Genomic DNA, 56,432 nt, shown 5'->3' with positions numbered 1-56,432 from the left:
AAATATAAAACTAGTAAACATGGCTAGGCTATGTAAGAAGTGACTGGTTTTGTCATTCATTCATGCATTTAAAGCTAACATTCTCTAAAACATCTTATTGTTTTATCATTTTTTGTTCTTGTAGTTTACGGCAAAATAATAATAATAATCATAAAAATAATAATCATCGGCATCAACAAAAATTTTGAAAAAGAAAAACGAGTTTTCCCTTAAGACAGCCAAGCTCATCAAAAGGGTGGTCCAATTTAAAAAGGAAAAGAAAGATGAAAACTCCCAAGATCTATTAGAGTGATCCTAGCTAAGACTCCTAGCAATGGGGAATATGAAGCCTGAACCAGCCACCTCCTGTAACCAGGCAAGACTTCCAGGGGAGGGATTTGGGGGGGGGACCCCAAGCCCCAAATAGGAAATATCTGACACCATTAATGATAATCTGCTATGCTTGCCGACAAGGGCCTAGCATAACTGTCTCCTGAGAAGCTTCATCCAGCAGTGAAAGGAGGCAGATGCAGAGACCCACAGTCAAACATCAGGGGGACCTCAAGAGCCTTGTAGAAGAGAGAGGGATAGAGCTAAGCAAACCAGAGGGGCCAAGGACACCACAAGAAGATCTACCCAGTCAACTGCCCTGAGCTCTTAGGGGCTAGCAGAGACTAAATTAGAACCAATGAGTGTTCGGGGACTGGACGGGGGCCCACTACACATTTCTAGCAGATATGCAACTTGGTCTTCACATGGGTCCCCTAACAGCTGGAGCAGAGACTGTCTCTCACTGTTGATGTTGTTGGATCCCCTTCCCCTAGCTGGACTGCCTGGTTGGGCCTCAGTAGGAGAGGGCACTGAATCCTGCTTTTACTGAATGTCCCAAGGCAGGTTTCCTCTTCTCTGAGGAGAAGGGGAGAGGGATTTGTAAGGTTGGGACTGAGAGGAGAGGAAGGACTGGGAGTGGGTGTGGAGGTGGAGGTTTTAATCAGTATGTAAAGTGAATAAATGAAACAAACAAATGAATAAATGAAAAATAGAGATTAATTTAGTACAAACTCATACACTCTAGAAAAGCACTCTTTATTATTTTATTTTTAAACAATATATTTTGATCATACTCTTTCCTCTCCTCCTACTCCTGCAAGGAAATTTTCCCTCCCTGCCCACCTAACTTTATGTTCTTTATTTAAAAAATGCGTACATACAAAACGAAAAGGCAACACAAAGAAAGATAGAGAGAAAGAGAGGAGAAATGGAGGGAGGGAGGGAGGGGGTGGAGGGAGGGAGGGAGGAAGGAAGGAAGGAAGGAAGGAAGGAATCTGTTTTGTGTTGACAGCTGCTCTTCAGCGTGGTTTCATCCTGATGAGTGGTTGCCATACCCAGTGTTACTCCATTTCAGGTAACTGAGTTTCCTTTTCTCAGCGTCTATCAATTACAAATAGCTCCTTGGTTACAGGTGGAACATTGTAACCACTTCTTTTTTCTCTTTTCTTTTCCTCCCCCTCTCCCTCCCCCTCCTCCTTTCAAGCTAGGGTTTTGTCTGGCTGGAAGCTGTGCAGGTCTTGTGAGTGCTACCACAGTCTCTGTGTGTTCACATGTGCACACACCCTTTTGTGTCTGGAAAATGCTCTTTCCCTGGAGTCATCCGCCACCTGTGCTCTTACAACCTCTCTGCCTCCTTTTCTGCATAGATCTGTGAGCCCGGAGAGGAGGGGTTTGAGGAAGACGTTCCCTTTAGGACTAAGTGCTCCAAGGTCTTCCTTTCCCTGTATATTTTCCAGTTCTGGATCTCTATGTGAAAATTCTACTTTAAAGTGTAGCTGATATAAAAATGAAAGATAAAAAGTGTTTATATAAAGTGTTTATATAAAGCGCCATACAATTAAAACCAAAGAACATGGAAAAAACACACGCAATGAATAGATAGACTGAATGAAATAACCCAAGTATAAGACAGCTATTGTTAGTGTGGATACAAAGTAAAACCCAACCTTTGCTGTCTGTTAGAAACTTTAAACATGAAAAGGGAGTTAAGAGGAAAAAATGAGGCATTTTGTGTTATTACTCATGCAAAGAAAACTAAAGTAGCTGTGTTAATCTAATGCAAAAAGGACTCAAAATAAAAAAACTTTCTAGAAAAAAAGGGAGCAGGGATGAATCACATATTAATAAAAGAATGACTTTTCTGAGAAGATACAGCAATACCAACCATGTATATACCAAACAGGAGACCCTTGGAATTACTGGAGACCTATTACAAAGATCCATTCAGTGAGCCATTGGATAATACATTTCAGAATGCCCAATGTATTTCCAGGACTGGCAAAAGACACACAAAAATAAACAATAGTCAATTTAAATTAATTGAACTAGAAAATACTGCCTTCAAAATGTATGGGTGACAGTCCATCTAGTGTTTAGAGGAATTTTATAGCATGGATTACTTACATTAAAAAAAATACCAAAAATAAGTAACATGCCTGTCCACTTTGCTGAACTAAAGAAAAAATAAGCTTAATATAAAAATAATAAATAAAATTAGAGCTGAAATCAGTGTAGTTTATAAGTAAGATAAAATAAAATGTTTATTTTGAAAACGGTAATAAACTCCATAGACCATTAACTAAGAAAGGAAAAGAAGTCAGCCATAACCAACATTGGAAATCAAGGCAGTGTGGTCACCATAGATCTTACAATATCCCACAAAAATAAACTTATCCCAGGAAGAATTGTGGTCTGCCACTTAGACAAATAGAATAAATTCCTTGAAAAGCATCAAGAAAAGTCACTCAAGAACAACATATGAAATTTTTGATATACCTAAGAATATAATTAATAGTCAATAACTTTCCAAAAGATGTGAGTGTTTTTCCTTCTGGAATATAACAAATATTGAATTAAGGAGTAGTAATAATGTTCCAAAATCATTCCCAGAATCAACTCCTCATAATTGATTCTATGAAGTCAACATTTCTCTAATTTTAAAATTAGATAAAATGCATTTCATTATAATAAAAGAAAACCTTACAGAGAGCATCTCTCATGGACATACCCACGGGACCTACAGTTAAGCCTTGGTTCCCTCTGCATCTGTGTCTGCACACACGGTACACATTCCTAAGGTCTCCGGCTGAGTTTAGGTCTTGGTCAGAAATGGGAAACTGCTGAGTGCTACCATGCTCGCTTCTAGTTTCCTTTCCCAGTGCGTTTGCTGACAAAAAAAAAAAAATCATTGCTACATCTAAATTCTTAAAATACTTTTTATAAGTGAAAGGCCTTTCATTTTAAATTATCCATATGCCAGTCATGCCATGTTAACAAGTTCTTGAATCCTACTATGTAGTAATTTTGGTTATAGTAAAAGTAGCAGCCCAAACAATGTATCCTGGCGTTTATTCTCCTTGCCCTTAGCCAGAGCGAACTACACGGCTGACTGACTGTTGCTTCGTGCAAGTCAAAAGTATTCATTGTCATATTCACTGGTAAACGCCTTTCCTGCCTTTGAGAAATTGGTGATCACTTCTTCAAAAGGTTATTAATTCAAAATATTGACCGTTGAACATGTAAGCCAGTATTGATACATATTGTTGGAGCTACAGTCATAAGAAAAACAGCACATACTCAGTAAATCCCTAAGAAATATAAAGTAGGATGAAACTTTTATATCAGTACTAAGCCTATCCCAAGATAGATTTGTTAGTTTCCAAACAGGCTCGCCCTAACATATAGAAATAACCCAAAGCCTTCCATAAAAACAGCACAAAACTTTCTGAAGCTGCAGATTCCAGGCACACATCTAAGGCATCCAACCATGGTACCAAACTTTCTCTGTCTGTCCTCTCCTGTCAAAGCATCAGGGCAGGGGTTTGTTTATTCATTTGTTTGTTTTTTGAACTTTTGTCAAGTGCTATACACAAAGGTCAAGTGACTATCCAGTTCACTCCTCTGCCAGAAAGTCCGGAGGATGTTCGAGCTCCCCTTCTCTACCTCAACGCTGACCTGTCATGGGCCTCAGTGCCCAGATTCCTTGGCCTTGAACTCTTCTCCCTCAATAATGTTGCATTCGGCCAGAGCTGCTTTGATGAGCTTCACCTCTGGGGGTTTTGTTTGTTTGTTTGCTTCCTTGCTTTGTTTTGTTGAACTGAGACGCCTCTGACGCCCGAGTAGCCAGCTTTTTGGCCAGCAGCTGGATCGCTTGCTGCGGAATGCTGTGACTCCGGGGGTAAGCTAAAAAGATTTGTTTTTAATGTGCCAATGTTACGGAAGATGTTCAACTGCATTCCGAGCTAATTTTTGTCTTGTAATTCTAAGATTTAAAAGGAATAAGATAGATAGACGGTTGTGGTGGTACACACCAGTAGAATTTGCTAAAGGAAGCAAAAGCAGTAGGATCACGAGTTTGAGGCCAGCCTGGGCTACACATTAACCCAGCAGCTGACTCAGACAGATACAGACACCCACAGCCAAACAGTGGATGGAGCTTGGGGACTCTTATGGACGAATAGGAGGAAGGATTGTGGGCCCCTAAGGGATAGGAATTCCAGAGGAAGGCAGTCAACTAACCTGGACCCTTGGTGCTCTCAGAGTCTGAATCACTAAGAACATACACAGGCTGGACCTACACCTCCCTGGACATATGTAGCAGATATGCAGCAGATGTGCAGCTTGGTGTTCATGTGTGTCACAAACAACTGGATCCGGGGCTATCCCAAAAGTTGTTGCCAACACATGGGATTTGTTCTTCTATCCCATGGGCTGCCTTGTCTGGCCTCAGTGGGAGAGGGTGTGCCTAGCCTCACAGAGACTTGAAGTGCCAGGCAGGAGGGCTACATAGGGGAGCTCCCACCCATTCAGAGGAGAAGGGGAGGGGCAATAGGAGAAGGATTGGGGGGGGTGACTGGGAGAGGGGAAGTGAGTGGATGTACAGTGAATAAATAAAAAAAATTAATTTAAATACACACACATATATACAAAAAAAGGAATGAGATAGACGTAAGTTAGGGATATCACATTTCCAAATTTGTTAATATCCTAATGATCAAATGTTTATAAAACAATGGTAAGTCCATGGCTTTCTGCTTATAAGAAGAAAAACTAATCCAGATTAAAATAGCATAAAAGAAATGAGAAGATGCTTTGTAGATTATCTCCAAATCAAACTCAGGGTAGGGAAATATCAAATGTGTTAACACTAGTGACTATGAATATTAAAATTAGTTCTGTTATTTACATTTCTAATAATTTAAGTGCTTTTATGAGAAAAGTTAAGTTGACAGAGAATATTAGGAAAGAGAGAAGCTGTAAGAAATTTAAAGATATTGTGTGATATAAGTGTTTTAAATTGTATTTTATTAAGAAATAGTAGAAATATTAAAAGTTAGGACATTGGGCCTTGAAGAAATATTGGGACTCTGACCCATCCTCAGTGAGGTAAGGAGAGCTTCTCCCCACAAGTACCCTCCATGATGCTTGGCCTTACCACAGGCCTACAAGAGTGGAGCCCTTGGTCCATGGAATGAAACCTGTGACTCCATGAAGAAAAAGAGATTTTTCCTGGGTATGTTGTCACAGTGACTGAAAGCCAGCAGACAAACGGTAGTGTGAAATGGAACCATTTCTCTGGTTATATTTGGGGATGAGGGTCATACACCCTTAGAGTTTGCTGTGGAATTTTGAGACAGTTGGAGAAATCGGCAAGAGGCCTTGACAGGCTACTCTAGAATGTGGGCAGGAATGAGAACATGAGGGCCATGCTGGTGAGGATGGAGATGGAGCCGGAAACTCTACTGGGAACTGGTCTAGAGAGCCTTAGGGTCACCCTAAGTGTCACCGTAGATGTGATCTCTTGTCGGTTCCCTAAGACTTCACACGAGACTGCGTGTAAAGGCGGCCTGAATAAAGACGGCACGAATAATGGCCACAGTGGTCAGGGGCAAGCGCATGAGCTCTCAGCCTCAGACAAAGGCAACTAAGGTAGGCTAAGACCAGGAGAGAGAGCTTTTCCCAGGGAAGAGCACACTGATCGTCTGTCTCATACCAAACGGTCAGCTCTGAAAGCATACACAGACAGGTAATATTGTACAAACTAAGCAAGTTATATTTATGTAATTAGAAATCAAGCAACAATAAAGTAAGAGAGGCCATGGACTTGAAAGAGTTGAGGGTGGGGGATGGGGGTGGTACATGTGAAGGTTTGGAGGAGGGAAAAGATGATGGGATTATATTAAACGCTAACATAATATATAAAGATGAAGGGATAGTGAACCTGGTAGGGAAATTTTCAGACAGTACGGTAGGCAGTGGCATGAACATTGATGAATTCTTTAAGCAAAATTTACAGTGACTAACAGGGATAAAAAGCAGAGCAGACCACCCCACAGTTACCCGGCAACAGCCAGGTATGCCTGACACTAGAAAAGGGTCTGCTTGCCCCTTCCTCTCCCTCTTGCTCTTGCTCTCTTGCTCCCTCTTGTTCTCTCTTGCTTTCCCCTTTGTCCCTTCTCTCCCCATCCCCCCCAACATGCTCATGTCTGCTCTACTCTTCTACTTCTCTTCTCTTCTCCTCTCCTCTCCTGTCCCCTCCCCTCTCCTCCTCCTCCTCTCTCTCTCTCTCTCTCCCTCTCTCTCCCCTCTCTCTCTCTCCTCTCCCTCTCTCCCTCCCTCCCTCTCCCCTCCCCCCCCTCTGTCCCTACTACCCTCTTAACTCCCCTCCCCATGCCCTGAATGAGCTCTATTCTATACTGAAAAAAAAAAAAGAGCAGAGCAGATTTGGACAATTTCCCTTTTTAAGAAAGAGTGGGAGGCAGGCTTTAAAGGCTTCACATTTAAGAGCTGCAGTTATTAAAGACATTATTAGAAACAGTAAAAGTACAATTTTTTTAATTTAATTTTTTTTAATTTTTTAATTTAATTTTTTAAAAAATGAAGCAGGATGAGAAAAACCTGAGGGAAAATCAGGAATTAGCCAGTTTTATCACTCCTGGAGACAAAGTAAGACCCTCAGTTAAGAAAGGAGCTCTTGCTAGTGCCACAGTCACAAAGAAAAGGCTTACTGTGAGGATATACAGCCATGGCCCAGGATAGTCAGGTACAGTGTGGTTGACACTACATCACGATATCATCCAAATGATGCTCCAAATGATGGGACTCCTAAGTGTCCCGCCTTGCGTGCTTGATCCCTTGTTGATGGCACTATTAGGAAGTGTTGGAAAAGAGTGAATAGGGTTTATTTGGAGGAAGCATACCACTGAGCTGGGGGAAGGGGTGATAGAACTCTGTCATTATGTTCTGTCCAGTCACAGGTTCAAATGCTTAAAGCCAGGCAGCTATGAACTAAGCCTCTAAAACTGGGTGTTAAAATAAGTTGTTCTTTATTTTTGTCATAGCATCAGAAAGACAAGTAACACAGGCATGGAGAATGTAGGACTTACGGGGTCATGAAAGCTTCCGTTGAAATTGCCAAGGGAAGATAGGCAGTGGGTGGTATCATCCGAGTCCTTGAAAGCAGCCATGAAGTTGCTGTGCAGATGAAGCAAAGCAAGGTTCTTGAGATATCAAGTACGGTGGTTGGAAGTTAGTTATTAAGGGCCCATAGGCAGTGAGCACAGTCAGCTCAAGGCAGAAGCCACGTGGAGTGCATCCGAGGCAGAGACTTGTCTACATCCATTACCTTATAACCCAGATGGCGAACACAGAACTTCAAGGTTTAGGATTTGCTGTCGGTCCTCCCCCCTTTTCTCCTTAGTCCTTCTGATTCCAAAGGGAAATTTTACCCAATGGCATTCTATTTTAGAAAGCGTAAAAATTGTGTTTCTTTAATTTAAAAACTGAGCATATATATACCACGCTTGTCCTTCTGAGTCTGGATTATCTGACTCAGGATACTCCCTACTACTTCCATAGAGTTGTCTGCAATGTTCATGATGTTGTTTTGTAGTAACGGCTGAGTAATACTCTGCTGTGTAAGTGTACTACATTTTCTTTATCTAGAGGTAGCCCAGACTCAGAAAGACAAACATGGTAGGTACTCACTTTTAAGTGGATATTAGCTGGTAAGTAAAGGATACTCATGCTATAATCCACAGACCCAGAGGGGCTGAGTAACGAGGAATGCTGGACTTGGGAGACAGGGGATAGAGAGGGTAGGACAGGAGGAAGCACAGGACACATGTACCCCCATGGGAAAAGGAAATAGAATAGATTGTTTGGGGCGTGTGGGCATGGGTGTTTGGGGGAGATGAGGGAGAGAGTACTGGGAAAAGACTGGAATTGGTGTGAGGGTAGGGGGCAGGATTAAAGGGGTCGTTTGGAAATCTTATGTGATGGAAACTGCTTGGAATCCATGATGGTGACCCTAATGAAGATTCATAGTAATGGAGGATACGGAGCCTGAGCTGACCATCTTCTGTAACCAAGCATAGCTTCCAATGATGGGTCTGACACATCAACCTTGCCACAAAACCTTCCAGCTATAGTTTGTCCTGTCTACAACATGTGGTGGGGTAAAGTGCCACAGATCTTGTGGTAGTGGCTAACTAATGACTGGTCCGACTTGTGACCCATACCGTGAGAGGAAGTCCGCACCTAACACTGTTTGTGTCTGGAGGGCCAGGAACCAGAAGCTGGATATCCCAGAGACTTCGAATAGAACCAAACACAGCTGATCCCCCAAATCAATGAGACGATCCCTAATGATGTTCTACTGTACTCACAGAATGTAACTTAGCCCATCAATGAGACGATTCCTGATGATGTTCTACTGTACTCATGGAATGTAACTTAGCCCAATCATTGTCAGAGAAGCTGCATCCAGCAACTGATTGGAGCAGATAAAGAGACCCACAGTCAAACGTTAGTCAAATCTTGGGGAACCCCTCAGAGGAGGGGTAGAAGGATGTAAAAGCCAGAGGGGTTCAGGACATGAGCTCATGGCCCACAGAATCAACTGAGCAGAGTACATAGCAGCTCACAGAGACTGAATCGAGAAAGAATTTCTTTATAAGAGTTGCCTTGGGGGCAGTACTCTAAGGACACATGAATTATTAATAATATAAAATTTCACCTTATCCTAATTGACAAACTACTACAATCAACTAAAAATAGTTGACAAATAAATTAGGAAACCCCGTAAGACACAGCAGCTGTTGTATAACACTTCCCAGCAGAACATTCATAACAGTCAAGAATAGAAATAATCCAAATATTAATCTTGATGGACAAACACAATGGGGTCAATATCACAAAATTACATTCAGGAAAAAGACGAAGCTGACATATAAACTATGAAAAATATTACACTGTTTAAAAAAAAAAACTTAATCACAAAACATCTTCATAAAATGTATAGACCCCTTCCCCCGCAAGGCCCCAGGAGCCACCTCAGAAGAGGGAGCAGAAATACTTGAAGAGACAAAGGCTGTGAGGATGGGATCAAAACAGTGCCTTTGGACATGGTTGGACCGCTGCACCCATTAGCCCAGGGCAGCTGTGGCTGCCGGTCTAAGACCTAACTAAGATCAAGTCAGTCAACAATCCAACATGGAGGAGCTCATAGGGGTCCTGACTGAGGGGAAAAGGACAGTTGACTTCAAAGGCAGGGAAAGACAGTTTTCTTTGGGTTGTAAGTTGACCTCACTCCAGTGGATGGCCCCATACCATGAGTATATGGGCAGTACAAACTGAACTCGGTGATTTATAAAACACAAAGACAACAGGAACTGTGGGTGGACATGGACCAGGAAGGAGCCAGAAAGAACAAGAGGTGAATATAATCGACTGTACTGTATAAAATTCTTCATGATGGGGAAAAGAGTTGCCTTGGTCATGATGTCTCCTCATAACAGTAGAACACTGATTAAGAAACGTGGACAGGAGTCTTTGAAGACGAAGCTAGAATATTAGAGATTGGATCTTAGATGTCTTCAAGGCTCATATACTAAAGACTTGGATGCCAGAAATGTAGTATTATTGGTGGGCGGTTGATAGAAGCCTAAATCAAGCTTATTTAGAAGTTAGGTCATTGGGAGGGGTGTAGCAATATTTTTTATATATAAATCCCAGCGGCGGGTTCACTATGAAAGACACACACACACACACACACACACACACACACACACACACACACACACACTGAGTCTTTATATCTTGATATGCTTTAAACAGCACAACAGCTGGGCCTCTTCCTAACCTCCCATCGATAATCCCTAGTTATTACTTACTAAGATCTATATTCTACCTTGGCTGCCCTGGACCCAGAGGGCTGCCCAACTGAGCTGCACTCTCCTGGCTCCTTTACATGCCAGCTATGCCTCCCTGTCCTCCACTGTTCTCAGGCATGGCATCTCTCCCTTCCCCTTCCCCTTCCCCCTCCTCCTCCACCTCCCTTCCTCCTCCTCCTCCTCTCCCTCCTCCTCCTTCTCCCCTTCTTCCTCTTCCTCCCAGAATGGTGGTTCACCTGTTGCTCCTTCCTCTGTTTCAGGCCCTGGAATCCTCAAGTCCCACCTATCTGTCCTACCCAGCCATTGGCTGACAGCATATTTATTTACCAATCAGGACCAACTGGGGGCAGGGTCTCTCAGTGTCTTATGTGCAGACACTTGTGTAAGCAGTTTTGAGGACCAAAATTAACAGTATAATACAAGCAGCAAGTGGGCCAAACCCACTACGGGGGGAGGAGGTGTCCTAGAAGGTGATAATATGACCCTCGCCCCATCCTGCCCTGCTCCTTTGCACTCTGGCTACTATTACCTAACTTCCTCCAGTGGGCACACCTCCCAAGGCACAAGCTCAAAAGCAACAACTCCTGATGAAGTTGGAAATAAAAACTATAAGCCAACTCTTACCTTCTTTAAGTTTTGCAGGCATTTTGTCACAGAAACAGTGTTAATAAAACAGGAATCACTCTTTCTAGTATTAAAAAGAGACAAACATAGAGATGTAATGGGAAACTGGGGAGTGGGGGGAATGTACAGGTTTATATAATTTTTTTAAAATGTGCACATAGAAAAATATGAGAAAGTGAGGAGAATTAGGAAATAAGAATGGCCAAGTATGGTGCGCTCCCGTAAACCTGGGGCCGTGGAGATGGAGGGGTGACGAGTTCAAGACTAGCCAAGGCACTTAACATGACCATTCCTCAAACATAGAAAACGGAGAGGGAAAACCATGAGGAAGGTGTTAGTAGTCTTTGGATGGGCTTAGGGTTGGCAACGGGAATGTTTAATTTTCTATAGAGGCAAAGTTGGAATAAAAAAAAGAACGAGAATGCGTTTGCCAAGAGGAGACATAAGAAATTAAATTCTTATTGATACATCTTGTCTATACTAATGAGTACCTCTGGTTCCCAGCACATTGCTTTTTCCCTGGCTACCGTCAAGCCACAGAAAACCTTTCAGGACCTGTCTCCTGGTCTCCCAGTAGAGAACACACATTTTTACTGTGTTCCAGAAAAACAACTCAGTTTATCTACACTCTTAGAAAAGATTAAGATGCATTTGCCTTCAAAATCACTTGTAATGGAGGTTAAGTTCAACCCAATTAAGTTATCCTCACCCCTTCACCTGCTATTCCACCTAAATTTTCCAATTTCAAATGATTGTAATTTGTTTTACTTCTACCTTAATTTTTCCATGTTCAAGTAGTGATTGCTTTTCATCTCCTCGACAGCAATTAACCACGATTATTGAGTCATTAAATTATTTTTATCTCGCTTAAAATTCTACGATCCTTAAGTATTTCTCTTCTTCTCAAAATAACTTCCACCTTAGCAGCTGAATCCAAATCTCTAATACATGGCATGAGACTTTCACCACAATAGTAATTTTTTTCTGTTACTTATAAAAGTTTTGCTTTAAAAAATACTTATCTTTTTTGTCGTGTGTGTGTGTGTGTGTGTGTGTGTGTGTGTGTGTGTGTGTGTGTGTGTGTATCCTGATATGGTAACCTATGTGTCGAGCATGGAAGCCAAAGGTTGATATGGGGACTTTTTTCAATCACTTTTTATAAGACAGGAACTCTTCACTTCGCTATTTTGTCAGAACACCATCAATGAATGACCCATGGTGAGTAATGTCTTGGGGAACTATGAGAGGGGCTCCAGGGAGGAAAAAAGACAGAGGTCCTTTTACCTCAAGTGCATTTTGTTCCCTAAATTATTCTTGGATGTGATTTCATGCCTCCTGTGACAAACGTGTGCATTCAATTTATCAGATGGGTTTACTCTTGTTGGGTGTTAGAACATAGATATAGCACCCAGCCTGGTCAGTGCACCCTGCATCTGGGTATAGCCTTCTGTCTTGCTTTTCCACATATAATCTCTGCTGTGTGCCAGGAAACCGTGTTTAAATTGGTCTATCCTGAGCAAAGTTCTGGGAAGAGCTGCTCTGTCAATGTTTAGTGTGTGCTTCCTGGCATTTATCATTCATTTACATGTTGTCCTCATCATGTTGTTTTCTGAACTCAAACAACCTTTCTTGGATCATTGCTTTCATTTTGATTTGTGTATAAAAGTACACTGATACTGAAGTAGAGATGCCCACAGCATTAGTCTGTAGTCCGGCTCATTCTTCCAAGTCCTCAGATCCCAGGTCCTGCAGACACAGATTTGCACAGGTGGACGAAAGTCCACAAGTTCCAGCTATGCTGACTGCCCCTGGATCTGCCTGTGTTTGTTGCCTGTGCTGTTTTCACAGATACTCCCAGCTTTTACATGAGTGCCGGGAAGCTGCCCACAGATGTTCCTATGTGTATAGTAAACACTCTATTCATTGTATCCGTCTCCCTAACCCAAGATCATCTTCTTTTCAAATTTTAGAATTGCTCAAGGTTTACATTATAAGAAACACATAGAGCAAAATAAGTGCCAAATTGTTCAGCAACGCTCATGACATAAATTTACGTACTTGCCTTAGGGTTTCTGTTGTTGTGAAGAGACATCATGACCCAACAACTCTTATAAAGGAAAACATTTCATCGGAACTGGCTGATAGTTCAGGGGTTCAAATCATTATCGTCACCAAGGGAAGCATGGTGGCATACAGGCAGACATGGTCCTAGAGAGGTAGCAGAGAGTTCTACATTCAGATTGGCAGGCAACAGGAGGAGACAGACAGACAGACACACTGAGTCTGGCGTGAGCATCTGAAATCTCAAAGCCCACACCAGTGATACACTTCCTCCAACAAGGTCACACCTCTTAATAATGCCACTTCCTATTGGCATATGGGGACCAATTTTACTCAAACCTTCACAGTCCTGAAACATGGTGAGCACTGGGATTGACCTTTCAACAGCATCTTAATGTAGCAAGTAGTGGATAGAAAGATAAATGTCACCTGCTATGAAACAAGCCATTTACTCTTCACCTAATATAGCATCCGTTTCTCTAATGCTATGTCCAAACCCTATTGTTGACAACTATTTAAACCATTGTTCCTACTTTCTCCTCCATCCATGTAAACAAGGGTTATCTGATTTTTGGTTTGAGTTTCTGAAAATTTAATCACAGAGTAATGAGATATTTAGGATCTTTCAGAAGTTTACTACATGTTTCATCAAATACAGGCATTTCCCAGGCATATCCAAAACCATGCCCACTTTTGGAGGAAAGGTGACATAATCAACTTTCTGAATCTGAGTCCCCAACATAGACAAAGGTCTATGTCCCTGCCCCTAACGTGCATGCTGGGACTTTGCAACTTCCCTTTTCCTTTTGAACTCACTGGTGGTCCTTGGGCATGCCCCTTGCCCTGCTATACACTCACCTTCACAGGGTTGCCTCTTCCTTGTCACAGAGTCTAGGTATCAGCTGCCTATATCTCATGACACATCTGAATATGTGAGCCAAAATAAACTGCTCTCCCTCCAGTCAGTTATCTGAAGTATTTTATCACAGAGACAAAAAATGAACCGGAAGGGCTTTACATGAAGTACATACTTGGCAGGTACGAAATTTCTTGAGCTCTTTCTGGAAACAGCACAGTCACCTTCTTATGGGAGTCCCTTTTCTTCTGGAATCTTAAGTTTTACTTAGAATTTCAGTTTGCACCAGATGTGCACTATTTTTCTTGATTTACAACTGTAGTCTCCACTATACTGCATGTGTTGGTGGGCATGGTTATCTGCCTTATTACTGCCCACTCTGTTCCTGTCAGCTTGCCTAATTGTATGTGCACCACAGCAAGACTGCCTTTGTTGGACCACAGGCCAAATGCACAGTGCGTTTTGGTCTGAATGTGGTTTGTCATTTAATGTTTCACAGGCTGGTAGTTTAGTCCCTAGCATGATCATATGAGAATTGGTAGAATTCTCATGGAAACTCCTTATACGAAATGGGGGTGCTGCCCTTAAATAAGTATGCAGCTGTCTTGATGAGGCTGCTTTTGAGAGCAAGCTGTTCTAAGGGCAGAAGAACAGGCCTGAGCTCTGGGTTGTCCTCTACGTCCCTAGTGGTTATAACCTTCTTGTGTACCGTCTCTCCATCATCCCTCTTGTGTATCATCTCGCCACCATGCCAGCTAACACTGGACACTTCTGTGAAGCTCAAGCTGAGGACCATCTCATTGTACTGGCTGGTTTTGTGTCAGCTTGACACAAACTAGAGTCATCAGAGAGGAAAGAGCCTTAGTTGAGGAAATGCCTCTGTAGATCAACTGTAAGGCATTTTCTCAATGAGTGATCAATGGGGGAGGACCCAATCCATTGTGGGTGATGCCATCCCTGGGGTGGTGGTCCTCAGTTCTATAAAAGGCAGGTTGAGCAAGCCATGAAGAGCAAGCCAGTAAGCAGCACTCCTTCATGGCCTTTCCATCAGCTCCTGCGTCCAGGTTCCTACCCTGTTTGAGTCTCTGTCCTGACTTCTTTCAGTGACAAACAGCAATATGGAAGTGTAAGCCAAATAAACCCTTTCCTCCCCAGCTTGTTTTTCGTTTGTGATGTTTTGTTGCAGCAATAGAAACCCTAAGACACTTACCTAGATTGTTCCGGCCTCCAAAACTGTCAGCTGAGTAAAACGTTTTGCTTTAAATGAGCTCAGTTACATCAATAGAGCAGCCAAAGCCTTAATAAAAGACACACTTGGGAAGAAAGAATTATTATTCTGTGCTACACCTAAGGTGCAGTTCTACTCAACTATTCGTCTATGATATAAATTTACTCACTACTTCATGTTATTAAACCAGACTGTCTTATTGCAGAGTCAACTTAGGTATTTTATTTTATAAAAAATCTTGAATGATATGCACACCTAAAATCAACAATTCAAACTTACTAGAAAATAAAATAACCCAAAATCACTCTCTAGAAGCCACTAGGCTTCCTGTCATCGGGCATAGTAATATTCATGTGATTATGGAACTTAAGTTTAAAAATGCTTAAGCAGTCCCTCTTTAAAAAAAATAAAAATAAAATAGACCTCAGCAGATAAAGTCTATTTCACGTGCACCTTAATACACAAACATTTAAAATATTTTCTCTAGTTACAAGATTTCAGTTAACCTAGATCTAACTGATAATTAAGTGATTCTAAAGAAAACAAGATTCTTTCAAAGCAGTTTCCTGGGGTTCTAGGCAAGGCCAAATGCCATTCAATGTAAACGTAATAAAACAAACTTTCCCTGAACCATCATGCCTTTCTCCTGCTTTCTCATTCCACTTCAGTTATCCCTGACCCAGATAGTCTAGGATGCTGAAACCAGGGTTCTCTATCCACATCCTCTGTTGTCCATTTTCCTTGAGCGTTGGCTCTGACATCACCAAAAACTATGGCCTTAGCTCATCCCTTCATTTAAAAGTGTGCCCCTGGCCCTCAGCATTCTGATCTATCTTCTGCCTTAGTTTTCTCTGTAACATTTGTCATCCAGTACACTTCCATTTGTATTTTCCACCCATCCTTGCTACTAAAATATGAATATTTACTACTAGACTTTTTTTCTGAGTTCCATGATATAATTCTAGTGCTTAGATCAAGAGTTTGACACCCAGTAGCCATCCAATAAATGTTGGTTACATGAATAAATGACTTGGGAATGAAAGCAGAACAAGAGGTTTCTGAGGATGCCAATGGGAGGACATTTTAATATGAGGGCACGTTTACATTCTCTTCACGAAATTCCCAGCAGTCTCTAGGGTTGGCTATACCTAGGTCTTCCTGTAAACCTCTGTGTGGCAACAAATAGGATACAGAACATGAAACCCAGTGGACAGGAAAAAAAATTGAGTTAAAAACTCAAATGTTCTTCTATGATGAAGTGAATGCAAATCCCTTTAATTCCGCTGGCCCAGAAAGATGTCCCACGGGAAAGCTGATAGAAACTCTTCAGCGGTGGTTTCTAGAACCAGAAAATCTTGCCTTTGAAGTTAGAACAGTTACTTTTATGGTTTTAGATGTCTTATTCTCTCAACTGGACTTGGAAATTTTTTTAATCTACATAGATAGGTCTTATTATTTCTGACTGCATTGAATAATGGGAGCGAGTGGGGCTATGGTTATAGTTATAGCACATGGATAAGTGTTCACACAGAAGATGCATATAAAACTGGTGCACTAAAAAAAAACAAAACTAGACATAGTCCTTCCTCCTCTCCCTACCCCTGACATCTCAAGCCCACTTCTCCACTGGAAGGGTTCATTTCAGAGACCACGAAGAATCTCCACCATTTGTTTTTAATGTATACTGTACAGGTTTCTTCGTATTTTGAAGTATGTTAAACTCAGACAAAGATCTACATAACAAAAGAAGCCACATTACATTGTGAGCACAGAAGGCTTTCTCAGTGCGACCTGTGGACTGGTAATAAACACAGAGTAGAGGGTGTCTGTCCTTGGCATGGATGAGCACAGGCATCCCGTGGCTCTGCCTTAATCTGCTTACTGCACCCACAGCCCCGCGCTTTGGCGTCCTCTTTGTTTTTCTCAAACAAAGCAATGGTGTTCCAGAAGGACAAGCTCTAGTCTCTGGGGAAATTCCAACAATTGGATGGGAAGACTGGAACAAATCCTGTTGCCTCGGAGCTCATGAGTAATTTTAAAAATAAATAGCTTCCTTCCTTGGTTTTTTAGTTTATTGTTTCTGAAAGGAGGAAATGGATGCACCATGCTTGTCAAACAATAAAAAAAAATTTCTAGAACTCTACATTCACACACAAACACACGCACACACACACACACACACACACACACACAGAAAGAGAGGGGGGGATGCAGACAGACACACAGACACACAGACACACAGAGACACAGAGAGAAGACGTCTATGTTAATCCAAAAAAAATCTTTTTGGTAAAATAAAAATGCATGCCCTTTTGAAACTGATATTACCAAACTGATGGATAAATTTAGGCACCACTTCAGCGTGAGACTAGCTAGTAGACCCAGGTATTAAAGTATGTCTCAGGGCTATTCTCCATTCACGTATGTGAGGTTGTCACTTCCATGTAATTCATTAACAGAAGATGGCGCTCTATGGAAAGACAAAGGAAATGTTTAAGTGTTCATTAGGATGAGTTGCAGTGTTTGTTCTGCTCTTAAGGTCACCTTTTGCTGTATCTGTTAGTTAACAATGGTCTGCCTGCTGCTGGGCAGTCTTTATTGCTTTAGAATTCTTCAGCTTTCATAAACCTTGTATCAGGCAGCCATGCCAGGAATCCCAGGATTGGACCACCCCTCGCTGACTCAGACTTTGTCTTCAGACTAAGGTCCAAAGCATCAATGTTCCTGTGGTTGAGCCTTAAAATAGCTTCCAGGAATTCCCAGGAGTGACTGAGGCTACGGGCCTGGATGCTTCCCCAGAAACATGCCCTTTTCATGGGCTCCTGCTGCCTTTTTGTTCAGAATTGCTACAATGACCTGAGGTTCTACAGCAAATCTTGGGCCTGTTTGCTCATGCTTTTACCGTGGTAAGTCCCTGTGGGTTTTGTTCGGAAACAAAGAATTGTAAATGTTAAAAATAGAATTACATGGAGCTAGGTAAGTGCACTGTTTTGCTTGTGATTATAAAATTCCTATTTGTTAGAAGAAAAAAAAAAAGAATCAGTCAGGGTGGAAATATTCATTTGAGAATCTGGCTCTGAAAAAAACAGCCCAAATCCATGCTGTGTGACTCTTGACTTCAAGGAGAATGGCAGCTTTTTCTCACTTTAAAGCAGGATTAAGAGGTCTCTTCTCTGAGGATGGAGCATTTGGACTCCTAGCCCCATTCCAAAAGGGACAGAGCAAAGAACTATTGCTGGACCTCATGTATGAAGGCATGCCTTTACATACGGGACATTCTTTGCACATTATTATGATCTGTCAGTAAAGTGGTTCAGGGTTGCAGGAGAATGAGAGCTCAGGGGTTTACCTAAGAACAGGAATTGTTAGTATGTGCTTGGAGGGCGGGGGTGTTTTTGTGCCTTCTAAGTGGCTGAACAAGTAGTCAATCTAAGGATTCAGAAGTACGTGGACCCTATCTATGTGTTCCTGCTTTCACAGAGGAGGAATTTTTAAATTAGGACCTGTAGAAATGCAACTGGAGACTGACTAGGAATTCAAATATTGTCAGTTTCATCACCTCTCTGGCTTCTCTGCCCCATTTTCTTGATTCTCAACTGACTCATTCCATATCAGAGCCAAAACAGGCACCATCACCTTTGACTATTACAGCAGTCAGTCAAGTCTTCTGAGAGGCAGAAATCCAGCCACGTGGAAATCTCAGGCAAAATGCCTGAGAGAGTGCAAGGGGCCCTGAGGCACACTGGATAATTTGGCATTCCACGGTGTACGTTTGGCTCTGAAGGAAATTGAGAGGGAAGAGAGTGCATCCTATGTGACCTATAGGTGATTTGGGCTAGGGACATTAGGAGTCGGTTCTCAGGTCAGTCTGATCATTAGAGGAGTCCTAGCCTTCAGATCAAGCTGAACAATGGCTGGGAGCAAGAGTAGGAAGCAGTCCTGTCGGGGATGTGAACTGCAGACAGTGGCAGTTGAGACTACTGTGGAGGAAGCTGCTTGCTTCAAAGGTCTGTGAAGCACGATCTCATAGCAGATGAACGAACTAAGAAAGAAGATCGCAGGCTACAAGATCAAAGTGAGCGCTCTCAAAGCTTTCCTTGAGTTATCTTTAAGTCACATGACCATTTCAAAACCCATGATTTGTGGGACAGGGTCACAAGAAAGCCCAAGATAGGGTCTTGTAATTTCATGCCCCGTGGTGAATCCATGGAGTGGAGGAAAGATGGTTTCTCAGAACCAACAGATACCTATCAGCATGTAACATACAAACAGACAAGTGTTGGAGATGTAGTAAGATGGTATTTATTTGAGGGTACACACTTCCTTTCTGTTTTTATTTTTTTGGTACTAGAGATTGGAATTAGGACTTTGCACGTGCCAGAGAGAAACTCTATTACTGCGCTGAATCCTGAACACCTTGGCTTATTTTTTTAATTCTGACACAGGATTTTGCCAAGTTTCCCAGGCTGGTCTTCAGCTCCCTCTCCAGCTCTCCCAACTATTGTGCTTGTAATCCTCCTGCCTCAGCATCCTGAGTAGATGTAACTACAGGGTTACGCCACCAGACCTATCTAATTTTCCATTTTAAACCGATGGAAAACTTCATAAATAAGCAATTGACTTGAAGGCAACTTTGCTAACAATAAGCACATGAAAGGTTGCACTTTCTAATAATCATATAAAAATAAGACAATGGTGAGTCATTTCACACTAAAGCAAAATAAGGGATTATATAATTATATAGCACACCGTATTTAAATAGATTGTAACAACCCTTTAGGGGAAATGAGGTAATACTGGGAGAAAATATGTCGCACAATTTTTTTCACATCTTATAAGCAGAAAAGCTCATGGATTTTGTTCCAGACTAACGTTGCCAGGATATTAATATATTCAAAACTTTGGAAAATAGACATAAGGCTAATAATTGTCTTGGGGCATTGTCTGGGAAAGTATGTTTAATTTTCATTGCTGCGACAAAATCCCTGGCCAAAACAAATTAAAGGGTGCAAGGTCTGGTCTGGCTTAGTTTCAGTGTATGGTCAGTAGCTTCGCTGATTCTGAGCCACGGCAAGGTCTATGATGGAAGGATGGGGAAGCAAGCCTGACTTTCTCTGCTGAAGGTGGCCAGAAAGCAGAGAAAACACGGCATCGGAACAAGATTGATTATTCCAAGGCATACTGCATAACACAATTCTTCCACCTAGACTCCATTTCCTAGTATTATATTGTGAACCTATTAATATATGAGCCATTGATTGTGTCATAATTCAGTCACCTTTCAGGGCTTCAGTCTACTGGGGTAGGGGCTGAGGAATAAACATGAGCTTTAGAAAAGAAAATTCGACATTTGCACAGCACAGCCCTCAGGAGGTTTGTTTCCTAAAATTTGAGAACACCAAGGAAGGCCTGGCCACCAGTCCAAGGTAGTATCTGCCCCTAGAAGCATTAGAAGTGTGGCTGCTGTGTCACACATGCCTCAGTAGGTGGCAGAGAGGAGAGAGGCCATTTCTACACTCAGTGTTCTGACCTGTGATTAGCAGTGATTAGTAGCCCAACACTCCCTGAAAAGGGGAGCCTGAGATGATCTTCAGTTGGATACCAAGGGGTAGGGAGACCTGGGTGAGGCATAAGACTCCTTGCCATGGGGTCCTGACAGGGAGCTGGCAGAGATGATCACCAGTCCAGTGCTACACAGGCCCAGGGGACAGGGGCAGACCATGCCCACAATGACCCCTGCCTGGCACCATAATGCACAAGCTGGACATAGCACTTCTGAGACCACTCCTAAGATGATCCCAGACATTCAAGAGACCCTAGACACCACTGAGGAGTAAGTGGTAGAGAAATGGAAGAGACATAGAAAGAGAAACAGAAGGATGTGGGCACAATGAAGAGAGGCAGAACTGGAGACTGGAGGGTAGTGAGGAACAACCTGACGTGAGTAGCCCGTGATGCCACCTGGGACCATGGTAGGTGGGGTCCTGCCTGTCTGCAGAACATTATCTGGGTCTGTGATCGTTACCACCAAAGGCCAGGTCCCTGGTCTGGGCTACCTTCCCAGGAACACCTTGATATTGGAGGGCTGTGCAGAACTGGCCCCACCCCTCACCTGGCCCTAGGAGTATAAGAATAGGAGAGCTGATCACACCCTAAGCAGCTGCAGTGCTCGGGAGAGAAGGCCTGTACAACGTAGGAGATGTGGATGAGCTGGCCCCACACTGCGTGGTGAGGGTTCAAATGAGGAAGAGATGCCCCTCACCCCTCTCCCCTCACTAGCTATGGCAGGCGGGAGACCTGGCCCCGAGATCATGAGAGCAAGAGTGTTGGCTGCAGCACTTGGGAGAGTAGGCCCTGTACCTCACCTGAGCAGATACAGTGGAACTGACCTCGAAGGTGGGAATGCGAAAGAGCTAGCCCTGAGGGTGTGATCCTGGGAGAGCTGGTCCCACCACTCCTCTGCCATGTGATAACATTGGGGAGGGAGAGGTATAGAGGTAGATAGTTAATCAGATCTAAACTCCCCTGCTGGTGAGCTCATGCTTTTTACCACCCACCAAAATACCCTGGATCCTGGATCCGAAAAAAAAAAAAACAAAGAAGAGAAGAGAGAGAGAGAGAGAGAGAGAGAGAGAGAGAGAGAGAGAATGGAGAGAGAGAGAGAGAGAGAGAGAGAGAGAGAGAGAGAGAGAGAGAGAGCCCTTCTATTTTAATATGCCTTAATCAGCCCAATGGCTGGGCACTTCCAAACTTTGCAAACACCTCTCCTCCGATATTTCTGAATTGTTATTTACTAAAATCTATGTTTCATCTCTGCTACCCCAGACCCAGTCAGGGAAGTGGGCCCTGGGGCCACTCTTCCTCGATTCTTACATTTTGTATGCTTTCTCTCCTTGCTCTTTCTGCTACCCGCGCCAGCCCCCGCCCCCGCCCCGTCATGGAGATTCTAAAGTCTCCTTCTTGCTTTGGTTCCTTGCCTGGGAAATCTAAAGTCCTGCCTTTGTCTCCCAGCCCAGCCATTGGCCGTTAACTTTATTTACCAATTAGAGCCAACTGGAGGCAGGGGTTCTCTGCATCTGGACTTGTAGATTCCCGTGTGATCTGGGGAGCCGAATTAACACAAACAGCATTAGAAGAAATCCACAACAGAGATATGCTGCCACCACCCCCAACCTTGTCACCTATGGCAGGCAAGAGAGATGGCCTGAGGTCATCAAAGCAGAAGAGCTGTCTCTGCCCCTCACCTGCTGTAGCACTTGGGGGAGCAGGCCCTGTACATCAACTGGGAAGCACAGTAGCCCTGGCGTGGGAGTTGTGGGCGAGCCAGCCTGAGGGTGTGAGTGTGGGAGAACTGTTTTGTTTGCTGTGCTGTGATGTCAACAAGGGAGAGATCCCCTCTGCACCCTCTTGCCTTATCACCAGTAGCTGGAGGAAGAGCTGAACCTGATGGGATCATAAAAGCAGGAGAGCTCCCCTGGCCCCTCGCCCTTCGCCCCTCCCCTTCTCCCCCCCCCCTTGCCTACTATGGCACTCAAGAGACCAGGCCCGACAACTCTCCTGGGCAGCACACTAGAGTTGACCCTGATAGAGGGGCATGGATAAGCCTGCCCCAAGGTTGTGGGTGCAGGAGAGCTGGCCCTGCCTTTTGTCTGCTGGCCAGTGGCTCAGACAGGAGAGATGTGCCCTCCTCCCCTCCTTCATCCCTCACCATCTATGGCAGGCAGGAGAGATGACCCTGGGGTCATGAGAGTTGGGAGAACAAGCCCCATCCCTCATCAGTTACAACACATGGGACAATGGACACTGCACTTCACCTATGAAGCATGGTAGAGCTGGGCCTGGTTGAAGGGCTTGCCGGGCATGAGTCTCAAGAATGAGAACAGGCAAGCTGACTGACTAACCAGCTCAGATGCCTGTCAGACCCAGATCTGGAGCTTTGAATTGGCCCAGCCCAACATCTGCCCCACCGTGAACTGCTGGTTGTTGTGGAGAGGTGGGGAGGTGAGGGGGGGAGATCCCTGCAGATCCAGAGCTGCAAGATCTCCATAAAACAGGGCAGCAGCAAGATGTCCAAGAGGAGTCACAGTGAGGTTCCAGTATTGAGTGATAGAGGCCAGAGGTGGTGCGAGTTTTCGAGGGTGGACAGTGGTTATGAGGGGAAGGGGAATGAGTGGAACTGGGGTGCATGCTGTGGGATTCACAGAGAACCAATGAAAAGTTGTTGTTGTTGTTGTTGCTGCTGCTGTTGTTGTTGTTTTGTTGTTGTTGTTGTTTTTAAGTGGTATCTAATGAGAGAAAATAAGGTCATTGTGGGTGAGCCCTTGAGAGGACAGGACATTGGGAATCCAGCCCTCGCTCTCACTTCCCAGTTACCATGAGTATCCTCCTTTAAGCACTACCTTGTGATAAGTCTAAAACTAGTGGGACAAATAACCTTGGCTAAAAAATCCAAAACTGGGTCAAAAATCAACTTTTCCTGTTTTTTAAGTTGATTTTCCTCGTGTATTTTTGAGAGTGACAGAAAGCTGACACAAAGTTCTTGAAGCACAGGTTTCTCAGCTGTGACACAAGCATACCCTCATGCACAGTATAGACCTGGGCTCTCTACATTGCTGCTGTAGAATTCAGAGGTGAGGGGAAATCGTACAAGAGTGCAGGTCATGCTGAAAGATGATCAGGGAGTGCTGAAAGTTCTTTGTCTTTGACCTGAAAGTTTAATTTCTCATTAGGACATCTATAAAATGTCTTAATTTTACAGTTCTTAATAGACACAAAATTAAGAGAAATAAGATTCCATGCAGGCATGCGTTTCCTATCACAGTCAACCTTACCCAGGACTTGCAGGATTTTGTAACTTTCTGAAAGTGACATTTTCATCATGTAAGTGACATCACCTGGCTCCCAGCAATAACTTCTCAATGTACAGGGAAAGAAAAATACCCTAGATAGGCAAGTGTGCGGAGATGAATGTACTTGGTTCACGGGCAACAGCAATTATGGGAGGTGTGGACTTGTTGAAGGAAGTGTGTCACTATGTGGGCGGGCTTTGAGGTTTCCTAGGCTCGAGCTCCACCCAGTGTAGAAGAGACTCTCCTCCCGGACGCCTGCAGAGGACAGTCTCCTTCTGACTGCCTTTGGATCAAGATTTTGAACTCTTGCCTCCTCCAGCACCAAGGCAGCCTGCACGGTGTCATGATTCCCACCATGATGATACTGGACTGAGCCTCTGAAACTGTAAGCCAACCCCAATAAATGTTTGCCTTTCTAAGAGTTGCCTTTGTCATGGCGTCTCGTCACAGAAATGAAACCCAAACCAAGACAGCAAGTAAATGTAGCTCTACCATTGAGGCCAAACCAGTGTAGTTAAGCAAATTTTAGAAGCAGTCAAATTGGGTATGAATATTTTAAAACACAACACTGAAACCCTTATGTATACTTCCAAATCCAATTAGTATTCTTTAAAGTTTCCTTGAATGCAAGCATAAATTCACTTACAAACAGTATGGTGGGTTTTTTTTTTTAATTACTGGAAGAGCTTTGACTAGTGATCTTCCCTACAGAAAGGACATTGTGCTATAACAGCATTCAGTAAGATGTAGAATTTAAAGAATTTCTTTCCTGTATTAGACCTGTTGATTTATCTTTAATTTTCTTGCTTCTATCATAAACCTTTGCCATCCATTAATACATTCCGACTTAGTACATTCAATCTTCTAGCCCAGCAGTTCTCAACCTGTGGGTTGAGACCCCTTTGAGAGTCAGATATCAGATATCCTGCATATCAGATATTTACATTACAATTCATAACGGTAGCAAAATTACAGCTATGTAAGTACTAAGCATTTTCTAAATATGTTCAACCGATGTGAAACTAATCACAACTATACAAGCTAAAGCTTGTTTGCTATTAAAATCTCTGTAGCAAATGTTTTAATTCATTCTGCTTCTGTTTTTACTCTGATTTAATACCTTATTACATTTTTTGACTTTCTAAGTTTTCAAATAAGTATATTCAGAGACACTTGCTCAATAAATACAGGTAAGAACAGGGGTAGCATTCTAATGGCCTGAGAGCAGTAGCTGAGTTAAGATGATCCACTGGACCAGATATTAATTTGAAAGTACAAAACAGCAGTTTTGTGAAATCAATTACTGATGCAGAGGCAGAAGGTTGGGAACCAGTGTAGACCAAACATCTCCGTACCCTTGCTTTGAATAAAGAAACCCAATGATATACTAAAGTGGGTAGGAGTTGAACTTCACATGAAATTCCCAAAGAAATCAGTATCAGGCTCAAAACTTGTTATATTTGCAATTTTGTTCTGACTTTATGGTTTATAAAATGTTTTTCAGCTTTATGTTTACTTTTGAAGATTTGTTTCAGCTTGTTATCTGTGAAAGAGAAAAGTAATAAAGGCAGCCACTTGGGGGCGAATGCAGAGCTAATGAAGACACAACTCATGTGTATGACCACAGCCACAGCGTCTCTGGGCTCTGGCCTTCATAACCCTTTCTTTTCTACTTAAAAAAAAAAAAATAGCTATTTGAGACTTTTGTACACCATGTTTTGATAAAATTTCCCACCCTCTAGCCCCTCCCCTCCCCTATCAAACTTCTAAAGAATAAGCAAAAACAACAAACTCCATCAAGTTCAGTTTGTGCTGACCATATGAACTAGGTATGTGTGCATTTACTGGAGCATGGTAGACCTACAAGAGACCACACCCTCAAAGAAAACTGAGTCTCTCCTTCCAGGAAGCAATCAATTCCCAGCAGATCATAGGGATTCGTGTACAACATCCCACTACTTGCTGGGAATTTGTTCGATTTCTTGCATAGGTCTTGTGCATACTGTCAAAACTACACTGAGTTCCTATGTGTAGCTTCCATGTTGTGTCTAGAAAGCATGTTTTCCCTTTGTATCATCCACTCCTCCAGTGGAGGCTTACAGTCTTTCCACCTGCCCTTCCTCAGTGATGCCTGAGGTTGACGAGGAGGAATATGAAATCTGACCGAGATATAGTTTCTCATCCTCTGCATCTCAACCATTTGTGAGTCTCTCTGTCAATCAGCGTCTGTTGCACAAAGCTTCTCTGGTGAGGGATGAGAGGTGTACTTATTTATAATGCTAAACTTTTAGACGTCAACTTCATACTACGTCCGTTTAACAGAATAATAGTCATAAGCTCCGAAGTCTGCTGATGACCTTTGTAGCTGCAGGTTCTTGGTCCCAATAACACTGCTAGGTATGAGTTTAATCTTGTGGAGATGGCCTTAAATCCAATCAGAAAGTGGCTGGTTCATCCCACGACATAAATAAAAATAAAAAATATTAAAGCCGTCCTAGAATTCAATGAAAATGAATGCACAACATACCCAAACATATGGGACCCAATGAAAGCACTGTTGAGAGGAAAGTTCTTATCACTGAGGGCTCTCATAAAGAAATTAGTGGGATCTCATTCAAGGAACTTAACAGCACACCTGAAAGCTCTAAAACAAAAAGAAACAAACATACCCAAAGGGAGTAGAGGGCAAAAAATAATGAAACTTAGGGTTGAAATCAACCAATTAAAACCAAAGAGAACAATACAGAAAAATCAATGAAACCAAGAGTTGGTTCTTTGAGAAAACGAACAACATAGACAAACTCTGAGCCAAACTAACTAAAAGGCAGAGAGACAATATCCTAATTAATAAAGTCAGAAATGAAAAGAGAAACAAAACAACAGAAACTGAGGAAATTCAAAAAATCACTAGGTCTTACTTCAAAAACCTGTACTACACAAAATTAAAAAAATCTCAATGAAGTAGACAATTTTCTTGATAGATACCACTTACCAAAGTTAAACCAAGATCAAGTAAACTATCTAAATAGTCCTATAACCCCAAAGAAATAGAAGTGGTTATTAAAACTCTCCCAACCAAAAACAAAAAAAAAAAAGCCAGGATCAGATAGTTTTAATGCAGAATACTACCAGACCTTCCAAGAAGAGCTAATACCAATACTTCTCAAATTATTCCACAAAAGAAAAACAGAAGGAACATTGCCAAATCCATTCTATGAGGCTACATAGAATGATACCTAAACCACACAGACTCAACAAAAGAGAGGATTTCAGACCAATTTCCCTTATGAACATTGATGCAAAAATACTCAACAAAAATACCTGCAAAAAAATACATCAAAAACATCATCCACTATGATCAAGTAGGGGTCATATGAGAGATGGAGGGATGGTTCAACATATGAAAATCTATTAATGTAATCAACCATATAAACAATCTAAAAAAAAAACACACATGATCTTCTCATTAGATGCTGAAAAGCTTCTGACAAAATCCAACATCCCTTCAAGATAAAAGTTTTAGAGAGATCAGGAATACAGGACATAAACACAATAAAGACAACATAAAGTAAGCTGATCAGCAAAACCAAATTAAATGGAGAAAAACTTAAAGGAATTCCATTAAAATTAGGAACAAGACTGGGATGTCCATTCTCTCTGTGTCAATTTAATATAGTACTTGAAGTTTTAGCTAGAACAATAAGACAACTAGAGGAGATCAAGGGGATACAGACTGGAAAGGAAGAGTCAAAGTACTGCTAGTCTCGATATGATAATGATATGATATGATATGATATGATAGTATATATAAGTGCCTTAGGGTTTTATTGCTGTGAACAGACACCATGACCAATGCAAGTTTTATAAAGGACAACATTTAATTGGGGCTGGCTTACAGGTTCAGAGGTTCAGTCCATTATCATCAAGGAGGGAGCATGGCAGCATCAAGGTAAGCATGGTGTGGGAGGAGCTGAGTTCTACATCTTCACCCGAAGGAAGCCAGGAACAGACTGACATCCTCAGGCAGCTAGGAGGAGGGTCTCCAAGCCCACTCCACAGTGACACACTTCCTCCAACAAGGCCACACCTTCTAATAGTGCCACTCCCTGGGCCAAGCATATGCAAACCATAACAATAAGCAACCCCAAAATCTCTAACAGAGAAGAACTCCTATAGTTCCTATATTGCTGATAAACACCTTCAGCAAAGTAGCTGGTTACAAAATTAACTTAAAAAAATTAGTAGTCCTCCTTTATACAAACGATAACTAGGCTGAGGAAAAAAAATAAAGGAAATTACACCCTTCCCAGTAGCCACAAATTGTGGGAACAGGAACCAGGATATGGGGAGGAAAGTAGAGGCAGAATGTATAAAGATTCCCAGGTTTGGAATATGGAGATCAGGATTAGGGTGCATATCTAACTTTATTGTTTAACACATAAGCTTATATATAGTTTTTCAGTGAATTAGGGTATGGTTATGTATTCAAGGGCAAATGGGGGCACAACATGCTTTGTTTACTTGAATCTGACTCATCTTCCTATGAGCCTGTAAGAGCGGGGCCAATCACCCAGGGAGATTTCCAGAAGACAGGAGAAGCAGCCACTGACCTGGCCTTGGGTCTTTTGTGTTGCCAGGAGCCATCTCAGATTGTATACCATGTACGGCAGATCAGGATTCTTGGAGAAGTCGAAGAAGCCTATAGCACTTTGTTCTCTGTCCCACTTCGTCCTCCAGCAAATCCCTCACAACAAATAATACAAAATATCTTGGTGTAACTTGCAAATTCCCCGCAACAAATAATATAAAATATCTTGGTGTAACTAACCAAGCAAGTGAAAGACCATTATGGCAAGAACTTGAAGTCTTTGAAGAAAGAAATTGAATAAGATATCAGAAAATGGAAAAATCTCCCACACACATGGATTAAGTAGGATTAACACAGTAAAAGTGACCATCTTACCAAAAGCACTTGGCAGATTCAATACAATTTCCATCAAACTTCCAACACAATTCTTCACAGACCTTGAAAGAACAATACTCAGCTTCAAAAAGAAGAACAAAAAGCAAAACAAAACAAAACAATCAAGAAAAAACAGAAGGGGCTCAAGACCCCATATGAACAACAATGCCAAGCAACCAGAGCTTCCAGGGACTAAGCCACTACCCAAAGACTACACATGGACTGACCCTGGACTCTGACCTCATAGGTAGCAATGAATATCCTAGTAAGATCACCAGTGGAAGGGGAAGCCCTGGGTCCTGCTAAGACTGAACCCCAGTGAACGTGATTGTTGGGGGAGGCGGCAATGGGGGAGGATGGGGAGGGGAACACCTATACCTATAGGGAGGGGGAGAGGCTAGGGGGAATGTTGGCCCGGAAACCGGGAAGGGGAATAACAATCGAAATGTAAATAAGAAATACTCAAGTTAATAAAGATTTAAAAAAAAAAGGAAAAAAAAAGGAAAAACAGAATATCCAAAATAATCCTGCACAGTAAAAGAACTTCTGGAGGTGTTACTATCCCTGATTTTAAGCTGTAGCATAGAACATTAGTCATGAAAAACTTCATGGTATTAGCATAAAATCAGACAGATTAATTAATGGAATTAAATTGAAGTCCCAGAAGTAAACCCACATGGACACTTGATTTTGGACAAAGAAGCCAAAATGTACAATGGGGAGGGGGGACATCTTACATAAATGGTGGTGGACTAACTGGATGTGCATGAAAAAGAATGCAAATAGATCCATATCAATCACCCTGTACAAAACTCAAGTCCAAGTGGATAAAAAACCTCAACATAAAACCAGATACACTAAACCTCGTAGAAAAGAAAGTGGGAAGTAGCTTTAAACACATTGGCACAGGAGTAAATTCCTTAACAGCAAACCAAATAACTCAATTATAAATGGGGTACTTTGTTCCGGCCTAAAAGAACTGCAGGGACAAAAATGGAGAAGAAAGTAATCCTCAAGAGACTTGAGGCCCCAGGGAAGGGGGAGGTCTGGTGGGGGGAGGGGAGCACCCTCTCAGAGGCAAGAGGGGGGAGAAATGGGGTGAGGAACTGTGAGACAGGGACCAGTAGGGAGTAGGGCAACAGCAGGAATGTGAATAAATAAAATAATTTTTAAAAAATGGACTGAATGAAAGGCAGTCTAATGACTGGCCGAATGTAGGATCCATCTCATGCTGGGGGTACAAAGGCCTGACACTATTACTGACACTGTGATGTACTTACAGACAGGAGCCTAGCATGGCTGCCCCCTGGGAGACCCTACCAGCAGCTGACTGAGATAGATACTTACACCCAACCATTGGACTGAAGTCTGAGACTCCTATGGTTGTTTAGGGGAAGGATTGAAGAAGCTGAGGAGAGGGTGAACCTATAGGAAGACCAGCAGTCTCAACTAACCCGAACCCCAGGGAGCTCCCAGACACTGAGCCACCAACCAGGCAGCATACACTGGCTGGTCCAAGGCCCCCAGCACATATACAGCAGAGGACTGCCTGGTTTGGCCTCAGTGGGAGAAGATGCCCCTAAGATTCTGGAGAGATTTGAGGCCCCAGGGAAGGGAGACGCCTGATGTGGGGAGCACCCTCTCAGAAGCAAGGAGGAGAAGAAATGAAGTGAGGAACTGTAGGAGGAGGAACTGGGAGTGGGCAAGAGTGGGAATGTAAATAAATAATATTTTTTAAATGGCATACAGATCTCGACAGAGAATTCTTGACAATCTCTAATGGCTAGTAAATATGTTGTCACTCTAACCAAGCAAGTGAAAGATCTCTATGACAAGAACTTCAAGTCTCCGAAGAAAGAAATCAAAGAAGATCTCAGAAGATGGAGAGATCTCCCATGCTCATGGATTAGCAAAATTAATAAAGTAATTTAGTAAAAATGACCATCTTCCCAAAAGTAATCTACAGATTCAATGCAATCCCCATCAAAATTCCAACTCAATTCATAAAGAGCAATTTGCAAAGTCATTTGGAATAACCAAAAACCCAGGATAGCAAAAACTATTCTCAACAATAAAAGGACTGGGGGAATCACCATCCCCAACCTCAAGATGTATTATAGAGTAATAGTCATAAAAACTGTATGGTGTTTGTACAGAGACAGGCAGGTAGACTCTGAGAGTCTCTTACACCTGCAGAATGGACAAGATGCTGACAGGATGTGGATCAAGGGGAACACTCCTCCATTACCTGTGAGAGTACAAAGTTGTATAACCATTTTGGAGGTCAATTTGGTGGTGTCTCAGAAAGTTGGGGATAGTTCTCCCACAAGACCCAGTTCTACTACTTGTGGGCATATACCCACAAGATCCTCCACTTATTCAACTGTGTTCACAGCAGCTTTATTCCTAATGGCCAGAAACTGGAAACAACCCACATGCCCCTCTGCTGAAGAATGGATAAAGAAAATGTAGTACAGTTGCACAATCTTGATCACAGGATTTAAAAAACAAAAGACTTAAAAGAATTTTGAGAAAGAGTGCTCTCTTTCTATCAGTCACTTTGGTAGGATGCATTTTCACAGCGTGAGTCCTACCAATCCATGAGCCTAGATCTTTCCATCTTCTGGTATTGTACCATCCAAAGAAATATGGGACAAGTCTCTGTCAGTTCCCATGGTTCCTCCCAGCACTTCACCCCTCCCCCTTCCCTAGACCTCCCCCAATGCAGGAGGCGAACTTTGTTCCCTCTTGCAGATTTTCTTTTATATGTAACAGCCATTTTGGCTATGTGCTCTCTTGGCCTTTTGATCTACTTTTCCTCTCCACACTCTTATTTTCCTCTCTGGATTTCCTCCCAACTCTCTTAGCCCCATTCAGTCTGGATCCTTCCAGATGCCTCCAGCCATACTCTCCCTCCTTTCTACGATAAAACCTTCTCCTTAACTATGCCTAGGCAAAGTCATGTCCGGTCTTTCGTCAGGTTATTCTATTTACTTATTTTCTTCAGTATCATTACTTTTCCATGGTACAAGTCTTTCACATCCTTGGTTAAGTTTATTCAAAATACCTTTGAGACCCCTGTGAATATTGTTTCCCTGGTTTATCCCTTAACATGTTTATCATTTATATATAGTAAGGCCAGTTGGTGGTGGTGGTGGGGGTGTTGGTGGGGTGGGTGGTGGTGGTGGTGTGTGTGTGTGTGTGTGTGTGTGTGTGTGTGTGTGTGTGTGTGTGTGTGTGTGTGTGTAACTTTGCACCCTGATATTTTGCTGGATGTGTTTGTTGGGTGTAGTTTTTTGGTATTGTTGTAAGACCCCATAGTGGCCTTACCTCAGGAGTGCCACACACAGAGCACAGATTGACAAAGTGACTGCTGCAATAGCATGAGGTTTTTTATTCCACATACATGGGGTTGCTATCCACGCAGGGAGAGGCAACCCCGAACCCAAAAACCACACAACTTTTATTCGTTACAGAGGGCAGACTTCAGCAATAGGGTTAGCTGGCCTATTCTCATTGGTGGTACCCAGGACAAAGGATCTGGTCAGGTATTGGCTGGCCTGCTCAAGGGGCTGTTCTTGGTTCAGTTGGTCACTTTCCTCATCCAGCCCTATACCTAGCCTTGGTGAATCACTGGGAAAGGGCTAAGTTGGCGCGTCCCTTGTGAGGGGTGTAGGGGGGTGAACTGGGTGTTCAGGCAGGGTCAGGATGACATCTTGTGGTTGTTCTCGGAATTTACCACAGGGAGGGGTAGGGGTCTTTCTGATAACAGTTGTTTCTCTTTGTTTTGTCTTAATTAGCTTAGCCAGAATCTTGATCACCAAAACTTTATCATATCACTGTGCATCATGACGTCAGATGTATCTCTCAGAAAGGTAACAAGTTTGTCATAGGCATCCTGACCACCAGATGTATTTCTCAAAACCTTGTTTTTATAACTTTGTTTCTCATATCTATGAAACTTTGAAACTTTACTTCTTTGGTATCTTTAGCTTAGGGTTTTTATACTTAGAATCACCACCTGCAAAGAATTCATGGGCCCCTTCCTTTCCTGTCCGTATCCTCTTTATTACTTTCAGTTGTCAGATTGTTCTGAGACTTCAATTACTTACTATATTGAACAGAAGGGGGAACGTGGACAACCCTGACTTGTTTCAGATTTTTGGTGGCGATGAACTCTTAACAAGCTGTGGGATCAGCACACAATAAGTATATTAACTATATTTACTATGTGTTACTTCTACCTTGAAGCTTTGGTAGAATTACTCACTGAATGCATTTGGCCGTGGCTTTTAAAATTGGAAGGTTAGTGCTTCTTTAAAGTATCCTCAGTGTCTGTTCTGATGTCTCCCTTTTTAAAATGTGAATGCTCTTTCTTTGGTTAATTTGACTCAAGGTTTGGTAACCTTGCTAATTCAAAGACCCGGCTTTATTTCATTTGTTCTTTGGATTTTTGTTTCCACTTAATTTCTGCTGTAACTTTATCTTTTTCCATCTATTCTTTTGGGATAGTTTATTCCTGTTTTCCCAAAGCCTTTAAGTGCATCATGTTATTAATTTGAGATGTCTTAATGTAGGTTCCATGAATTTTCCCCTTAGTACTGCCTTCATTTTGTCCCATCAATACCAATCCATTGTTTGTTTTCATTCAATTCTAGAACCTAAAATCTTCCTGACTTCTCCCTTCACCCAATTTTTATTCCTGTAGTATGTTTAGTTCCCATGAGTTTGTGTACCTTTTGTAGTTTCCATCGCTCCTGATACCCACCCTTTCCCCATTGTGGTCAGAAAGAATACAAGATGTTATTTCAGTTTTTCTGTACTTGAGACTTTTATGTAGTTGATTCTGGGGAAGTTTTATTGGCCAAGAAAAACATTATCCTAGAGTGTTTGTGTGTAATATTCATAGCTATCTGCTAGCTTCATTTGATTTATGATATTGTTTAACTCAAGTTTCTCTGTTATAAGCTGTCTATTGAAAAAAGTGGAATGCTGAAACCACCCATTATTATTATTGTGACTAGTTTGTAGTTTGGGATCTCATAGTATTTCTTTTGTAAAACTTGATGCTTCTATATTTGGTGCATATTTGCTTAGAGTTGAAATCCTTCTGACTATGGGATTGAAGTCTATTTTTTTCAGACAGCAATGTAGCTACGCCTTGAATGGAATGCCCTTTTCTCATCCTTTTACCCTAAGGTGGTATCCATTATTAATAATGAGTTGTTTTTCTTGGAGGCAGCAAAATGATGAATCCTGTTTTCTAAGCAAATCTGTTAGTCTGAGTCTCAATTGTGGGTTTGAAAAAACGCATATTCAGTTATTAACAAAAAATATGCATTAATTTCTATCATTTTGAATTTTGTGCTCTTTTCTCAAATCTCTTTTGATTAGCTAAGCATTATTTGTTCCCTGCAATCTCTTGGGCATGTTTATCTTTCTCTGCAGATTGACCTATCCTTCAAGTATACTTTAAGCATAGTAGTATACTAGTATACTTCTAGGACTAGCTTAGTAGTAAAAATATTTCTTGAGCCCCCTTTTTCTATCATGGCATTTTAAAATTTTCCTTCAGTTTTAATAGTTTTTTCTGGATAGTAGACTGAGTTGACAACTGTGATCTTTCAGAACTTGGAATAAACTTTTCCAATCTTTTCTTACTTTAAAAGAGTCTGTCAAATAATCTAGTGTTGCCTTTTTTAGAAACCTTTCAATGCTTTTACACGACTTCCAACTACTACAACTAATATGAAGTTATTTTTTTCTGGTTTTATTTGATAGTCTATAGTCCTTATACCTGGATGAGAATCTTGTTCTCTAGGTTTAGGTGACTGTCATCTGATTTTACTGAAGATATTTGCATTGCTATGGACATACTCTTCTCCTATGCCAGTATTTTAAAGGTTAGGTCTATGCACAGTAGCGTACTATCATCCCATGTTCATCCCCTCCCTCTCCCTCTCCTCTTACTCTTTAGAATTGTCCAATTCTCCAACATTATCTTCCACTCCTGATTCCATTTTCAATGTGATCTAGTCTGTCAATATTTTTATTTAGCTTACTGGTTTTTCATTCCCAACATTATTTGGAATTTCTCTAGCAATTCAAACTGTTTTTTCTTATACATACATTTATTGACAAATACATTACCTCACACATAGACCTTTTATCTCATTAACACTCACATTTCAAGAGTCTTGTGAAAAAATTTAAATTTTTTTGCTTGATATAATTGTGACCCTTTAATCCTAACCATCACTGAAATCTTTAAAGTCTACATGTCATTGATAGTATCTTCCCCTCCAAATTCCTTGAGAAGTGGGCGTTATCATAGACTAGATGAGACATATGGGTTTCTAGAAGACCTTAAGAAAAGATCCACACTGGAGAGATGGCTTAGCAGTTAAGAGCACTGACTGCTCTTCCAGAGGTCCTGAGCTCAATTCCCAGCAATCACACAGTGGCTCACAACCATCTGTAATGGGATCCAGTGTGTCTGAAGACAGCTACAGTGTAGTCATATAAATAAAAAGAAAAGATCCACTATGACTCTTCAAAGAGTATCCAGGTCAAAATTTACTTAATTGTTGTTTACTCCATCTCATGGGTTTACTTCGTTATCTAGCTTTTCTACAAGATGAAACTCTGGATCTTCTTTTTGAGAACAGAATTGAGAATGTGAAGGCACCTGTGCCTAGATATTACCATCCTATCGCTCCTCTTTGGCCTATCATATTTTCTAGCTTGTGGTTAACCAATTTATAAGAGGTAAGATCAGATATCTCAAGTTCTTATCAGCTTGAATATTTTACAATTGGTTTTGCTGTAATTAGGTAGATGAATGTAAAAGGTTGTAACAACAGCAGTTGATTCTCTGGAGATCAGATTTCTACCATAAAACTTTGCTGTCTTGTGTTTCCTTCCAGGATGAGTTTAGTTACATCACTTCCAGCTAATCTATGACCTTCTTGCGATCATCTCTTCAGCCCTAAAATATGCTTTTTGAGGGGTTGGGGATTTGGCTCAGTGGTAGAGCGCTTGCTAGGCCCTGGGTTCGGTCCCCAGCTCCAGAAAAAAACAAACAAACAAACAAAAAAAAAACAAAAAAAAATATGCTTTTTAAACAGAGCTTCATATATTTTTAAAAAGACATTTCTTGCAAGTATATAAAGACGTTTTCTTTTTTACATAAGGAATGTGTCCTGACGACAACCAATTTCTAAAGTAGAAACTATGTCTTACCATTGTAGAATGCCTGATACAAATAAAAATGGACAATTATAAGCCTGTAAGCCACTTGAGAGGCCTCTAATTAAAGGAAAGGGGGGCTCATCTGAGTTACAGAACAGCAGGGAACACATAAAACAAACAAATCCAACAGAATATAACATAAAGTAAAATGTATAGTTCTAAAGTAAGACTTGGGTGAAAATTTTCAAAGATAGGATTTCAGTAATATACAGACAATAGAAACAACGAATACCTTGTGGAAACTTAGGAGAATATATACAAGAAAAATTGGAATATTTTAGGATCCAATATTTCTATTAGTAATGCTAGAAATAGAAAGTATTTAATTTACAATACCCAGGGAAGATGAAGGGGGGAGGGGATTATGGGATTTAGTAAATAAACAATTAAAAAAATGTAGAGAGCGGCGCGGCGAAACAAAGATGGCACCAACATCCAGCCTTGTCTGGATGTCGACAACTTACTGCGCATGTGCAGGCTTGTCCCCTTGCTAGGGCGGCCATACGATAATGAGATGTAGGGCGCCCTCCAGTGGTGAACAACGGTACTGCACATGTGCGGTTTTTGCACCAGGTGTCAGTTGACCGTTAATATGCAAATGGGGTGATTCATTCTCCACCAATCCCTGGAGGACAAGTAGTGGGGTGATCCATGCCCCACCAATCCCTGAGAGATAATTAGCATACTGTTGTGTATATAAGTCGAGCGACTTTGCTGCTCGGGGTCCCTGTTCAAGAGAGCTGTAACACTAAGAAGAGCTGTAACACTAAGAAGAGCTGTAACACAGTAAAGGCTTGTTCGCAGAAGAATCCTGTTGCCGCGCGTCGTTCTTGCTGGCGGGACATTGGGCGCGCGACAAAAAAAGACATGGCAAGTAAAGTTAACAGTGATTTGAAACTAAGAAAATACACAAACACTGGCACAGCTGGTCAGATGTGTTTATATATGAAATCATTAGCTTCGTAATATATAAGAACCAATTAGAACTTTATTTAAAAAATCATTTAACAAATTCCCTATGAATGGCCATAATAGACAAAAATTTAACACCACTATACAAGATAAATAACTAGGAAAACTAATCAATTCATAGAATTTTGTTTTGTCTGAAAACTGATAAGGTGGGGCTGGAGAGATGACTCGTCCCCTACAGTAACAGCTATCTAACACGAGGACCTCAGCTTAATCCCCAGCACTCACAGAAAATCTGGGGGCTGTGGCATGTACCCATAATCCCAGCAACTGGAAATATGGTGACAGGAAGATACTGGTCAGACTGCCCAGCTGAATCTGTGAACTCATGATTCAGTAAAACCATCTCCAAAACTAGGCAGGAGAGACTGAGGAAGAACCCAATGCTAATCCCTGGCTTCCACACACATGCACATACAGGAACATACAAGGTACAGGGGGGCTCCTTGCCCATATACATCAAGGTCTAGCTAATGTTTAACTCAAGAACCTGGGACAAGGTGTTCTGCTTTGTGACTCATTCTTGCCACTTCCAGAATTCAGTTCTTTGCCGACACAGGACCATTTCCTGCTGTCTGTTGGCCAGGGAAGATCTTAGCTCTTTACCCTTGGGTTCCAGGATCCCCTCCATCTACAGTAAGGGAGTCTCCCACCAAATTTTTCTCACACCTACTTCTCTCAATTCTTCTTCTGCCACAAGGTGCAGATAACTTTGATTGTGAAAGGCTGCTGTGATTAGATTTTATCTGCTCAGGCCCTTGTGCAATGTTGCAATTGTGCAGAGAAAACTTTTCACTCATGAGGATGAGGATGGGAAGCCCTGGGGATCACCACTCCAAACAAGCAAAGTCTTCTAAAACTCAAGAATATCGTTTGAGTATTAAAATGTGGTAATTTAGTTATTCTTGCTAATCTATTTTTTTATCAATAGATAAATTTGACATGTTGTTTTGGTGTTCATGGAAGGCTAGAATCATGTGACTTACCATACTGTGCTAAATATAATCACAAATTCAACTCCTAAAATATGAAGGATTTATTGAACATTTTCTAGATATGTTACATCAAATCCTGACAAAACAAGCATTACAATCCCTTTCAACTTACAAATTCATTTGAAAAGCATTGTCTGAAGTAATGTAATAAGTTTCATCTATGATCTTACTTAACCACTGAGAAAAAATAAACTGGAAACAGGATAAAATTAATATTTTACTTAGCAAAAGTGTTAAGCAAAAAAAGTTAAATTTTCTATTTCCCCTTCTCAATGAGATATGAGCGTGTCCCCCGTGGGTCTTCCATGCTTAGTATCTTTGGGTCTGTGGTTTATAGCAGTTATCCTGTACTAAAATCCACATACAAGTGAATACAGACTATGTTTGTCTTTCTGGGTTCAGGATCTTTTCTAATTCCATCCATTTGCAAATTTAATGATGTCATTGTTTTTAATAGCTGAGTACTATTCCATTGTGTAAATGAACCATATTTTCTTTATGCATTCTTCAGTTGAAGGACATGTGGGTTGTTTCCAGTGGCTATTATGAATAGCTGCTTTGAACATAGTTGAGCAAATGCTTGTGATATGGTAGTGGTTCTTTTGGGTATATGTCCCAGAGCTGTGTCTTGAGGTAGATCTATTCCCAGTTTTCTAAGAAACCACCAAAGTTACTTCCAAAGCAGTTGTAAGTTTGGACCCCCATCAGAGTGTTCCCCTTGATCCACATCCACATTCTCATCAGTACGAGCTGTTGCTTGAGGTTTTTTGTTTTGTTTTGTTTTTAATGTCTTAGCCATTTTGATAGGTGTAAGACAGAATTTCAGAGTTGTTCTGATTTACAATCCCTGATGACTAAGGGTGTTGAGCATTTCTTTAAGTGCTTCTCCACCACTGGAGATTCCTGCCAAGAATTCTGTCTAGGTCTGTACTCCATTTTTTAATAGACATCAAGGATGGATGGAGGAAGGAGAGTGGGTGGGGGAGTGGGTAGGTATGGGAACAGGAGGGATGAGGTAAAAGGAGGGAAAGACAACTGTATTGCAGTATTCTTTGTATTTTTTAAAATATCTTTAATTTAAAATCTCATATTTTGTACTGAGACAAGGCATGTTAATTTGGAATAGTCACAGTTTAAGAAGGGACCTGAAAGCCACATAAAAATTTCAAGTATCCTGAGTGAAAGATGTTGGTTTGTACCTTTCCTCTGTTGGTCAGATCTACCTGTACACATTACATTGCTGCATTCTTTATGCTCTATATACCATACATTAAATCAGGAAACATGGTTGCCAAAATTTACTCCTTATCAAATAGTAAATTGATGCTCACACTATGTCTGCCAGTCAGTGACACAGCAATGACTGAGATGGAAGGTCAACCCTACGCCCGTCTGTTTCCAGGTACTAACTAAGGAGATCAATGTTTTCTTCATGGTATTTACAATTACTGTTTTATTTCCTCACTTAGGCTGTGTGCACACAAGTGTTTCTCCCATTTTGCTTCACGGAGAAATGAACATTAACTTGATTTTTATATCCTTTGGCCTCAATAAAACACATTACAGCTATTAAGTGCCTGTAAATGCCTGGCTATGGGTTGATTATGAACCTCAACCAACTCATCTTCACTACAACCTTCTGGTTAGGCATAACACATCCCACATTTATCAGTGAAAGCAGTAATGACTGTGGAGCTCCTCCTCAAACAAGTCTAGAACACCCCTAATCATTAAAAGCTTGCTGGAGATTTTCAACTAGCAAGAACCACATTTATCCCATCTTCACCTTGCTCATGATCTATATAACAAAATAAAAACTATTGAAACACAAAGTAGAAATTAACAGCCCTTCCCATAACAGTCTCGGAATTCAAGAACACATGTACACCCTCTGGGACGGACAATGAGTTTTCCGCCCACCACACATTCAACAGACAGTCACAGGGTATGTAAGAGTTCTAGATAATCTTCCTTAGGTATACATTTTAAATAAAATAGAAGTACTGTTTAAGGAAAATTTAAACTTAGTAAATGTATTGTGCTTTTTAAAAAAAATGTTCTGGCTAAAGACAACATTTATTATCAGAAAAAAATTGAAAGCATAAAGTTCTTTGGCAGATGTTGAGAATGTAAAATTTTACGTAGAACATTAACAATATGAGTCAAGGTAACAAACATTTGTTAACATTTCCCCTTTACTGTAATAAAATAATACTATAATAATACTGGTATTATCCAAAATTTATATAATCAGTTGTATGATTTTAGTACAAAACCCTCCAATCAAGTATTTGTTTGTGAATTTCCTATCAGCATTTCCTACCATTCAAAAAATCTATTCACCTGTATATCTGAATATGTTAACAATAGAAAAGACAATTACTGTCTCTTCTTAGGTGACTCAGTTAGCCTCTTCACTGTGTTTTCTTTTCTTCTTTTTCTTTTTATGGTCACTTTGGTAGCCACTTGAGTCACTGGCTTGGAAAATGGGGTCCTGATCTTCCTGGTGCCTTTTCTTCTTCTTTTTCTTCTTCTTTGGCTCTTCCTCAAAGAAGTCATTCACATTATCACTACACGGCAGGCCTGCTTCTTCCTCTGGAGTAGCATCTGTAACATCTGCTACCTCTGTAACACTTTCCACTGTTGCACAGATTTCTCTGTCTTTGTCTTTCTTCTTTTTCTTCTTTGGAATTTTTTCAACAACCTCTTCAATGACAGTTTCTTCTACATCTTCAGAAACTACAGAGCCCTTATGCTGCAAACTGTAAATGAACAGATTTTAAAAATGTTAACAACAATAAGCAAAAAAGAAAGAAAAAATATGAGGCCAAGTCTGTTTCAATAGATTATGACTCTTTGCACAAGATAGTTCACTGTGGCTCTAATTCTCAATGTCCTATCTTGCTATTCCTCAGACCACTAAAATGTCTATGAGTTGTCAGATGCCAAGGTCAATGGCATATTTATCCAGCGACTTTTTGATCTTTAGGCTTTCTTCTCCCTATGGCAGGCTAGTTTCCAACTCAGGATCCTCCTGCCCCAGCCTTCAGAATGCTGGGATTCCTGGCACAGTCTACTAACAGTTACTATTTATAGCTGGCCCAAATTTAACAATGAAATGTTGGTTTCTTGTTTTACTTTCACTGTACTTCTATAGAAGCTCAAGCACCACTTCAAAATTTGGAGTTGGTTAAGAAATTTTTAGCTATGAAACATTAAATCCAGGCTAACTAGCTAAATCACAGACATTTGAAAAAGAAAACATACTTCTGGTATATATCAGAGCAACAAGATCTAACTATTTCAATCATCATACACTAACCTTGTGGTATTTAGTTTTCCTCGAATGCAGAATACTCCAGCAGAATCTGAGTCTAAGCGAAACACATCAAATTCCAGTTCATCCCCTACATTTATCTCCAATGTTTGCCACTCCTCATATGACATCTGCTCAGGCTTAGGGATAGAAGCATTAAAACATCCATGTACTAAACAGCCAATATGGCTAGAGGACACTTTATTAACTGTACCCTGTAAAGAAGAGAAAAGAAAGAACATAACATCATAATAAGAGTCAAAGAGTTAAAAGGTGAGTAAAACTTTATAAACATGAAATTCTTCTTCAAAAGAGAAAATATCGCAATAATGGCATGCTTTAAAACACTTTACAAAAAAAATCTAAGAACTTACCATGTCATACCAAAACATAATTTTAGAAAACTTAGAAATGTTAAATTTTATTAAATAATTGCTTGTCTATTTTAAGTGGATAACAACTAAACCAGTTCTTCCTTAAACAAAGGTGGAAAGGTGTGGGGTTGGCTTGGCTCCACTGCAGAACTGCCCAGGGAATAGGCGGCTCTGTGACTGAGACCAAGCAGAGAATACACTGTCGTATGCATGTGTTCTGCGCAAGAAGCATTTGCAACTGGGCTCACATTGATATTTCTATAAACTGACTGAATTTCAAAGCTCACAAACACAATTTTTACTAATTCAAATTAACATGAGTATAAATAGTTCTATTAGGAAACAAAGCATTCTTCATTAATCTGGAACATGGATTGACTACTTCCGAAAAGCTTACAACTATTATGTCACTTTTATGCTTAAAAAGTGAAGCTTTCCACGGAATTTAGTTTTTAGTCTCCTTTGGAACCAATGGGCATGAGTTTATAAATGAAAACCCTAAAGTACTTTGTAAAGATGCATTTTCTGAAGCACAGAGCTATAAAATAATAGAGGCATGCATGCGATACAAACTGTTGCAGACTGTAACAGAATCTAAAGCTCCCTTATCCGTCATGACCAGGAGGAGTCTGATGTCTGATCTGTAATGACCAATTAAATGCCATCCTTAACTTCTAAAAGTCTCTAAAAAACAAACTATGGTATATCTACAGAATGCGGTGTTAATTTTTCAGAATAAAAAAGAGAGCTGCCAAGTTTTAGACACAGAGAAAATAATCTTAAATGCAGACTCCAAACAAGAAGCTAATCAGAATACTTGCTTCATGAGGTAAGTATCCAGTATGGGCAAGTAAGATAGCTTAGTCAGTACGGCATTTACAATTTGACTCCCAGTACCCATGTGGTGGAAGGAGATAGAGGACTCTCTACAAGTTGTACTCTGGCTTCCATGTGCATACTGTGGTACTTGCACACTGTAGAGTGTGTGAATGTACACACACAAACAGGTGTAATTAAAGATAAGTACCTAACATCTTAGAAAAGGCAAAACCACAGGATAGCAAAAAGATCAATGGTTGTCAAGAACTAATGTGAACAGTGAGGATCAAGAGGTAGTGTACAGGGAAACTCTAGGGCAGTCAAAGTACTGTGCATGATGCTAAAAAGACAGCACAATATATCTGTGAAAATCTAAGGGGTGTACATGAAGACTGAACTCCCACATAACCTTTGAACTATATGCAAGACAGAGCAGGATAGCAACTGAAGATTCTCTGGTAATCTCTTCCTACATACAGCCATTCATAAACCAGACTACCAGAATAAAAAAAAGTCAGCTAAGAGAGTATTACATATGCTTACTTTAAACCTTGTGCTAGATTTGCCATAATGAAACTTAATGCTGGGCAAAGTCCCCGGACTCCTAATGTCAGGCTAAGTACCCCCAGCAGTGAATTTCTGAAATTATGCCAAATGGGCAGCGAAGAGAAGGCTTCACTACTAACCACTCTTCCAACTTCAGCAAAAGAAGGAGCAAGACATGAAAGCTAGCACAGAGCTTTCAGACCCTGGGATAGGCCTGCTGCAATAAAAGAAGTGCCCAGTGTTGCAGAACACAACATAGAGCAAGTCTACCAACACCAGCCTGCATCAGGAGACCTACACACCTGGTTCACAGACTGAGCTTCAGCTACTTCAGTTGATGTTGGCTTGGGGAACTCCCATTCTCCTCCTTAGCTGTGCAAGTGCCTGCAGCTGTCAGAATCAGGTAAGACCCCACTTAGCACCAGCTACATTGTCCAACAGACTGTCCCTCTACCACGTGCCTCCTAATGTAAGGTAGTAGAGCTACTGCCAGGACAGTGCTTACAGATGGATCTTTAGAACATGTTCTCACAGTTAGCAGAGAACTGTGCCCTTCTATGAGGCTTGTGTTTGTTGATTTGTATTGCCTCTGGCTACAGTGCACACTTCAGTGTACCACTGAGATTGTACAGGTCCTTGTGGTTCTGAGGTTCAGGTATAGTCCATCTTAGTATCAGTACAGTTGGTGAAGAATTGCCTTCACTAACAGTCTCCTAACTCTGAGCTGACAGAATGATACAAAACTCTATTTTCTGGAAAAGGGCAAAGGTAGAAAACACTGAGGCGCAGAAAGCTAATGCTTCTTTATCCCCACAGCTCCCAGGGGCCAGCCTATGCAGAGAACAAAGATCAGCTCTAGTGACAAGAACATACATGAGGCCAATCTACTAGGCTTGAACAAAAGACAAATAGCATCACCTGTGGCTGGCTGTGGCAATGCTAGGTCATGAATCCTATAACAATACCTACAAAAATGTTCATCTTGGGCTCATGGTACAACGTTGGCTCTAATGGCTACAAATATGGCTTACGAGCCTAGGGCTGATCCATTCACAACAAATCTGCCTAGAGCCAGGCAAAAACTTGCAATGTGTGACCACAGGCCTGTTATGTAAAAAAGACACTGAATCTTATTCTAGTCTCAGCACATGCATCTAGAGACAGACTCTGCTTTAGATATTCTTCTGTTTCTTTCTCAATAACACACGGATAAAATACCTGGAACAAAACCTGGCTTGAATGGCACTCAAATGCTGAAGCAGGTACCATCAGACTTTGGGCTGATCTGGACCTGGATGCCATCTAGTTCTGAAACAGTGTAAGTATCAGAGGCTTAGATGAAGAGCACTGCTTAAAATCTCTGCAGAGGCAAACACAGACAAGGCCAGGGCAGGGAGTGGATTGAATGCACCAAATGAATGCCAACAAATATCAAGGGCATTCTGGAAACCATGACTTCCCTGAGTGTTCAAAGCTATGATGCCACGGATCACTGTGTGGGCACTACCAAGGAACTCAATATGCTTCAAGAAAACATTGAGAAACTGGGAGATGAATGTAATTTTGAGCTGTAAAACTGCACATAGTGAAATGTAAAACGTGTCGGAAGTATCAGTAGAAGGATAAATCAAACAGGAGAATTAGTGAGCCTTCAAGCAAAGTGAGCTTAGTTAAAGAATACAAAGGGGAAAAGGAAAGAAGAGGAATATAGAAAGCGTAAAGGAACCCTACATATTAAAGAAGCAAATATTCAGATTACTAATCTATAGTGCACTATGTAAAAACATTACCTGTCAATAAAGCGCTGATGGTTTATTAGCAAAAGGAAGTAGAAGGTAGAAGTTCCAGGAGAGATAGGAACTCTGGGAAAGAGTCAGGCCTGGGAAGATTCACTACCTAGACTCAGAGAAAGTCAGATGTGTGAAACTGAGGAGAGGTAACCAGTCATGTGGCAGACATAGAATGGTATAAATGATTTATATAAGTTAAGAGGTAGCTGAGGAGCAAGCCTAGCTTAAGGCCATATGCATTTTAAATAAAAATAAGTCTCTATGTCCTTGTTAAGAAATTTGGCCAGGCTTAGAAAAGACACACACAGTCAGATTAAAGACTAGCCAGGGCAAGTAGGCACTACAGTGAAAGAGAAGACACACCAATAGGAAAGTCTCAATTATTCCCATCTGTAGGCAGGATGACTGAATATATAGATGAATTTAAGGGCTCCACCAAAGATTTTAGAACTGGCAAATGAATTCAGTTAGGTAGCACATACAAAAATAAAGACACGAAAGTAATAGCTTTCCTAATAAATACAATTTAACCCTATTCTCAATAGCCACACAAAAATAAACTACTTAAATAAACTCCATTTTGAAATGAAAGCCCTCTATAATGTAAAGCAAAACTAACTGATGAGAGGAAGATAAAATGACAAGAAAGAAAGAAAAAGAAACACAAAAGAAAAAGAAATAAACAAAGAAGAAAGCAAACTAGCTAGCTCCCTAAGTTCTTATGTGGAAGTCCAGATACTGTTACAATGACCATATTGCTAAAAGCAATCTACAGTGCACTATCCAAATGACTAATAATGTTCTTTATAGAATTTAAAAACAAAATCCTTATACAGATGTACAAAAGACAAAAAAACAAAACAAACAAACAAAAAGAGGACAACCAAAGCACAAGAAACAAAAGCAAAAAACACTTAAATGATTGTTAATTGTAGTGAGATTATTATATAAAATTAAAGTACTTCTGTACCTCAAAGGAAACACTCAAGAGTTAGAGAGACGGCATGCGAGACAGGAGAAATGTCAGAGCTGATGTCCAGAACATAAAGAACAAAAAAGTAAGTCAAATAAAAATGGACAAATGGGGCTGGAGAGATGGCTCAGCGGTTAGGAGCACTGACTGCTCTTACAGATGTCCGAGTTCAATTCCCAGCAACCACATGGTGGCTCACAACCATCTGTAATGGAATCTGATGCCCTCTTCTGGTGTGTCTGAAGACAGCTACAGTGTACTCATATACATGAAATAAATAAATAAATAAATAAATAAATAAATAAATAAATCTATCTTTAAAAACATGGACAAATGATTTGACGAAACACACCTCAAAAGAAGTAGAAGTAGCCAATAAACACAGGGGAGAAATGCTCACATTTTAGCCACAGGGGAACTCCGAGTCACAACTTCAATGCTATACCTGCAATGGCTAAGCACGCTCAAAGACTGACAGGGCTTGGAATCACCCAGTAGACCACGGCACTCGACTGGGTGTCTAGAACACAGTTTCCAAAGAGGATTAACAGAGCTGTGAGAACCAAGGCTAGAGCCCAGAGAGAGTAAGAGAAAAGCAGAAATCAGTCAGACACCAGTATTCCTTTGTTTCTTGGCCCAGCAAGATGAAAACTTCTGTACTCTGTGCCTCCTTGCCAAGTAAAGCAGAAGCCAAACAAAGCCTTTCATCCTTCAAGTCTTTTCTGTCAAGTATTTTGTTATGGCAACAAGAAAATGACTCGATATTTCACCTAAATGGTTAATACCAACCACAAAAATTACATGGTGAAAAGATGTGAGCGAAAAGAACTCACACAATTGCTCCTGTGAATGTAAGTCAGCAGACACTATAGGAATCATAAAAGGTAGTGAGTGCTACCATATGATAAAATCCAAGAGGTAAAATCAACACGGAGCAGAAGAGCCTGTGCACCCGCCCAGGTTTATTCAGCGCTGCCCACAACAGGTAAGACGCTGCTGTCTACCACTGTCAGAAGACGAATGGATAGCTGAAGTTTACATACACAGAGCAATCCGTGGAACAAGCATATCCACACAGAAGAGAGAATTCCTGTGATCTGCAGCGATGAAGAGAGCTGAATCATGTTAGTGAAGCAAACAGGCACTGAAAGACAATTACTGATTTTCTTCCATATGTGGAAACTACAGTTCATTTTTAAAGGAACCCAAGAGATAACAGTGATTGTTAGGGGGTAGGAAGGGTGCTAGGTCAAGGCATTTCCAGAGAAAAAGTTATGTAAAGGAAGTAAAAAAAAAAAAAAAAAAAGCTGTACATACCATCAGTTTCTGCCCTGGTTTAGGGCAGAAAATAACAAAATCGGCTTCAATGTTAAGATGAATGTGTCCTTGATCATCATAAATATCTCCCAGTTCACCCACAACTCTGATGTTATCATATGCAATAGGAACACCTAAAAGGCTGTAAAAGGGGGGGAAAGATACTGTTAATCCTAGTTAAAGATAATCTGCTGTTATCTCTCTGACATACCACCCCTTCCCAAATATAATGGTATCACCTAGTCTCATAGGCTAATAACACTAGCCATCCTAGCAATTATCGTTTATCAAAATTTCCATTGTCTCAGTTAAAGTGACCAGCAGCACGGGCACTCAGAACTAAGCACTGCAATAAACTGACACTCATATGCTACCTATCTGAATCGGTCAGACTAGGGAGAATAATGGAACTAAGCAAGAAAACATCTAGATACTGTCTGACTAAACACAGGCAACTGTGACACTATCCACTATTACTAGTTTCTATATGCGATACTATATAATAAGGGAAGCATGACTGTTTAAGCTACAGCCTGATCACTGGAACCAATGACTTAATACAGAAAAATAACAAACTAAAATCTTTTCTACTGAAAAGAAATGTTAATGGACACAACCATATCATTTGAGAACTGACTGACACTTAAGTAGACACATTTCAAGTCAAGACTAACAGCCTGTGATTATTTTAAAAGGCCAATTAACTAAGAAGACATATGAGCTTTACTAATTCTTCCGCACAAAAAACTTCCTGAAGGAAATTTCCCTAACTACACAAACACACACACACACACACACACACACACACACACACACACACACACACACACCCCACATGTAAAAATGTATTACTATTTGTAACCTAATTTTATTGAATCCATTTGTACAAATGTTTAGATTCAAAGTACAACTCTAAGGTCATGGACAGAAGAAAATGTTTTATTGGCCTCAATTAAATTTCTAGGACAGTCCATCTAAAGTAAGAAAAAGGATTTCTATATAATAGATTTTATTTTAGTGAAACAGCCACAACCCATAGGAAAGGAATTGTAATAGCTACCAAATTAGGAAAACCATACACTCAGAGATCTTCCAAGGACAGTACTGAAAATTTAGCTTCTACACATTGTGGCTTACCTAAGGAGGAATCGTACATCATAGGCAATGTGAGGGACGTTGAAACAGAACAAAAGGAAAACACAAGTATCCACCACAACTGGCAAGGAAAAGTCTCTGCTTCTCTTAGAAACCTCCTCTAATATAATACTGAGAAGAATCAGGCGAGGAGACATTGCTGTTCCTAAATGGCACTTGGAAACAAATGTCACTGCTTGCATTTATCACAGACACTGCAAAAACCAGAAAGAAACTCTGCTGTGTACAGAACAGTTCTGTACATGTGCAAGCAGTCTCTATGCAGGACTCTTAAATAAGGGACAAACTTGTTTATAAATTGCTGAGGATAGAATTTACACTTTAAAACAAGTATATCAATTTATATTTGTCAACTTTATATACTCCTAACATACTAAAACACTTGTAGAAATGGAGCAATACTTGTATGCCAGAAAGACTATTTTGTGGTAGGTCAACAAAAATAACCATTTCATAAAAGCACCGGTAACTGTAGATGGAGTGTGTACCATCTGAGCTACACATGCAAAATGTCTGGATCAATCTGCGTTTGTGACTGAAACACTTAACCAGCAACTCTATGAATAAGTGAAGAAGCATCTAACGTCTTAGTTTTCCAGACCATTATGCTCAAATGTCATAGATTGAAATGGTTTACAGGGTTGGAACACTATGTAAAATTTTTAACTATGTGGGTAGGTTGTGCTAATCTTTAAATTTCATTTCAGCATAGTGAATGATATTTTCATAACAGTAAACACTGCAAATTATGGCCACTAAGGGGATACCAGGACCCACAGGGTTCAGCATCTCTAAGGACTGTTATGCCCACTGAGTGCAAGGCTAAATGAATTTGTGAAACCCATAAGACTTTTGGGAAACTACTTAAGAGTAACCTACCAAGCATCACATATTCAAAGACATATTTCTTAACACTAAATATCTTCTCTTTATTTTATATATATATATATATATATATATATTTATTACATACGGTCCACATAAGGTTCACATGGTAACTTCACCTAGGATATATAGGAGGCAACTAGATCAAGTTTAAGGGACATTTTAAGCATTTAAGACTTCCTTGGGACTAGGAGGATAAAATGCATCTGACATCTTTAAATAACCCAAGGGTGCCAAAGTATGCTGTGTTTTATTTTATTCCCTGACAAATGGCCTCTTAAAGGTTCAACTTAGAAGCTACAATGTGATTTCAGAAAACTACTTACTTTCTCTAAGAGAACAGTCCAAAGTTGAAATAGGATATTTTTTGTAAAATAAAATCCTGCCACAGAGAAAGAGAGGCAACAGTCTGCCTATTAGGAAATGCTGTTAAGAAGACTTAAACATTAGCACGGGAATCTCAATTCCATATATTTTTTAAATAAGAAGACAGACGTACTGGTGCTTCAGGACAAGTCTAAAAACATAAACTATACAGGATAAATGATACAAATAACATGGGACAATTAATATGGCAATATAATTCTCATTATTTCAACGTTTTATCCCTTGATTTATTAATACTCAACTAATACTCGAGTAACACTGGAACCTAATATGCACTGTGGGGGAAAAAGGCCTTTTTAAGCATACTTTTGGCATAGTATCAAGGAAGGGAGGTGTCCAGTATATCCTATTCTAAATGGCTGCATTATCCAATTCTGTTACAGAAGTTATCTGTTTCTCATCTGTAATAATGACTCCTATTATACACCTTTATATAATGTTTCCCTAATGGATGAAAAGCTGTTTAGAATACTTAACATAACTGCTTGTGTTTTTATGCTAGTGATCACCTTGTATATTCTTAAATCTTTCCACCCCTTTAATCATTTTCCTTACAATAACTGCTAATTGATATCTTTACTTACTGCCTCATCCTATTTAAAATATCTAATTGTAATTTGTTTCTTAAATTGTAGATGTAACCATGTCCCAGGGACCTCAAACGTGTACCTCTCCTCTCCAGAGAGTTCCAAGTCTCAACTGGAGGCTAATAAGTGGATAAAGCAACAACTGTGCTTTAAGAATCAAAAACTGGGGGCTGGGGATTTAGCTCAGTGGTAGAGCGCTTGCCTAGGAAGCGCAAGACCCTGGGTTCGGTCCCCAGCTCCGGGAAAAAAAAAAAAAAAAAAGAATCAAAAACTGGCAACTGAAGAGATGGTTCAGCAGTCAGGAGCACTTGCTGCTCTTTGCAAAAGGCCCAGAGTCCATTCCCAGCATGCACTTGGGGTTCACAATCATCCATAATTCTAATTTCTGAGGATCTGATACCTTCTTCTGAGGGCAGTGGGCATGCACTTGGAACACATACACACAAGTAAGCAAAGCATAAATAAATAAATAAATAAACCTAATACAAACGAAAAGAGGAGCAGGAGAAGAAGAAAAAAGAAACAGATAAAGACAATGGGAGGAATGTAATGGCCATCTTCTAAGTCTTTGACACTCTCCTAAGGATCCAACGGCATGTGTTTCCCCTGACTACTACAATGACGGAGTGTTTACAAGCCTCTGGTCCCAGATTTCTAGCTTACATTTACTAACCATCTGTTTATGGCACTCACTGGCTAGAATGCTACCATCTAAATACCAGCCTATTGTGTCGTCCTCACAAAATCTAATTCCACTTTCTCACTATAACTTGTCAAGTTTTAACAGCTCACTGGATTTGACTTACATTATATCCCCACAGTACCTGAAAGCTCCTTGAAAGTAGACTCTTACTTCTATCTCTCTATCCCAACTCCAAACGTAGATGCATGCAATGGTGCTTGAAGGATGCTGTATTACTATTATTCTAGGTAGGCTTGATGGTTAATGGAACTGACTGTACCCGAATCCTCCAGAGTGGTAACCGCTCTGGCTAATTTGCCCTAGAGAAATCACAAGGGAATCACTACAATTTCTGAAGTGTCACAGAATTACTGAGGACATCAAATGATGTCTCAGGTATCCATAAGCCACAGTCTCAGAACCTCACCCCACTTTGTGCAAATCAGTTGTGGAATATTACGGCACATCACTTCCCATTGAAATTCTGAGATTTTTTTTCAAGTTACTCTACAACAGCTTACTATAAATGCACTAGTGTGTGTGTGTGTGTGTGTGTGTGTGTGTGTGTGTGTGTGTGTGTGTGTAAAACGAGGTTCATCACTCATCCTCAATTAGGCCTCAGAAGAGGAGAAAAAAAAAAAAAAAAAACCAAAGAAATTACTGGAAACAAACCTGCCTGTGTTGTGCAATGAAACTACTTATCCATTTTATATGTTGTCTTCCACATTAGTAGAATCTAATACTGACAGTAAAATGTCATTACTAAGTTAGAACACACCCGGAAGTGACTAAATGAAACCTTTAATACCCAAACAAAGCTCATCCCGGTGGGTTTCAGGCACTACTGGTCTCCACACAGGGAGTGCTTTTAGCACTGCCGCAGCTGACCACTTATTACTTCACCAGCCAGTTTCATCCCCAGGAGCTGGGCCACTGCATTCAGGCCAGCGGCGCAGAAGGCGACTGTAGACGCTGGGGCTAAGGTTCGCGAAGCTCGTGCGACTTTACCTCCATGGTGTTACGGAGCCGGGGCCCAATCGGAAGCTGAGAAGGGGCGACAGGCATCATCTGAGCTGCCGGCTCACAGAAGGAGACAGAGAGTCCTTACCTCTCGGAGTAGCGCAGGAGCTCGGCGTCCAGCTGCTCGCGGATGCCCGTGCGCTTCCTGCTCAGGTAGCGGGGCGACAGGGCGATGTGCCTGCGGTGCGGGGCGGCCACCAAGCAGGAATAGCGGCTGCTTACCAGCGCACACGCCGCGGCATAGCTCGGCAGCTCCAGGCAAGGCAGAATCCCGGCCTGACCCGCCACGGGCCTCTCGGAGGCCGCCTTGGGCCGCTGCGACTCCACAGAGCCCGCAGCCATGCGGCTTGTCAGGATGCTTTGGGGCGCGCACGAATGACGCAAACATTCCCGCTCGCCTCCGACGCTTGGCTTACATCATCAAAAAGCGACCGACCGCGACCTGGGGATTTTTAATTTTCTAAAGCTGCATTATAGAGGTTTGACCAGCAGAGGGCTGCTGCTGTTTCCCAAATCCAGGTAAACCGCGGAGGCCCTGGACCTTACTGAGCATGTGTGAAATCCAAGGATTCTGCTTTATATAGGCAGATGCAGAACGTTTGTTCATCACTGCAAAGTATGTTCAGTTATGGAGCGAAACTTGAATTTATTGATCTAGGCATTTAAGCCTAAAAAGGCAGAGGCCTGAAATAGCTTGATTTTTTTTTTTTTTTTTTTAAAGCTCCTTAGTTGATTTCACTGCTCGGCCAAGGCCTAGTGAATTAATGGTTTCTTTTATTTCTTTTGGTTTTCTGGTTTGGTTTTGTTTTTAGACACTGTCTCTCCATGCAGCTTTGGGTGACTTGAAACTCACTAGGTAGATCAAGCTGATACATGGATATTTGCCTGCCTCTGCCGCAAGAGAGCTGGGATAAAAGGCATGTGCCACTACTCCCAGCTGACTATTTTCTTTATTGGATTTAGCATGGCTATTAATAGGAGTGCCTGTTCCAGTTGCAGTGGGGCCTGATACATTTCTATGAGCTGAAGCTGTTCAATAAGGAATCAGAAACATTAGTGGAGTAGATTTTCTTTTCTTTTTTTTTTTTATTTTTCATGGATATTTTATGCATTTACATTTCAAATGTTATCCCCTTTCCTGGTTCCCCCCTCCCATCCCTGCTCCCTCTGCTTCTATGAGGATGCGCCCCCTCCCACTAACCCACTCCCACATCAAAACTCTGGCATTCCCCTACATTGAGGAAACAAGCCTTCACAGGACCAAGGGCTTCTCCTCCCATTGATGCTTGACAAGGCCATCCTCTGCCACATATGTGGCTGAAGTCATGGGCCCCTCCATGTGTATTCATTGGTTGGTGGTTAAGTTCCTGGGAGCTCTGGTGGGGTCTGGTTGGTTGATATTGTTTTTCTTCCAGTGGTGTTGCAAACCTCTTCTGCTCCTTGAGTCTTTTTCTCCAACTTCTCTATTGGTGTCCCCTTGTTCAGTCCAATAGTTACTGCAAGCATCCTCATCTGTATCAGTAGGGCTCTGGCAGAGCCTCTCAGGAGATACCCATATCTGACCCCTGTCAGCAAACACTTCTTGGCATCAACAATAGTGATTGCATTTGGTGGCTGCATATGGGACGGATCCCCAAGTGGGGCGGTCTCTGGATGATCTTTTCTTCAGTCCCTGATCCACTCTTTGCCCCTGTATTGCCTTATGAGTATTTTGTTCTCCCTTCTAAGAAGGACTGAAGCATCCACATTTTGGTCTTCCTTTTTCTTGAGCTTCATATGATCTGTGAATTTTTTCTTATGTATTCCAAACTTTTAGGCTAATATCCACTTATTAGTGAGTGCATACTATGTGTCTTCTTTTGTGACTAGGTTACCTCATTCGGGATGATATTTTCTAGTTCCATCCATTTGCCTAAGAATTTCATGAAGTCATTGTTTTTAATAGCTGAGCAATACTCCATTGTGTAAATGTACCACATTTTCTGTATCCATTCCTCTGTTGAAGGACATCTGGGTTCTTTCCAGCTTCTGGCTATTATAAATAAGGCTGCTATGAACCTAGTGGAGCATGTGTCCTTGTTATATGTTGGAGCATCTTTTGGGTATATGCCCAAGAGACGTATAGCTGGGTCCTCAGGTAGCACTGTGTCTAATTTTCTGAGGAACCTCCAGACTGATTTCCAGAGTGGTTGTACCAGCTTGCAATCCCACCAACAATGGAGGAGTGTTCCTCTTTCTCCACATCCTCGCCAGCATCTGCTGTCACCTGAGTATTTGATCTTAGCCATTCTGATTGGTGTGAGGTGGAATCTCAGGGTTGTTTTGATTTGCATTTCCCTGATGACTAAGGATGTTGAACATTTCTTTAGGTGCATCTCCGCCATTTGATAATCCTCAGTTGAGAATTGTTTAGCTCTGTAACCCATTTTTTAAAAAGTTAGTTTGTTCTCTGGAGTCTAATTTTTTGAGTTCTTTATATATATATTGGGTTTTAACCCGCTGTCAGATGTAAGATTGGTAAAGATCTTTTCCCAATCTGTTGGTTGCCATTTTATCCTATTGACAGTGTCCTTTGCCTTACAGAAGTCTTGTAATTTTATGAGGTCCCATTTGTTGATTCTTGATCTTAGAGCATAAGCCATTGGTGTTCTGTTCAGGAAATTTTCCCCAGTGCCCATGAGTTCGAGGCTCTTCCCCACTCCCTCTTCTATTAGTTTGAATGTATCTGGTTTTATGTGGAGGTCCTTGATCCACTTGGACTTGAGCTTTGTTTAAGGAGATAAGAATGGTTTGATTTGCATTCTTCTACCTGCTGACCTCCAGTTGAACCAGCACCATTTGTAGGACAGAGTCTTCTATATAATGTACTTGCATTTGAAATAACGCACGATATCAAGTAACTCCATGGGAATCTGTCCTGGATATCACGTAATCGCATGGGAAGCAGTCGAGTTTATCACGTACCAGCATGAGAAGAAGTATTGGATCTGATCTGCATGCATGGGAAAATTTCCCGTGTATCACATACCCACAAGAACAGCACTCTGGCATATCATGTACACCAGTGGTTAACAGTCCTAGATACCATGTACCTGCGATTGTAGAAGGCCTGGATATCATGCTCATATGGGTTGAAGCCCTACGTGTTATGCACTGGAATAGGAAACAGGTGAGGTTATCATGTAACCACATGGGAAACAGTCCCCTTTATTATACATTTTTAAGATGTTGTACCTGCATGGGAAGAAGCCCTGGATATTAGTGCCCACATGAGAGGAAGCATTGGCTATAATGAACTATCGGGAAGAAATTCCTTTTTGGAGTATCTGCATGGGACAAAGTTCTAAATATCTTATTCTTATGCAGGAAGAATTCAAAGCTATTGTGTACATGCTTGTGATGACTTCCTGGATATTAAGTACCCACCTGAGAAATGTATCCTGTACCCGCAGGGAAAGCACCCCCAGATATCGATACAGAGAGATGATACTCAGGACTTCCAATCGTGATACACGGGAATATTCCAGTGGGGAATATGATCCCAGAGTGCTTCCCAGGCAGGTACATGGTACCTGGGACTTCTTCCCATGTGTACACATGGAATGCATGATGTCATCCCAGACTGGGACAGCATACTCAGAACTGCTTATTATATAGGAACATAATATCCATGATGTATATAGGTACATAAGGGTGCGTACAACAATGCAGGACTTCTTCACCTTCAGAAAGATACCAATACGCAGGACTGCTTCCAACACAGGTACGTGATATCCAGAACTTCCACCAATGAGGGTGCATGATACTCATACCCATGCCAGCACAACAATACCAAGTACTGCTTCATATATGGGGAATGATATCCAGGACTGCTTCTCATTCGGATACATCATGTCCTGGCCTTTTCCCCACGTGTGTCCCTGATATGCTGATTCTTCCCCATGGGTACATGACATCCAGGAGTTTTCCAACATGGGTACTTCATGATATGAAGGACTGCATCTTATGTGGGTACAAAATATACAAGACTGCCTCCTGCGAGGAAAAATGATAACCAGGAGTGCTTTCCATGTACATATATATATGCTATAGGATCCTGTTCCTATGCAGGCACATGACAGCCCAGAGGGTTTCCCAGATGAGTGCATGATATCCAGGACTACATTACATGCAGTATATGATATGTAAGACTTCCTAATATTCAGGACTTTGCACCAAGGAAATACAGACATCCAGGACTTCATCTGATACAGATACCACATATCCAGGGCTGCTTCCCATGTTGGTATATGATATCCATTATTCTTTCTAATGCTGATGAATGATATCAGACTTCGCAAGTACCACATATTCAGGACTGCTTCCCATCCCAGTCTAAAACTGATTTACATGCTGGAGTGATATTTGGGACTGCTTTCCATGTGGGTACACGTTATACAGTGCTTCTTTCCATGAAAGATAAACTATTCAGGACTGCATTCTTTGTGAAATCACCTAGAAAGGACTACTTTCCATGTGTGTAAATGATACCCAGGACTTCTTTTATGAGAGTACCAGCAGGACTGCATCCCATGGAGGTT

The 56,432-nt window shown here is 41.1% G+C and overlaps 1 protein-coding gene and 1 non-coding gene across 2 annotated transcripts; one reads left to right on the top strand and one right to left on the bottom strand.

Annotated features, from left to right (window-relative positions):
* Positions 1 to 20,403: 20,403 nt before the first annotated feature.
* On the top strand, positions 20,404 to 20,533 carry LOC116906451. Its single transcript, XR_004388708.1, has one exon. It is a non-coding gene; the product is annotated as a small nucleolar RNA SNORA17 (small nucleolar RNA).
* Positions 20,534 to 37,002: 16,469 nt separating this feature from the next.
* On the bottom strand, positions 37,003 to 52,294 carry Twistnb (TWIST neighbor). The gene is made up of 4 exons (XM_032907638.1): positions 51,941 to 52,294; positions 47,137 to 47,278; positions 41,324 to 41,532; positions 37,003 to 40,763 (listed from the first exon to the last, which is right to left on the bottom strand). The coding sequence occupies exons 1-4, from the start codon at positions 52,192 to 52,194 to the stop codon at positions 40,403 to 40,405; spliced, it is 966 nt and encodes a 321-aa protein (XP_032763529.1). The 5' UTR covers positions 52,195 to 52,294; the 3' UTR covers positions 37,003 to 40,402.
* Between the last annotated feature and the right edge of the window lie 4,138 nt (positions 52,295 to 56,432).

This window comes from Rattus rattus, chromosome 7 (genome assembly GCF_011064425.1).
Source record: "Rattus rattus isolate New Zealand chromosome 7, Rrattus_CSIRO_v1, whole genome shotgun sequence".
NCBI classification, from domain to species: Eukaryota; Metazoa; Chordata; class Mammalia; order Rodentia; family Muridae; genus Rattus; species Rattus rattus.
The sequence above is the reverse complement of the archived record's forward strand: the minus strand, read 5'-3'. Positions and strand labels throughout refer to the sequence as shown.

Excerpts from the sequence above, each read along its gene's own strand:
- Twistnb (XM_032907638.1), bottom strand. The coding sequence starts at position 52,194 with ATGGCTGCGGGCTCTGTGGAGTCGCAGCGGCCCAAGGCGGCCTCCGAG. Across the intron at positions 41,533-47,136 it reads AACCAGGGCAGAAACTGATG|GGTACAGTTAATAAAGTGTC; the intron begins GTATGTACAGCT and ends TCTTCTTTACAG. Across the intron at positions 40,764-41,323 it reads GGAAAACTAAATACCACAAG|TTTGCAGCATAAGGGCTCTG; the intron begins GTTAGTGTATGA and ends GTTCATTTACAG.